At 44.8% G+C, this 71,607-nt stretch overlaps 4 protein-coding genes and 1 pseudogene across 6 annotated transcripts; 2 read left to right on the forward strand and 3 right to left on the reverse strand.

The window, feature by feature from the left end:
- Positions 1-7,542: 7,542 nt before the first annotated feature.
- LOC136544054 (uncharacterized) lies at positions 7,543-9,370 on the reverse strand. The gene is made up of 3 exons (XM_066536333.1): positions 9,020-9,370; positions 8,156-8,938; positions 7,543-7,731 (listed from the first exon to the last, which is right to left on the reverse strand). Exons 1-3 carry the CDS (start codon positions 9,368-9,370, stop codon positions 7,543-7,545), a joined length of 1,323 nt encoding a protein of 440 aa, XP_066392430.1.
- Positions 9,371-14,663: 5,293 nt separating this feature from the next.
- On the reverse strand, positions 14,664-18,038 carry LOC136546133 (probable serine/threonine-protein kinase PBL28; annotated as a pseudogene).
- A 3,615-nt stretch (positions 18,039-21,653) lies between these two features.
- On the forward strand, positions 21,654-24,127 carry LOC136546134 (RING-H2 finger protein ATL48-like). 2 transcript variants are annotated; one of them, XM_066538111.1, is made up of 2 exons: positions 21,654-21,863; positions 23,621-24,127. In XM_066538111.1, exons 1-2 carry the CDS (start codon positions 21,757-21,759, stop codon positions 23,847-23,849), a joined length of 336 nt encoding a protein of 111 aa, XP_066394208.1. In that variant the 5' UTR covers positions 21,654-21,756; the 3' UTR covers positions 23,850-24,127. The 2 variants fall into 2 exon arrangements, with proteins under 2 accessions (XP_066394208.1, XP_066394209.1); XM_066538112.1 differs by having other exon boundaries at positions 21,687-21,859; positions 23,621-24,048.
- An 862-nt stretch (positions 24,128-24,989) lies between these two features.
- LOC136541911 (CST complex subunit CTC1-like) lies at positions 24,990-37,948 on the reverse strand. The gene is given in 16 exon segments (XM_066534085.1): positions 24,990-25,696; positions 26,084-26,412; positions 26,566-26,652; positions 26,818-27,017; positions 27,527-27,615; positions 27,694-28,296; positions 28,410-28,745; positions 28,836-29,096; positions 32,507-32,611; positions 33,167-33,358; positions 33,440-33,523; positions 34,268-34,327; positions 34,452-34,530; positions 34,648-34,722; positions 36,621-36,739; positions 36,831-37,948. Coding segments are annotated over 16 exon segments (3,876 nt in total). The 5' UTR covers positions 37,926-37,948; the 3' UTR covers positions 24,990-25,534.
- Positions 37,949-68,072: 30,124 nt separating this feature from the next.
- Positions 68,073-70,975, forward strand: LOC136546135 (uncharacterized). 2 transcript variants are annotated; one of them, XM_066538114.1, is made up of 3 exons: positions 68,073-68,665; positions 68,765-69,392; positions 70,389-70,975. In XM_066538114.1, exons 2-3 carry the CDS (start codon positions 68,900-68,902, stop codon positions 70,433-70,435), a joined length of 540 nt encoding a protein of 179 aa, XP_066394211.1. In that variant the 5' UTR covers positions 68,073-68,665; positions 68,765-68,899; the 3' UTR covers positions 70,436-70,975. The 2 variants fall into 2 exon arrangements, with proteins under 2 accessions (XP_066394211.1, XP_066394210.1); XM_066538113.1 differs by having other exon boundaries at positions 68,073-69,392.
- Positions 70,976-71,607: the final 632 nt, after the last annotated feature.

Below are 71,607 nucleotides of genomic sequence, written 5' to 3' on the forward strand. Positions count from 1 at the left end.
TTATGACAAAATTGTTAGTGGTTGTTAAGTCCAAATTGAAATCCTTAGCCTTTCTAAGTTTGGAAAGGTAGTAGACAACATCATTTTGACATTTAGATTATAACTAAAATATTTAAACACTAACCTCATGTGTTTTACATAGGGGTTGCATCAAGGTGAGTGCTTGAGCATGGAGCAGGGCGTAGTTGTGTTAAGGGTTATGATGCTCACTCAAAAATTGGCCAAACTTTGCTGGAACGTGTTGGAAGCATGTCTTTGGCTCTCTGTTCGTGAACCAGCATTTCAGTGACGAGCTTACTTTGGCACTCGTTTATCTTTTTCTCTAGCTGCTCTTTGACCATAACGATTGTCTTGTTAGGGACCGGGTAGTGTTGGCTTTGAACTAGCATAAGTGGTTGAACCTTAGATGAGATGATTACTATTTTTGTTTAGCTTTAAAAAGCGTGCACGACACTAGTTTCGGCCATTTAGCCCTGTGGCCGTGGTCACCACATCCACAACATTACACCGTTGTGTTCGAGCACACCACACGCGTGTGTCACACCTGCCTTTCTTGTTGCCCTATAGTCACCACACGGGCACGCCATTGCCGTTGGCTGCCTTGGCTGTGGTCACTGTCGTTGGCCGACCCCGTTGCGGTTGGCAGCATGCTAGGCCGGGCCGACGCCGCGGCGGCCGCCATCAGGGCGATGTGGCACTTTTCTCACCACATGAGCCACTTACCCCAAAGTAGCTTCCACCCTCCGCTATCTTGTCGAGCTACTGCCTTTGTCGTGGTGTCAATACTCTTCCCACACGCTCGCTGTTCCGCTACCACCGCCCGCTCTCGGCCAAGGCCAAGTGGTCCCATCTCGGCAGCTCATGGCATGCTCCCTTAGGGACTCATTATGTGGGTGTTTCTGCTCTTTTAATGCAACCTTGGTCAAGGTTGATTGAGCCATGAGCCCGCTGCCTCGTTCGCCTTACCGTCGATGGAGCGCACCATGGCGTAAGCCTACGTGTGCGGTTCATGATATCCCACTTCGATTCAGTGTTCCCGTAGCTAGGCTTGGAGGTAGGCTAGCCAGTTGACCCACTCGAGCCCCTCAATCCTCTCTGGTCGGCTGGGTTTGGGAATTTTTGAGCCGCCGGTCATCTCGCCCCGAACAGAGCACGATTTGGTGGTAAGCCCCAAATCCAACGGTAAAGGATCAATTGATGGTGTTTTGGAGCTTATCTTGACCCCCTAGGGCTAGTGCTTGTCTTCTTTTGGATAGGACGCTCATTGATGGGGTGGTGACGCGCTGTGTCTGCCTCGGAGCGCTGCCACCGTGCTCACGCGCACATGGCTAGGTCACCTCGGCCCTCCTCTGCCTCCACCACCACCGCAGCATGGACCGCGGCAAGCCACTGCTACTTCCCCTCTGTCTCTACCTCTCCATTAGTATCCTAGGTTGCTGGAATGCTCATGCCACCATGGCAGGTGGTCTGGCAGCACAGACAGAGCACTAGGGTCATTGTTTATCTCCGAACCGCTGTCCAGGAGTCTGGCTTGGCCCCATGATGCTCGTCGGCTTGCTCAGTTAGCCGATGCCTCGCTCTACTAACTGGTGTAGGTGTGCAGTGCCAGTTGGGGTCGTGCTGTCATTCGCAGTGGCGCCAGGGACCCCCTAATTGAGAAGGCGATTTAATCTAGGGTGTTTGATGCAAAGTTCGAGTCTATTGCAATAGTGTTTCATGGTGACGCTGATTATCCCATAACATAGGGACTCATTTGCAAAACATGCTGGTGCGCTTGTGCAGCGGGCCGGTTGGGCCAGCCTACTGGCGAGTGGCTGTGCCCGCGCGGGCTGCGTTGTGCTGCTGGGCCAAATTGGTTGCTGCCAGCCCTTTTTGTTTTCTAAAGCATTTTTTTATTTATCTGAGGCAAACTTGTAAAAGTCAATATAAATTTGTGTAAGTGTCCAAAAATTATGAAACTAATTTTGTTAGATTCCTAAAATCATGATCTACCTATTAGTGTATTTTGTTCATATATTTTGTATTATTTTTTAGGGTTGCCATAATTAATTTAAATTGCTTAGTTTTAATAAGACCTAAACTTGTAGGAATTTTTGTGGGAAAATGGTGATAGTGTTGACTCTGAAAATTTTACAGTAAATTCCTAATATTATTATCTGCTCCCTATAATTTTTTGTAGCTCCAGAGTAATTAGTTTGTTAGATAGATAATGATGCCCTATTTTGAATAGATATTAAATCGATAGAATGGAATAAAGAAACAACTTAGGTTTGTATAGTTATAACAATCATTGGGAAATAACGTTTGGTTTAGCAACATGGATACATAGCCTAAGTACGGTCATCGTTAGAACTAGCTTGTTAGCTCGAGAGGCGTAAATCATATTTTACTTGTCACGGTTGTAGTTGGTTAATTACGTCTCTGCATTTCATCCACGTATACCCTAACAGGAACAATGAAGGATCATGGAGTCATCTAGAGTATCAAAAGGATGGTCTAGAGGATCATGCCACCATGATGGAATGCTAACTTTTGGTTATATCTTACCCAGGCAAGTCCTGGTGCATAACCCTTATTATTCTGCACTTTATTTTATGCTTATGCATTAAGTTTAAGGAGTTGAATGAAACCTACCTGCATATATATATGTCCTTATCCTATGAGTTTTACTAGTATGATAGGATTGTGTATATTGCTATGCTATAGGACTCCGGTAGAAGTCGAGTGATTGCCTGTCACTCGCGAGAGATAGGAAAGATATTATTGTTGTTGTTATATTACTATCACATAGAAAATATATGAATGCTAATTGGAGACCGAGCAGAATGGTACTTGGATCTAGACTTGGTTTGACATTCAAGCAAGGCTCGGATTACGCTTGTTCCGCCTATGTCGGTTAAGGACCGTCTATTGTATTGGATTCTAGTCAGGTCACAGACTTATTATTCTAAGCACATACTTGTTTATGGGAGCAGGAAAGACTCGTTGCTCTCTTGTTGTGGGTTCTGGCTCTTTCTAGAGCGACTCATTGGAGACGGGGATGGTGGAGGTCTAAGCACCACACTGAGTCTGGGACTCAGGTGTGGGGGCTTGGAGTCCAAGTTTGGATGGGGACGTGGACCCCTTGATAAGAGACTGGTGGGTTGGTCCTGCTTGTGCCTGGGATACAAGCGGGGCGTGTGTTTTGGGGTACCCAACTGGGCACATTGATTCGTGAATCACCGAGTAATCTGGTATGACTTGTCTATGATCTAGCACTGTAGTAAGAACATGAATATAAAAGATGATAAAATGGTCTGATTGCTTACCACCTGCTTGAAAGTAGCACATGTGCTTATATAGAATGGTTAGTTAATGAACTAATGGTGACTGCTAATGAAATTGAATATAAGGACGCACTTTTAGCAATGCTTCCTGCAGATGCAATAACCCACAAGCCAGATAGCCTTGCATATCCTTGGAGTCTTTTCTTTCCTCCTGACGGGTAAGTCTTGTGGAGTACAATTAAGTACTCAGGGTTTGTTCTACCCTGCTGCAGGTGATAGGAACATATGGAGCTGACACTTATGTGTGGAAACCTCCTGGTGGGCTCAGCGAGAATTTCCTTAACGTTGCAGACATATAGTTTATTTGAAACTTTCACCCAAAATGTTTTTACAATGGAAAAACTTATCACCTGTTGTGTTGTATATAACGCATCATCATGTTAATGTTTATCTTATCATTAAATGATTTTATTTCCACTGAAACTCGAATAACATGATTATATTCCATTGTTTTAAATAATAAATATTATACTCTGATGTTGCATGAAAAGTGATGTAAGAAATGGCTAAAATGTTGGAAGCTTTATTCTCCCATTTATGATCCTGTTGAAAAATGTAGATTTTCGGGTTCTCCTATGGGGTGCGCTCGATGGAACTGCCTGATGTGGCTCACTTTTGGAGTGCTTAGTGTTTAGTGGAAGATTATCACCTCCATAAATGTGTTATTTCGGGCGGTTTTGCCATAGTTCTTGGTCTTGATAACTTGCTGATGAACAGCCGATAACTTACTGCAAGCAGCGATAACTAGTGCAACCTAACGACACACACAAGGAGCTAACCACCATCTCTATATGGTAGCCTGAACCAAGGATTTGCCCAACCACACTCTCAAAGAATCCAACCTATGCAACCTAGAATCGATGGACCAGGAGCACGGATTGGATGCCGGTGACGCGGCCACTTCTGTAATCTCCACGAAGGAAAATACAAGAGCAAGGGGTAGAGATCTCTCTCTGGTTTTGTTAGCACACAGCTGAACAAAGGGGTTTGTATTCTGATCATCTAAAGTCTTCATTTGCTTGGAAGCATAGGGATATTTATACTAGGAACAACCATCCTTGATAGGTATGAACATGAAAAGGAAATGAAAAGATAGAGTATGTGAAAAGGCTTCCACGAAATGGGTTTCCAAGAGTCTTCACGCAGCTGTTTCCCTCCAAAGCAGTCTCCACTAAAAGAGTTGTAACTCCCTAGTGGGAAGTCAAAATGATGAGTCGTTTATTTGGTGTGAAAGTAGACTCAATAATCTTTCCATCCATGTGCAACATGCACCACAAAATATTGTAGAGTGGTACAGTTTTACATGGGAAGTTGTACCAACATTCTGTTTCAAGAAACTATTGACCTTCTGAGCAGTCTTGACTAATCTATACATAACTCCTTATTGTGATGTCCAAATTAGGTGGGGCTTGTTGCATTGGAAAATAGACTTGATAAGCTTTCCAAAATGTCCTCATGGACCTTCATGGCTATTTCTTTTTGAGGTCCGATCATCCATCCGTGCTACTTCTTCCTAGGTCCAGTCATCCATCCATGCTACTTTTCCGATGGGGCAATTTTGTAGCACCATGTCTTCCATGTCTTCATGTGCATACCTAAGAAACATCAAGATAGAACTTTTAGGTAGTATAACATTCTTAGAAGTGTTGAAATTATAATCAGTTAGGAATGAATTCACCTGCTCTTGTAGTTTCTTGGCACGACCTCGTGTAAGCGGTCCTTGATTTGTATTCTTGATGTTGGATGGTTAGATGTTGATACTAGAGCTAGCATGTACCATTGGGATGTCCTCATCATCCTCCCCCTCTTGAAAAGGAGTCATCCTCGACTCTGATTCTTCTAACCCAAAGAATGGTGTTAAATCAGCAACATTGAAGGATCTGCTAACACCATAATGCTCAGGGAGATAAATCTTATAGGCATTGTCATTGATCTTGGACAACACTCTAAATGGACCATCTCCTCGTGGCATCAACTTGGATTTGTGCTTCTCTAGAAAGCGGTCTTTGCGAAGATGTACCCAAACTAAATCTCTAGGTTCAAATGTCGCCTTCTTGAGATGCTTGTTTGCCCATTCAGCATAGTACTTGGACCTTTTCTCAATTGCTTCTTTGGTCTTCTCATGAATCTTCTTGACATAAGACGCACGCTTGGAGGCTTCCATGTTACTTCTTCCTTGCAATGGTAGAGGCAACAAATCAATCGAAGCAAGTGGTTTGAAACCATATACAACTCCAAAAGGACACATATTAGTTGTAGAGTGTACTGCCCTGTTATAAGTGAATTTCACATGTGGTAAGCACTCTTCCCATTCCTTTAAGTTCTTCTTTATCAAGGCTCACAGTAGCATAGAAAGTGTTCTATTCACTACTTCAGTTTGCCCATCCGTTTGAGGGTGGCAAGTGGTGGAAAACAGCAGCCTTGTCCCTAGTTTTGCCCACAACGTCTTCCAAAAGTACCTCAAAAACTTGGTGTCATGGTCTAAAACAATCATCTTGGGCATGCCATGCAATCTCACAATTTCCCTGAAAAATAGAGAAGCTATGTGGGTTGCATAATCTCTTTTATGACATGGTATAAAATGTGCCATTTCAGAGAATCTATCAACAACAACAAAAATTGAATCCCTTCCCCTCTTTGTCCTTGGTAAACCCAAAAAGAAATCCATGCTAATGTCTTCCCATGGAGCACTAGGAACAGGCAAGGGAGTATATAAACCATGGGGGTTTAGTTTTGACTTAGCTTTGTTACAAGCGATGCATCTTTGCACAAGTCTTTGAACGTCTCTTCTCATCTTTGGCCAATAGAAATGGTTATCCAACATCTCATATGTCTTTCTCCATCCAAAGTGACCCATCAATCCTCATGCATGTGTTTCCTGTAACAACAAGAGAGCAACTTGGAATATACAATTTGTTAGCTCTAAACAAAAATCCATCATGTACATGATATTTTTCCCATCCTTTTCTAGTTGTACATTTTGTATATGGTTATGAAAAGTCATGATCAGCGGGGTATAATTCTTTTATGTTTTCAAGTCTTGGCACCTTAACATCAAGTTGATTTTACAAAACATTTTTATGAGATAAAGCATCAGCAACAATGTTTTCCATACCTTTCTTGTATTTCACAACATATGGAAAAGTTTCAATGAATTCAACCCATTTGGCATGTCTACAGTTCAGTTTTGCTTGGCCCTTTAAATATTTCAAAGCCTCATGATCTAAATAAATAACAAATTCTTTTGGCCATAAGTAATGTTGCCAAGTCTCAAGTGTTCTTACCAAAGCATACAACTCCTTATCATACACCGAATAGTTCAGTTGTGCTCCTCCCAACTTCTCATGAACTACACCATGGGCTATCCAATTTGCATGAAAACACCTCTGATCCCAATCCCACTTGCATCACATTCAACCTCAAAGGTTTTTGTGAAACCGGCAACACAAGCAAGGGGGTTTCGGATAACCTTTTCTTCAATTCTTGGAAAGCTTTCTCTTGTGGCTCACCCCATTGGAAGGCAACACCTTTTTTTGTTAACTCATTCAATGAAGCAGCTATGGTGCTAAAATCTCCCACAAATCTCCTGTAAAAACCAGCAAGTCCATGAAAACTTTTCACCTGGCTTACATTTTTAGGAGTTGGCCAATCCTTCAATGCTTCCACCTTTGATTCGTCAACCTAGATTCCTGAACCTGAAATAACAAAACCTAGAAACACAACCTGATCTGTACAAAATGTGCACTTCTCAAGGTTAGCAAATATTTTTTCCTTTTTGAGCACGTCTAAAACTTGTTGAATATGATCAACATGATCCTCCATTGACTTGTTGTAAATTAGGATATCATCAAAGTAAACAACAACAAATTTTCCAATGAATGCTCGCAAGACATGATTCATCAATCTCATGAATGTACTAGGTGCATTAGTCAAACCAAAAGGCATAACTAACCATTCGTACATCCCAAACTTTGTTTTAAAAGTAGTTTTCCATTCATCTCTAATGTTCATTCTAATTTGATGGTAACCACTTCTCAAATCAATTTTAGAGAATATCATAGATCCACTCAATTCATCTAGCATGTCATCTAGCCTAGGAATAGGATGACGAAAGCGAACAATGATGTTATTTATGGCTCTATAATCTACACACATCCTCCATGAATCATCTTTCTTTAGCACCAAAATCACGGAGACAGCACAAGGACTTAAACTTTCACGCACATATCCTTTTATCTAAAAGTGCTTGTACTTGCCTTTGAATTTCCGTGGTTTCTTCAGGGTTAGTGCGGTATGCAGGACGGTTTGGAAGTGTAGCTTCAGGGATGAAATCAATTTGATGTTCAATGCCACGTAAGGGGGGAAGTCCAGCAGGTGTTTCCTCTAGAAAAACATCTTTGTATTCCTGCAAAACATGTGCAACAACACTAGGGATAGATGTTAAGTCGTTAGCTGAAAGCAATGTGTCCTTGCACACAAGTATGATTAATACTTGATCTGGTTTTTTCCTCACATCTCTCATTTCAGATTTTGTGGCTATCATCACTAAGTTCTCTCCCTCTCTTTTTTTTGTTATCTCTCATGTTTGGCTTGTGGCTCTCACTCTCCTATTTGTGGAAGGCACTCAAATTATTTTTCTTTCCTTCTTTTTCACTCTCATTCCTCACATCAGAGCTCTTTTGCAAGTGCTCAGCTAGGATTTGTTGTGGTGTCATGGGTTTAAGTATCAACTCCTTGCCCTTCCACTTGATGGTGTATTGATTGGCTCGACCACAATGTAGAGATGACCGATCATATTGCCAGGGTCTTCCCAACAGCATATGGCATACTGTCATCAGTGCCACATCACACTCCACGGTGTCAACATATTCACCAATCTTGAAAGGAACTTTCACTCTTTGTCCAATCTTAATGGAACCTGAATTATTTAACCATTGCACATGATATGGATGAGGATGTTTCAGCAACTTTAAACCAAGCTTTTCAACCATTTCTTTGCTAGCAAGATTGTGGCAACTTCCACCATCAATGATTACTTGGCACACCTTGTCTTCAACCTTGGCTCTAGTTTGAAAAAGATTGTGCCGCTGTCCACTTTTAGCTTCACTCATTTGTACACTCAAAATCTGAGTTACAACAAGAGCAGCACCAATTTCAAATGCATAGATTTTCTTCTCATGATTATCTTCCTCTTTAACATCTTCTTGTTCTTTCTCACTAGCAGATTCATACTCTCCTTGGTCATTTACAATGATGGTTCGATTGTTTGGACACTCCTTTATAACATGACCATGACCTCCACACTTGAAGCATTGAATTCCACTACTCTTGGTTGAAGAACCCACTGAAATAGATGATGAGTTTGCTGATTTGTTCCTCTTACTTGGAGCAGCCAGCTCTTTGCCACTAGAAGCACCAAAATTGCTTGATCGTGCACCACCACTTGAGTTGGAAATTGTACCTCTGCTTGTACTACCTCTTGGTGTAAATTTGCTTCCACTTGGTATACTTCTTGTGCTGAAAGATACTCCTCTGTTGGACTTCATGTCCTGCTGCAACTGACGCTCAGCTTTACTAGCTTGACGTACCAATTCAATAAAGTTGCGGTACTGCTGAAATTCAACAATGTGCTGAATATTGCGATGCAGCCCTGACATAAAACGTGCAATTGATTACTCTTCATCTTCATCTACATTGGCTCTAATCATCGCCTTCTCCATCTCTTTATAATACTCATCAACATTAAGGCTTCCTTGCTTCAAATTCTGCAGCTTGTCAAATAGATCACGACGATAATGTTTGGGGACAAACCTTGCTCTCATTTCTCTCTTCATTTCAGCCCATAAACAAACATCACCTTGCCCAGCTTCTTCTCTATCATTGAGCATTTGTTCCCACCAGATTAGAGCATAACCATCAAACTCAAGAGCAGCCATGGCCATCTTCTTCTGCTCAGAATAATTGTGCACATGAAAATTTTTATCAACATTCAATTCCCAAGTAAGATATGCTTCAGGATCAAACCCTCCATCAAACCTGGGCATGTTAAATTTTAGCTTGCCAAACCTCTCCTCATTTAGCTAATTACGCCCACGATTTCCTCGGTGACGACGACCATCATTATGGGGTTGTTCAACCTCTTCTTCTTCTCCATCCTCTTCTTCAGTCCCACTTCCCTCTAGTCCAAGACCTCTTCCACAATCACAATCAGCACCTCTACCACCATCTCCACACCCTAGAGGTGGAGGCCTTCTCGCATGTGCAGCAGCTCGCTCTCTACGTCTCTGTTGTTCTCTTACAAGTCGAGCAGCACCTTCTTCTTCACTTTCAACGGCATCTTCACCTTGGTTGCTTGCACCATCATGAGGTTGGCGACGTCCTCTAATTTCAATCATAAGGGCCTGAAGATCTTATGACAACTGATCTTGCTTGTCTTCCATGCTTTGCTTTAGTTCATTAAATTGTGCCATAGTAACACAATCTTCTATCTCAACTCCACCCATCTTCCTATAAGGTTAGCTAAATACGAACAATAGATATTTGTGGAATAGGAAAATATATGTGGAATCTCACAACCTCACCTCTCTTACCAACCGAGCTCTTATGAATTCCTGCGGATTACAGAAGGGCAATGCGAGGTGGTAACAAGAAAGTGATGGTTAAGCGAATATAAGATCAGCGTTCCTATTATGATGGTTTCTAAGTGAAGCTTGGTGGGGGAATGATACACAAGGAATGCAATCTGAATTCTAGATATTGTAAAGCTAAATTGTAGTCCAAACTAGAAGTCCAATGCCTAGTGCTGACTACAAAACATAAGTGATGTAAATGGATCAAACACACGCGCAAAGAAAATTCAGATTTGATGCAAACAAGGAGTATGCTTAGGATGCAAGTGTTTCAATCAAACCCAAGTAAAATTTTGCACTAAGGGATGGATAGCAATCTGGTTGTGTAACTTGATGAAAAATTTCAGAACATGTGCATATAACAAACTGATCTTTCAACTCTTCATTCACAACTTTTCTCAACTCTTTTTTTTTGCAACTTTTCTTTCTTCTTTATTGTTGACACACTTTTTTTATAGAACTAAAAACAAGATTAGATATAACACTTGCACACTTTTTATTTGATAGAAACAAGACACAACCGTCGGCTGTAACTTGATAGGATCAAAGTTAACGCGAAGGATGATACGAGTTTTAGATTTTTTTGTGGGGATTTTCAGATATATATAAAAGAGGCACAAAGGACACGCGAAGGATAATATGATCAGCAACTAAAACAAACACTCTAATGGACCGAAACTTAACAAAGCTCACTAGAAAAACAGATTGAAACAAAGGGCTATGGCAAATATTTTTCTGGTTTTTTGGTGGATAGGATGAACAAAAATTTATATGTAGCTAAGGGTAAAGAATCCTACCATGGCAACTGAAGCTTTGATACCAGATGATGAGATCCTTGGTTTCGATCTTCACGACGTAGGATCTTGATCTTGACAACTAGCTGATGAACAGCCGATAACTTGTTGCAACCAGCGATAACTAGTGCAACCTGACGACACACACAAGGAGCTAACCACCGTCTCTATACGGCAGCCTGAACCAAGGATTTGCCCAACCACACTCTCAAAGAATCCAACCTACGCAACCTGGAATCGATGGACCAGGAGCATGGATTGGATGCCGATGACGCGGCCACTTCTGTAATCTCCGTGAAGGAAAACACAAGAGCAAGGGGTAGAGATCTCTCTCTGGTTTTGTTAGCACACAACTGAACAAAGGGGTTTGTATTCTGATCATCTAAAGTCTTCGTTTGCTTGAAAGCATAGGGATATTTATACTAGGAACAACCCTCCTTGATAGGTATGAACATGAAAAGGAAATGAAAAGATAGAGTATGTGAAAAGGCTTCCACGAAATGGATTTCCAAGAGTCTTCACGCGGTTGTTTCCCTCCAGAGCAGTCTCCACTAAAAGAGTTGTAACTCCCTAGTGGGAAGTCAAAATGACGAGCCGTTTATTGGGTGTGAAAGTAGACTCAATAATCTTTCCAGCCATGTGCAACATGCACCACGAAACATTGTAGAGTGGTACAGTTTTACATGGGAAGTTGTACCAACATTCTATTTTAAGAAACTGTTGACCTTCTGAGCAGTCTTGACTAATCTGTACATAACTCCTTATTGTGACGTCCAAATGAGGTGGGGCTTGTTGCATTGGAAAATAGACTTGAGAAGCTTTCCAAAATGTCTGCATGGACCTTCATGACTGTTTCTTTTTGAGGTCTGGTCATCCATCCGTGCTACTTCTTCCTAGGTCCGGTCGTCCATCCGTGATACTTTTCCGACAGGGTGATTTTGTAGCACCATGTCTTCCATGTCTTCATGTGCATACCTAAGCAACATCAAGATAGAACTTTTAGGTAGTATAACATTCTTAGAAGTGTTGAAATTATAATCAGTTTGGAATGAATTCACCTGCTCTTGTAGTTTCTTGGCACGACTTCATGTAAGCGGTCCTTCATTTGTATTCTTGATGTTGGATGGTGAGTTGTTGATACTTGAGCTAGCATGTACTGTTGGGATATCCTCATCAATGTGTCCCCACGATCCGGACTCCGCCGCGTGATCCCAACGGTCAGTAACCCTCGCGCACGTGCGTTAAGTAATGACTGGATGCACCGTGGTAGGACTAGACGTGCCAGAGCAGCATCCGCTCACGCGCGTGCTGGCGCCACAACGCCACCGATTGGACCAGCCATGGAGCGACCAGACACGCAGCCGTCTGGAGTTCGGTCGACTCCAGAGAGGGTCTAGAGCCGGCAAAACACAATCAGACGCGTCAGGTCGAGGCTAATTGGACCTAGGCAGAGTTCGGTCCTCTCCAGCTCATTCGCGCCATGCCACTTCAGCGAGACCGGACGCACCCCTGCGTGTCTAGTCCCTCACTTGGACCAGAGTCCGGTCACATGCCTAAGCACGCCCTTCTTTGTGCGCCACTGATCGGACGCAGGCACCGAGTCCAGTCACTGCTAGGGCAGCGTCCGGTCACTACGAGACGCCTCCTCCACCTCTCAAAGTTCACCACCCTTGCTCAATATATGCCAACCACCAAGTGTATCACTATTGTGCATGTGTGTTAGCATTTTCCACAAGCATTTTCAAGGGTGTTAGCACTCACTAGAATCTAAATGTTTATGCAATGAATTAGAACATCTAGTGGCACTTTGATAATCGCATTTCACGACGAGTTTCACCCCTCTTAATATTACGACTATCTATTATAAATGTGATCACACTCACTATGTGTCTCGATCACCAAAACAAAATGGCCCTATCAAATATACCTTTGCCTTGAGCCCATTTTGTGTTTCTCTTTCTTCTTTTCCAAGTCCGGAGCTTGATCATCTCCATGGCCTCCACGATTATTATGATCTTCATTCATTTGCTCTATCACTTGGTGTGTACTAACCTATCTTATAATCACTTAGAGCCAAAGGTTAGTACCTAGGGTTTCATCAATTCACCAAAACCAAACTAGAGCTTTTAGGCGGCCGGCGGCATGTCGGGCTCGGGAGAGTAGTTCTGGACGGGACTGGGAGATAAACAACAGCATTTGGAAAGTATGGGCTCCCTCTAGAGTCCCAGGAACTAGGGCCGGATGGAGGATTTGGGTGCCCACTCAAATTTGAGGGCTATAGTAGGGCATGCTGCATTTGTGTTTTTGGACTAGATACCTATATTTCACTATATGGAGGATCAAGTAGGGGACCTACTAGAGTTGCTCTAAGAGGAGTGTAATTATATATGTTTCGACTAAATTATTTTTTGAGTTTGATTAAATAAAAATCAATTTCAACATTTATATGTCTAAATAGATTCGCTATAAAAATATATTATTTGATTAATAATGTAATGATATTTAGTTCATATAATACATAACGTTAGTACCTTTTTATATGAATGTCGTTAAATTTTGACAAAAAAGCTAAAATAGGTTAAGCTAATCTAAAAGCCGCTTTTCACAAACAACTTTTGAAAAGGGGACGTGCTAGCGCCCGAACGTCCGACAAGATAGGATTCTGTCGGATGGCCGTTTCCCCCGCGCGCCTACAGAGCCTGCCCCCTATCCGCTAATTCGCCCTGTCCGTATGCGCATTGTGCCGTCGTCGCGTCTGTAAGACTTGCTCGCAATCTGCCTCGTTCACCTCGATTCGACCCGCCCTCATTCGCGCACCCCGTCCCCATACGTTCGTCGTGCCCTGTCATGCCCCCGACCGCCGACCCCCAACGCGTCGCATGCCATGTCCACCGTCCCACTGGCTCGTCGTGCCCCATTCCCCGGCGCCCATGCCGTGCCACCATCATTCCCCCGCTCCCCTGACTCTCCGAACAATATGAAACACGTGCAACAACATGTGTCTGAAACAGATGAAACATCTGGAACATACACTTGCAACATATATGTGAAAACATATGCAGCAACTAGATAGAACACTTGTAACTTGCAACATGAAAACACTTGCCGCAACGAAAGACTGTGACAGATGAAATATTTAAAACATACTGTTGCAACATATGTGTCAAACATATGCAACATGTAGATCAAAACGCTTGCAACATACGTTTGGAGATGAAACATTTTGAACAAACTCTAGCAACATGTTTTTGAAACACTTGCAACGTATGCAACATGTGCAACATACCTCTGAAACGTTTAAAACACTTGAAACATATATTTGCAACATAGGGGAGAGGAAGCGCATGTGCCGGTCAGTTTCGGCCGTCGAGGTGGGAGCCGGCGGCGAGTGGCGGCGCGAGAGCACCACTAGCATCCAGCACCAGCGTGCGCGAGAGCACCACCGCCACCAGCACCGGGCTTGGGTCGGCCTGGGCGGGCGGTGCGCGCTACGGGCGGAGCGAGCACCACCAACACCAAAGCACGCGACGGGAGGGGGCGAGCGACGGGGCGTGCGGCAGCAGCGAGGGGAGTGCGCGTCTGCGTCCAGGACGGGGCAGCCGCAAGGCGCTGCAACAGGGGAGGAGGAAGCGGAAGGGATAAGGATGAGTGATTTTTTTTAATAAACTCACGGACAAAGTGAGCGGCGGGATAAAAGCGTAAGCAACGAGGCGGTGGACCTGCGGGAGGGTCCGACGATTTGCTCGTGTCCATTGTAAGATGCGTAGCATTACCATTTGAAAAGTAACTTTTGGAAGTCTTCGCCCAAACAAACAAGCCTATGCATGTGAGCAGTGAACTCCGCTCAGCTGGGTGACAAATCACAAATACAAATGCATTACTAGGAAATTCTTGATTTTAAAATCTCTCCTTAATTAATCTCAAATGGAATTTTCGGTCCCAAACAGAGCCCTTATTGTTTGGTATCCACATTTTGTTTATTACGAAATGCATTTCGCATTTGCAGACCAAAGTACATACATTCCTATCGCAAAGAGTAGTTACTACTAGTAGTAACTATATAAGCCTGTACAAGTATCATGATCATGAGAGCATCCCTTTTTAACAATTCGTTTCATCAATCAACCAAACAAAAGCTGCAGACCAGCTACAATTGCAATCCAGCAGCTGCACTGCATGCGCCCCGTCTCAAAACCCATGCGCGGTTTGCACCCTCCAGATCGGACATTCCGATTCTGAGCGAGAGAGTGATCGATATCATCATATCTTCATGTTGGCGTACATGATGAACTGGAGCTCCTTGACGCAGTCCTGCATGGCGGGGCGGCCGGCGCTGTCGAAGCAGACGCAGCGCGCGGCGAGCGCGGCCAACATGGACACGGACTCCACCGTGTAGGAGCCCTTGGGCATGTCCCGGTCCACCACCTTGCGCAGCTTCTTGCGGTCGCCCACCACCTGGTGGATGCCCACGATGAGGTTCTGCTCCTGCGGGCCCTGGCTCAGGTCGATGGCTCGTCGCCCCGTCAGCAGCTCCAGCAGCACCACGCCGAACGCGTAGACGTCGCTCTGCAGCGTCAGCTTCCCTGTCTGGAAACAAACTAAACTCTGATTTTGCAGTGGCATGGCAATGGCATGCAGGAACCTGATGAGCTGAGCTCAATGCGAAGGATCATTCTTGATTCATGATCGAGACCATACCAGCGCGTATTCGGGGTCGAAGTAGCCGAACGTGCCCAGCACCCTGGTGGTGGTGTGCAGGTCCTGGTCCTGCTGCAGTAGCTTGGCAAGCCCGAAGTCCGAGATCTGGATCCGGCCGGCCGGCGTGCAGTGAAATGCAGAGCAGAGGTGGTGAGCTTTTCATGCTTCCGTTTGAGCAGCGGAGAAGAGCAGAGCAGAGATTGCCGTGGCCGGAACTGCTACGTGTCTACGTACCTTTGCCTCGTAGTGCTCGGTGAGGAGCATGTTGCTGGACTTGAAGTCCCTGTGGACGACGGGGACGCCGACGGCCGTGCTGGAGTGCAGGTAGGCCAGCGCCCGCGCCTGCGCCCAGTGCGATCCGCAGGCGCAGTGGCCAGTCCATCCTCACCTCCCCAATGCCTGATGAAGAAAAAGAATGTCAGACTCAGAGTGTCACCTCTGAACATCATCATCCTGCCACCTCTGAATAGTGAATACTGTGGTGTCACCAGTACCATTGAGGATGTCCTGGAGGTTGCCTCTGGGCATGAACTCGTAGACGACGAACCGGTGCTTGCCGTCGGCGCAGTAGCCGATGAGCGTGACCAGGTTGGGGTGGATCTAGCCTGCTCAGGATGTCGATCTCCACCCGGAACTCGCGCTCGCCGTCGGCCTGCTTCGAAGTGGGCAGGTCCATCTTCTTGATGGCAACGATCTTCACGTTCAGCACAGCAGAGTTCAATCATATACGGTCGTCAGATGCAACTTCTGAACCATGCATGTAATTGATGAATTACTGAAACTAGTGAGCTAAGACGATCTCAAAACTGGTGTATTGTTTGTTGGTCATATGCTCAGAACTTCAGTTTCAAGTTTTGTCTCGAGAAGAATCAAATGATGAGTGACACAATTTGGCCGGTGGTTGCCACATTGTTTTCTTCATAAGTGGATGTTAAGACGAAATGTCACACCACTCTGATAGTCTGATCTTCGCTATCTGCTGACGTATCACATCCAGGTCAGCTGACTATCTATCGCCTACAAAATTTAATGATATGCCAACAAATACATGCAATGCAACAACAAGAAAGAGCTTCTCTTCCGAACATGAATCATTGGACAAAAACTCAATTATTTGAAATGCTTCTCATCAAAGCTGACACATTGACATCAACACCGGAGCTTAACCAAACAAGTACGTTAGCGTGCGTCTGAGAATAAGCCCGCGCCGACAAAAAAAAGAAAGAGACAGACAGAGAGAAGGATTGGTGAAAAGCAAGCAAGCAAGCACCTGGCCATCCTTGAGGACGCCTCTGTAAACCCGGCCGAAGCCGCCCTTGCCGACGAGGTTGCGGTCGCTGAACATGTTGGTGGCCTCCTCCATCTCCTTGAGCGTGAACACCATCGTGCAGCTGCGTTTCTTGGGCGGCGGCTGATGCTCCTTCGCCTGCCATAGCTCGGCCGGCTTGTACACCCCTGCAGAATGCAGAGGAGGTCCGTTCAGATCATCAGAATTCCATGTAGGGCACAGGGCAGGGCATCAACTAGTAGTCAAGTGAAATTATTATATTCCGATCTTTCGAAAAAAAATGATTATATTCCTGCATGCTTTGCTTGCTAATGCTAACTCATATCATCATAAGAGAAACGATAGGAAATTCAGAAGGACTAATTAATTCGATTAAACGAGAGAAAAAGAAGAGTTGTATTACTCACAGGGATTTAACTGATCAAGTGATCTGCTTCTCCGCCTCTTGTTCCACGATAAAACTATGTTGAACATCTTAAAGCCTCCTAGCTCCATTTGAGCCGAAGGCTAATGATGGAACTACGGACGCCAAGCAACCTTTCGTGTTTCGTCACACTTTCTGACGATGCATCTATCCAGTTCTTCTTCTTCTTCCAGGATACCTTCCCGTGATGAACAACCGAGATATATTCCTTGCTCTGGCCGTTTGCACGCACAGAGGACTAGTACACTTTATGAGAAAAGCACGTGTCCTGGAGGAACTGGAAATATGGCTACCACTGCAAGTATCACGGCACAGGATCCAGTTGGCGATTCAGTTGGAGATAAAAACAAACACAGGATGAACATGCAAAGATCAGAAGGCTGACCTGATCTGATTGAGAGAAGCCACGGAGAATCTGATGTGAACAGTGGATGGACAGGGTCACAAGCAAGGATGGATCATGGATGAATGGTGAGAGAGGACGTACAGGAGCGCACGGAGGTGCAGTACAGCACAGGCGTGTGCAGGCAGCGAGCGAGGAAGGATCAAGGGTAAAGAAGGGGACGGTCTCTTGGGAGGCAAGGACGACGACGAGACGCGCCACCTAAGTGGTGTTGGCCAAGAAGTAAAAAGAGGACAACGCGAAGCGAGCAGGCGTGGGCGACCAAGGCATTGGCAAAATGGCAACTAGCAACTAGCAAGGCATGGATAGATGGATGGCCATGGAGCCTGCTTTGGGGCCAAGAAATGCCCAAACAGACGACAGGTTATTGCAGTTGCAGCAAATTAACAAGCTTGTAGCTTTGCGAGAAGCGGAAATGCATCGAGTTTGAATGACAAGTGGGAGGGAGATGAAGCCTGTTTGGTTGGTGCTGTGGGATAGGTTTTTGGGCACAAATTCTGGCGAAATGGTGCGTGGCGACGGGGACGTCTGGAGGGACAAATGGGCGCGGTGACAGCGACAAGGAATGAGGAAGAGGAGGAGGAAGGAGCGGTGGCGGTGGTTGCAATGTAGCCGTTATCAGGAAGCTGTCAAGCTCCAGTAGTGATGAATTTCTTTTGTGCCGAACCAACCCCGCAATTAATCCAGGTGGTCGATCTCTTCTTTGGTTTTCAATCTGTCCACGACATTCCAAATGAAAACCGCGAACCGGCCAACGGAAGGAGATGAAGATGATACACATTAGTTAATAAAGAATATATATACATATACCTACAGCTTCAAGGGTAATTAACCAGAAGAATATACTGTGATAGGGTCAACATCGTCGCAAGATCTGTAGATAATGATCTGATCAGTGTTGCAACGGGAGAGAGGCGAGCGAGCGGTTGATGGGATCATCCAAATCCAGGCTGATTTCGACGCGGTGAAGTGAAACGGACGATCAGTCGTCTTTAGTGGGGTAAGTTTGTTTCGCAAGCGTTTCTTTGGTTGGAGATCAGTCCTCTGAACTCTGAAGTTTTGTGATGGCGACGGGTTAGTTCGAGGTTGCAGTTGCAGGCCGGGGCGGTGAAGTTGTAGGTGAGGTGGTTGCTTCTGCCTTCTGGGTGTAGGTCGAACAAATGACCAAACTCGCCACTTAACAGGAGTCGCTACATTACGCATGCACAGTGTGCACGTTCGTGTGCCCAGAATTCAAAAGCATTAGATCTGGCCTTCGTCATCAGATTGGACTTATGAATTATTTATTGGTTATTATATTAAAATATCTAGTTGGTGAACATTTAGGTCCGCAGAACGTTGCACTTGCTTGAGAGTTTATCACTGTGGACTCCGGTATTTCATGAGCAGGGTACCTACTGACTATTGACCAAGGTTTTTTTTTTTTTTGAGCTTGACTACTGACCAAGTGGAAGCACATGAGCAGCATCCGGTCTTACACACTCAATACTACAACTAGGCATTTCACATACCTCCGACTTTCCATCTAAATTACCCACATTTACTATTACAAAAAATTATTATCTAAATTCTCACCTCTATCATTATTAAAAAACCTAAAATACCCATACATACATGATTCCAAATTACCAACTTTTGTGTTTTTAGTGGCACTTCTACTATTATAAATATATTTCTCCTATATTTTCATGTGCTTGATTTTTTGTTGTGGTATACACAACAATGTAATTTTTTCATTGTTTGATTATAAAATAAAATATCTTTTAGTTGTACAAGTTGATTGTTTAAGATTGACGCCTGAAAATTCAAGCGACCCAAACATAGCAACTTCCTTATAAATACATGGAAAAAAAAACTACGTCAAAGTATACATCCATGATGTGTGTTATGCATTGCACATATACATGCAAGCAAGGAGTGCTAAGCCTATTAATGTAACAATTATGAAAAAAGACATATAGTAATATGTAATCAAAATCTATCACAGTTGCATAAATATTAGGGGGTATTGTACATGTTAGAAAATAAATAAATAATTGACAATGATTAAATATAAAAAATCATTAACTATGGAACCATATTTATTCACAGATTTCTTATACTCATGCGCCTCAAAATTGTTAGCCGTTATAGGAGCTCGGGTTGATGATTAGAATGATATTATTTGGTTGGTGCAATATGTACCTCAATAAAAATTGATCAACGGTTTTTAAACTTGTTCTGTGTTGTTTTTTATTTAGAATTACACAGTATAACGTAGACGTCCATAATACACACGCATACTCACTCTATGAACACACGTACGTAAACCCTATCCCTATGAGCACCTCCGAAGGATCGAACCGGCAAATCACGAGATTCACGAAGCAACTTTTCTGCACTGTTATGAACCTTTGACTCGGAAAATATACAACGTCAGTTGTAATGTTGTACCATGACATCTGAATTCGCGTGCAGTTGTCCCCTCTACAAAGTTATGCTTTAATATTAGCCGTTCTCCAGAAAAAAATGAATAATTAATCAGATTAAACACCATCTATTGATATATCCAACAAACAGACATAGTATAAAGGCTTGTTTGATACCGGGCTAATCGCTAGCTAGCTAAGAATCAACCACATTAGCTAGAGCACATCTAATGTGACTGATTTTTTAGCTAACTCTTGAACTAGACCACAACTAAGAGCATCTCTAAGAGTACCCAATATTTTTATCCTAAAAACATAAAATTTTACAACTCCTAAAAAAAAGTATTATGAGGAATAAAGAAGGTCATCTCCAATAATTTCTAATATTTTTATCTCAAAAGTTTTGCATCAGAACCTGATCTTTCTCTCTTGCGCTTTTCTCACCTGGAACCCTACCTTTCCTTCTTTTCCTTTTCCACCCCTTCTTCTTCTCAGGCTCGCACGCCTCCGTTCGATCTCCCATGACCTCGTGCGCACATCCGTCCTCCGATCGAGCCAGGGCGGGGAGCGGACAGGAGAGCTCCCACGCCTCATGCCTCCCTCGAGGGGCGTCTCCAATGGAGCGAACGGATACGACGGAGCAGATGAGGAGCACCTCTGATCGGATGAGCCCTGTGCGACGGGTGCAGTCGCGTGAGGGAGGATACGCGGACGCGCAATCGTGCGTAACTTTGTGCGTTGGAGGGTTCGGTTTTGGAAGTGCTAAAAGATCAGGAGGTGGGTTTAGGAACCGTTGGAGAGCTATTTTTTTTAATTTTGCTAAGAGTAATGTATTAGGAGAGTGTTTTGGAACTCTTGGAGATGCTCTAAGGACCTGTTTGGATGTGCTAGAGCTAGTTACTAGTTAGGCTAAAAATTAGCTAAGGTTGATTGGCTAGTTGACTAACAACTAGTTGAAGACCTAGCTAAAAATTTAGCTCACATATTAGCCCTATGTTTGAATGCAGTAGAGCTAATTTTAGCTAGCTAATTGTAATTAATTTTTAGCTCCAACTAGTACTACATGTGTATCTAGAGACATGCCCTAAGGCTAGTCTCAATAGAAGTTTTATGTAAGTTTTATTTGCATTAAATATGTTGCTACATAGATATTTTTAATAACATGACATCGTATTTAAGAAGAGAGAGAAGAAATGAGTTCCATATAGATGAAACTCTATTGGCACGACTACCAACTATAAGTCATGGAATTAAATGCAGGCCCTGTTCGGCTGGTAGAATTTTGGCTGAAACTGGCTGAAAAACACGGTTCTGGTTGAATTGTTGTGAGAGAAAAACGCTGTTCCGACTGAAAAAAGAAGTCGAAAAAACCGAATATGGAGTAAACCGAATGGGGCCTTTATGAGAGAGTGTGTTTCATCTGAGTTTCATTGTCCGGGAAACATCGTCATTAAATTTTCCAATGGCCTAAGAGTGTCAATTTGGTTAATTTGGGTACAAATTAAAAAGAATTTAAACACTGACCACCAATAATACGCATTCCAGAAGGTGCTAGACTAGAGTGACGATCGACGATGGAGAAGATCGCTGAGGCCCGGTTGGCAAGTTCGACACCACAAGCAGACCATTGGCTTGCCCCACTAACCCCAACATCCCTCCGCCCTCCGATCTCAATCCAACGGAGTGCACGCCCTCTCCTCACTAGCTGAAGAGCGGCGGCAGCAAGGCTCCTGTTGCAAAAGGCGCCTCTTTTTTTTCTTGTTTCTCCTCCACCCCGGCGACGCGAATGGAGAAGGGCAGTGGAGGCAGCGCTCCGCCGCCGCCGCTCCACATGGAGGACTTCCAGCTGGAGGGGAAGAAGCCCGTCAAGAACCCCTTTGTGCCCATCGGTATGTACGTACGCGCCTCCGGCCTCTCTCTCTTTCGTTGAAGCCAGCGGCCCTAGCTAGTCCCTTTTCGCACTGAGGACGGGGAGAGTACCTGCCCCGGATCCAGGGCCGTGGGATGTAATTCGTGCGGGGTTCAGGTTTTGGATTGGTAGGGTGGGGTGGGGTGGGGGATCTGGCTCTGTTGTTTCCTATGAAGAGGACCGTGTTTTTTCTGTTTTTGATTGTTTATGGCGGCACTAGATTGATGGAGCCGCTACTGAAGGGGTTAAGTTGTGACAACTGGCATGAAATTGGATATTTGTTGTTTGATTTGCTACTGCTACATACATAATCCATATAGGCTGTGCTGTAATTTGTCTATTCGTTTTACTTCTTTTGCGTAGCGTGCATTCTTATTTGCATTGATCAGTAACTGCACTATGTGGGCTGAGCAGGAGAAAACGAAATTTGAGGTGGTACCATGTAGCAATTTGCCTTGCATGAATTTTATGCCCCTGTTTTGTATGCCTTATCAATAATCAAATAGTGCATAGGGATTGACCTTGTAAAACATGGCCATAAAGGATTGCTTTGTTGATGATAGGGGTAGACAAACTGTGGAATAGACCTAGGTTTCTATGGATGGTTATTCGTAAGCACATTTACATCCATTTTCATGTTCCTCTATGAATGATAATAGCTGAGTTGCTTATGTGTGCATGCTAGGACAATCAATATTTCTTACTCTTGATGCACGTTATGGTTATCTAATATATGCTTTGGTGGAATCAAGTTAGTTGACTAGTTCCAAATTAGTGACTAATTTGAAGATGTCTGGTGCTGGTATTGGTTAATTGAACTTTCTTCTTTTATATAAAACAAGCGAACATGTCCGAGCAACGGAACGTACAGTTTGACCAATTAGACTCTTATCCCTAATTCATCACGTACTACTCTACTACTATTAGTAAAACCGGCCAGGACTCTTATGCTCGGGGGAGTGGAGGGACAGACAAACTGGGAGAGAGTGTGATGGACCTTGGAGGAAGAATTTTTCTCCTTTTAATATTAGGTATAGATTTATTGCCAGCCAGATTTTCTTCATCTTATAATGAATGCCTACTTTGGAGGTTGCTCAATGAGTTTCCAGAGCAGTCGAAACTAAAGGTAGCTTGAGGAAAGAAGAGAGAACCGTGCGCGCGTGCTTTGGGTGTGTGTGTGTGTGGGTGTGGGTGGGTGGGGGGGGGGGGGGGGGGGGGGGGGGGGGGGTATGACAGCAAGAGAGGCGAACGTGCGGCTCTGGTGGCTAGTGGAATTGGTTGGGTGTATGAGAATCCTAGCTTTTGTTTGACCAATAGACTGTTGATGGAAACAAAAATGAGGTAGCTGGGTCAGCTCAGGGTAACCTGTAGCCGTCTGAGATGGGAACGAGGAACTTTCATCTGGTTTAGCCGTTTAGGGGACATACTGCGGTGATGCCTGAGTTTGTAGCATAAAGAATGGATATTCGAGTCAGGACATGTGGCACCCCCATGTGCAACACTTCAAGAGTTGATTTGATGATGCCCTTACAGGATCTGCCAACCTTTTTTTTTGTGCGTGTGTGTGACAGTTTTACTTTATAGTTACCAATGAAACTTTCGTCATTCTGTGATGAAGCAGATGGAAACTTGACTTGGCACTTGCTGATAAAATTTTAATTTATTAGTAATGTTTGGATTGGATGCCTTAAGCTTAATCACTTGACCATTAAATTCTTATAATGTTTCACATCTTTTTCAGGTGCACTGGTTACTGCTGGAGTTCTGACTGCTGGTCTGATCAGTTTCCGATATGGGAACTCTCAGCTGGGTCAGAAACTATCAGTTTCCGATATGGGAACTCTCAGCTGGGTCAGAAACTAATGAGGGCATATGTATTTGTTCAAGGCGCTACAGTTGCTCTGATGATTGGCAGTGCTTACTACTACGGTGATGAAATCAAGCTGTTCAAGAAAGGGTCAAGCCCATGATCTTCCATGAATATTGCCGTTTTTTTGGTGTATGGAGGAATGTCTTGTATACGCTGAAATTTCCCCTGGACCCTGCTGTTCGCCCCTTTTGACATCATTTTGGCCTGACATGTGATAGCTAACAAGAAATCGCTGTTGGTCCGGTCGGCAGGCTTGAAAATAAATAATTTGTTTGTTGATTAGGTTATGCATCAATTGCTACATGTTTGTACAAGCGCATTCTGTTGTCTGGCAACCAGCAGCTGAGGTGACCATCTTGCAATTCTTGCTGACCTAAATCTGAAATGTGATAATATCGATTACATGATATATAGCTGAGGCAAATTGGTCATGATAGTCTACTAACTGTACCATAGATACAAAAGTGTGCTGTGTGCTGTGTGCTTTTGTGGTCCTCGCAATTCTAAGATTGTCATATGTGATAGTTCAGTCACTATGGTGTGTGTCCAAACTCTACAACTGACCTTGACACCCTCAGAAGATGGTGGTAGGGTAGGAGACAGGAAGCATGATCTATTAGCCAAATTTAACGTTGGGACATAAGAATATTTACATTGTGTTGCTTTTGGGAGCTTGGAACGCTGGATACAAAAGGGCGAAAGGCCCGCTCGTTCAGCAAATCAGCATCAACATCAAAAGGGTACATCGATAGCAGAGAGACCGAACAACCAAATTTATGTCTGTATACACGTTGCAAATAAGCATCAACATCAAAAGGATATATCGCTCGTTCCCGGTCAGTATATTTCGCTCGTTCACTGTCAGTATATTTCTTACACGTTGCAAACTCGTTCACCGTCAATATTTCTTACACGTTGCAAAATGTGGAGGAACAATCTGGGATCAACTTCAACAGAGATGAGCAATTGAGCACCCAGAGATCAGTCTCCACTTTTGGCAAGTTCTCAAGCTTTTTGCTGTTTCTAGACGTCATGTTATAGCTTGCTTGTATGATACTCCCTCCATCACAGAAAGAACATAAATCTCATTTTTCGATGAGTCAATCCATCTAAATTTGACCAAATATACATAAAATTTACTATATTTATAATGCATAATAAATATCGTTAGATCATAAATTTGTAGTCTACCACACAAGCTGTCATTTCAAAATTCTTAAACTTTGTACAAAGTATAAATCAGGCAGGAACTTGCTATTTTTTATCTCATTGAGACTTGAGAGCAAAGTGCACACATGAATCTCAGATTGTAAATTGTAAGGTGCTGAAGCTGCCATTACAAATCACAGCCTCAAAGGGCATAAGTACATAAATACAACAAAAAATTATGCCCCTACACTTTAGAAATTTCTATATTGACTTCACATTGGCCACCATTAACAACTAAAAACAATCTCAGTGAAGGCTCATCGTGAATTTTTGACATGACTCCAATATAACCCTGAAAGCATATTCACATTTGAATTATTGCCCGCAGACTAGAAGAAAAGAATTGCCCGTTCCAAGAGCACTTAATGCTGAAGTGCTTAAAATGATGATGCAGCACCCTCCAATTAGAAACTCCGTTTGTCCCCTTGTAAGCACGACAGTATCATGGTGAAAGTGTGAAACACGTTTTCTGTCTGCAAAATTCTCAGAAAAGTGGCCGTACGATCTGGACAATCCATCCTTTTTTGGATACTGCATACTAAATCATCCAGAATGTGCAGTGCTTGCTGAACAACACTAGCTGTGTTCCAAAATATCACAAAGTCTGCGAGCTTCTTCCAAAGGATCTACTGGGAAAACTTCTTCTATCCAAAGTATCCGCATGTTCTGTACTGGAACAGGGAGCTCCACATTGAACCCATTTATATCATCTGGGTTTAGAGCTGATGTGATAACATTCTGCAAAAATATGGAGTTCATCAAATAGCATACATTTAAGAAAATTCAAGTATATTACTGATAAGCATAAGGCCTGACCAACCAATGCAGCAATTTTCTAGTCATTATGAAACTAGAAAGCACATAAAGAAAAAGAAAATTAGGTGTATATCTCATGAGACAAATCAAATCATAGAAATGAACTACAAATCACCTGACTAATGACACAAATAGCAAATATTTTGTTACAGAACAATTCAAAGGCTGGTAGAATAATGTATAGTTTTCTATCTAATATAACCGTACGGTATTAATATAAAAATATTTTATTAGCTCCAATGATATATGTGCTAGATAATTGATCCAAACTCAAACATGCTTTGACAACCAATGTATAGATGAACTCACCAGAGATCCCTTCCAACAAGCATTAAGGACAATAAATTTCAGAAGTTTGTCTTCCATGCGACTTAAGACTTTGTCTGAAACAGAAGATGCATCCAAATCTCGGCAAGAGAAATCAGGAGGAATTCCACAGTTCTTTATGGTAACGCTTGTGTGCTTCTTCAACATTTTTTCAAGGCAGCATCCAATAGTATATTGTAAGTTTGTGCTATTTCCTCCTTATGAAAGCTTTAAATTAACAGAAGCATCCAGATGTGAAATTTCCTGCAGTCTAAGCAATAATTCTGCCCTAGCATCATCAGCCCAGCCACAGCACAGGGATGATCCATCATCTGCAAAAAGCATAGGTAATATAACATGATTAATAAAAACATGTGCACTATGCAAACTGTAAAACATCCCTGTGAATCATTGGAGCTATTTCGAATTTGGGTATGATGTATACTATTCTGTAGCTTAAACAGAAAAAATACTGCATATCTTACCAAGAATAAAACCAGCTAGCCGAACTTTTACATTTGGAGTTTCACCATGATTAGTCGATTTGTTCAACACCAGCACAAGGACAGTTGCTACCTGGAAGAAAGATGATGACATCAGATGATAACTTCAAAATGAGTAAAGCAAAAGATAAAATTGAGCTAGCAACCAAAGAATACATCTGACCAACACAACCCTGAAAGATTCAAATGTAGTACATCTGTAACATGTAGAGTGAACTTTGAGCAGAAAGCAACCTACCCTGCAGTGAAATTGCATGGGTCTACTGTCTGTAAAATACTTCTGATGAAAGAACAAGCACGGTGAAGCTGTGCTAAGTGAACCATCTTTTAACCAATTAGACTTTGGTGACGAAATAACACTTTGTTCAGTAAAGTTAGCATGGCTGATGGAGCTAACCTCAATATATGTCTCGGAGGTTAACAATAATCTATGCCTGGAGCCAGAAAACAGAGAATATAAGAAACAAGCAAATAGAGAATGCAATTGCCTATTTAGAAGTAAAATGTACCCTGAAGTTCAGCTTTAAACATTAAACCTGATATTATGTAAAAAGAATGTGTGATCCCAAGCAATTAGTACGGTGAGTTACTGTGTAAGGATTGACAAAAGTAGACTCATAAAAATTAGGATGCAACTAAGTTGATTGACATGTTTATCCATGTGGAGTATAACATGTAAGCGGGGCTCACTAGTACTCACACTCACTCAAGCTGCATAATTTACTTCTACAAATAAAGATATAACTACGCTCAACTCGTTCTATTCCGTGTACCACCAAACTACCATTTTTTACAAAGCAAGGGTCGACATCAGGTTCCTAGTCAGATCAGGTAAAAGCTACAATGCTGCATATGGGTAAATAGGGGTCTTTTGCTGCAAGGATCCTAACAAAACAATGGAAGAAACAATTAAAGAAAATCAGAAGAAAGGGAAGGAGCAAACTGTTTCAAACGGACGCGATGGAATGTCACTGTTGCCCCTGGTCCTATGCCAACAGTAGAATGTTTGTTTGAGTATCCACGGATATATACCTGCAAAGGATTGCCATGAAATGGAATATCAAACTAACAACTACGCACTTAATAAAAAAATGTAACCTGGTTATTTACCGCATGATTATTATCAGCAATATGGATACATAGACTGTACTTCTCATTACCAGGAACGCATCTTTCCCACTTACAGACAAGTGAATGTATATTTTCTACTTTTCCCTGTACCGATATTAATAAATCTCCATGAGCCTCTTCTTTAGTTTTGAAGTTAGCAGACACAGAAGCATCTTTAGGCATCATAATATCAACACATGATGACACACTTAAAACTTCACTGGAGGAAGCACACAGCCCATTTAATACATGACATACGATGTTATATTCTTCCATCTTTTTGCTTATTGCCTCACAAGAAAAATCCAAATGGAAATAAGAATTATGGTAAAAGTCATTCCAAGGCTGAATTAATCTTAGCTCATCATGGATGATATTTCTGGAAAATAGCTCATCCATCTTCACTGAAGTACCTCCAATAGATTGATCCCCAATTGGCCCCTTGATGTTTATATTACCATCAATGGTAACGGCAAAGCTCCAAAGACTATCTTGAGAATCTATCGAGACTTTACCACCTCGCACACATCCACAACTTCCCATGGTGCAAGTAAAACTTCCACTGGGACATTGGAGAATATAGGAACCATTTATTCGCGGTAACTGCATATTGATGTGGTTATGTAGAATTTAGAGATACTAGCTATAGAAACACAGCTTAATGTGGAGGTGGCAATGAAATAATGAGAAAATAGGCTTCTTCATCAAAACTATACCTGATATTTCATAAAACTTCCCGCCTTGAACTCCAACAAAATCCTTGATGAGTATTCTCTTCTTTGTACAATAGGTTCATTTAGAACAGTACCTTCTGATCCAGAGGAATAGGTAGACACCAGAGTACCACAAAGATCGGTGCTGCCAAAGCTTAGCGAACATGGAATACTACATGATTTTGCCACAGAGGCTCCAGAATTACCTAGTAAAGTAGAGTGTGACATTATAAAGCCCTCAGCATCCTCAAGAAATTCACCTTGCCCAATAAACTTCAAAACGTATGGAAGTATTACAGCTTCAGCATACAGGGACCCTGACATGTTTTGACATTGAATCTGAAATGGCAAATCGAAAACACAGACACTATTTAGGGGCATGATTATGCTAAAAATCTCAAGATTATTGACATATGAAAAATGACTCACGTTGCTGTTCACAGGAAATATGTGGGACAACTTCAGCAGGTGAAACAACCTGGCCCTATAATTAATATAAGAAACAATACTCAAGGAAGGGCCAATATGAATTAATTCCCTCCATTGAACTATAACATAAATATTGAGGTGCTGCAATCTTTTTTTGTAAGGAAGCTTCTGAAACACAGCTTTGCAGGACAGGGGATCAGCAACATCATAATGGTCTACGTAAGCCACTGGGCCTTCAAGGGCTAGTTTGTAATCGACGATCTGAATGGCAAAATGAAAACAAGAAAACAATGTTTAATATATACAGCCAAAAGATAAAATGGCAACTTTACTGTTCTGTGAATTTTGTGCAGCATACAGCAGGAGATAATAGTATACCAAAATCACGACTTATTGTGAAAGAAAACGGAAAGTGACATTGTATTAGATGTGAAAATCAGAAAAACAACTCAATATCTTCTTGTGAAATCAGACGCATACGAACATTTCCTCTACATATTTTCTTTTTGAGTGCAAAGAAATATGAAATAATAAATAGCACCCTAACATAGCAGCATGAACTTTAAAAAGGGCAAGGCAACTAAGAATGGATGCCACTTGTAGGTGAGAAGGTCATTACGGCAAACAGAATCATGAAGGTTCTACATTATACAGACAATTTTGCCTCCCAGCAAAAAACTTCCGGCAGCTCTAATTAGACCATCTTTGTTTTTTGAGAAAACAGTAGGGGTAAAAAAACCACTACGTATTATAAATACTACTAAAAGAGTTAAAGATGCAAACAAATAGAAGATCAAACAAGAAACAAACAAGGAAATGAAAAAGATCAAAACAACTACACAAAAGCTTCTAGCCATTGCTTTAATAACTGGGAAATGCTTATTTCTTGGCTCGATGGTTCACCAGAGCAAATTCCTTAAAAATAGATTTGCACTGCTGGGTTCTCGGATTAACTCCCCTGAAGAAATCATTTCTTGAAGCCCGAAATACCCCATCACATGAGAATGATGATTTCCATGTAGAATGGAACTCCCAATGACTTTTGAAACTCTCTGATTCATAGGAGGGGAGGTCCATATTTTTTTCTTCTGAGAATATTCTAATACTGAGCCTGTCGTTTAGGAGTAGGAGCAGCCAAAAGAAGACTTTGTATTTGTGTTGATAGGACTTCCAAACTCCAAAGCCACTTAAAACTGGATGCATCTCAGAATGTCCAATTAAAGACTTCTATGCCCGGGCTGATGTAAAGATAAGAACCACAAGTGTGTGTCCACCAACCAGTTTCGTATGCCCACCTTATCCCCTCTAACTCTAGTTTCAAAGCTTGTAGCTGGGCATACGTTTATCTTTAGCAAAAGAGTGAAGTTTCAGATAAGTCTGACAGGTAAGTCTTCCTTCCATAGATCTCAAAGTAAACAGATTTTACCATCTTCAATGATTACTGTTGCAATGTCCAGAAGCTTCAAAATGTCCCTACACCAAATTGCCAAAATGAACCCTTATTTATGACTCAGCAACTTACCGTTTGGTAATTTTCCCCCAAACTCATTCAAACCATGGGATATCTTATTGAAGAATTTGTGCAAACTTTTTCATCAACAAAGCATCATTTTGTGTCCTCAAGTTTATAACCACTTAATCACCTTCACCCCTGGGCTTGCAAACCATGAATCAAGTAGCTTTTGGTGGATTTTTAGCATTTACATTCCCCCCCCCCCCCCCCACCCCACTCCCACCCGGCCGCCCCTCCATAAGTAATGCTTCCTAAACTTATCCGCATGTTCCATCGCTGTAGAGTACGTTCTGAATGTGCACACGAAGAAGGTTGGGAATGAGGCAAAGACTTGAGTTAGTTAACTGCAGCCAACCTGCCTGTTAAAGATAGATGGATGAATTGTAAGTCTTCTCTCACATCTGGTGACCAATTGCAAGAAATCTTCAATTTTTGGCTTTGTAATTCCCAAAGGAAGCCCCAAATATGTGAAAGGTATAGTGCCTTTGGAGCAAGCAGAAGTTTTTTGCAAGGATATCAATTTTGGCAGCCTCCACATTTATTGGAAGCATTACTGACTTTGAGTAATTTACTTTGGATCCTGAAGAATCAGCAAAAGGTGTTGAGCAAGGCTTCCAAGATAAAAAGGTGTCAACTATACTACACCCTTCAAGGATTATAAGTGTATCATCAGCATACCGAATCATGGGAAAATCTGCATTTGAGTAGACTGGAATTGAGAGATTTAAGAACCCTTGATTCTTTGCTTTATTCAGGATGGTTTGGAGCAAGTCAGTAGCTTACACAAATAAGAGGGGAGAGAGTGGGTATCCTTGCCTCACACCTAGCAATGGAAAGTTTTTCCGGCTACACTATTTGATAGCATTGTAGAAGTTCCTGAGTTGAAAATTGCTGACATCCAGGAGCGGCAAAAATCCCCTAATCCCTGATACCTCATTATTCCCATCATAGCTTCATGTTCAATATTGTCAAAAGCTTTTTCAAAGTCTACCTTCAGGATAACCAATTCTTTTTCGGATTGGTGGCGAACAGGTCTGTAGCCTAGTGGTCACAGGAGCCTTAGTAACACCTCGCCTGTGGGAGAGAATTTAAATAGGACCGGGTTAAAAAAAAACACCCTTCTTCAGTTGTGCCCCGGCCATGTGTCCTGGGCGTTTTGTGGCACATTCAGGGCAGCCGGCCGTAGGGGTGTTGATCAGCCTGCATGCAAGAAGCTGCTTCTTAATGCAATGCTGCGGGGGTGGTCTTCCCCCAGCAGGTCAGGTTTTTCAGATTGGTGGCATAAGTGTAAATACTCGAAGGACCAATTGAGGCGATCTTGAATTGTCCTTGTAGTGAACCCATATTGGTTTTTATGTATAAGGATCATGGTCAGCTTCTGCAATCTGTTTGCCAAAAAAATTTTGATGAGAATAATTGAACAACTGAGAGGGGAGATGGGCCTGAGATCATCTACTCTTGATGGACCATCCTTATTGGGAACTTGAAACTTCCCTAGTAAATTGAGAGCTGGCAATCTCTACTAGTACTACATGAAGCTAACAAAAGCATACAAGTCAGGCACTGTCAGAACTGTAACAGTGACGCACCATTGTTCTGTACATTGCGTCATTACGTTGCTTTAAAAACCCTTGTATTAGGATAAGTATGTTGCAATCCAACATATGTAGTTAGTAGCTGGTAATGCCCGTAGAACCATTATATATCTCAACGCATTTCTACAGAACAGAATTCTGTCCGCACTCCGCACAAGATTGTGCAGCAAGGGAGTAAACCCTGGAGGAGCTACCTCTTCTGTGTCTGCCGAGGAGACAAAACAGCTGCTACTGGATTATCTGTTTGCACTGCCACCACTATGGCACCAGCTGGATTATACCCAACCTCATAGTGCTAGTTGATCATAGATTTAGGGTGATACAACATCCACCTCTGCCGGATTTCTTAAACAACCATTCAAAGGTCTTTATTCTGATGTCAAAGTGATTAAGTGAAAATCATAAACTTTACAACAAGGCAGGCCACGCAATCGAGTAACAAAATTAGAATAATAAGATGCATTACATATTCACAACATAGCCTTCAAGTCCCAAGCAAATTGGGGTAGGCTATTGCATACGTATTCAAGTAGAAATATTTCATAGTAAACTATGGTTATTACCTCATAGATGCCATACAAGCTCTCATTCGGTGGAAGATCAGGTATAAAAATATCTATACATCCAGTGGAATCAACCAACTGCAGTCTCCCTGACAGTGGAGAAGTCTGTATGCAGAAAGGACACAGTCATTTCAAAATGTATCCTAATACTGAGTCTTAAGAATTAGGTCATGAAGTAAAATCACCTATGTGGCTACGCAGCAAATTCATTCACTAGTCTGCACAATCACATGCAAATGAACTATTTCCAAAAACCTCCATATACTACTAAAATGTTTAACAGTTGCCAAACTCTATGCCTTCAAAATTGTCACATTAATTGGCCTAATCTATTTACTTGAACTGTCTACATGCAAACTATATTCAATACTAAACCTGCAAAAATACAGCTCTGGATACAATAATAGATGAACTAGGGCTATACATGTTGAGTTCCCAGGTAAATGTCCCATCAGAGAATTCAGAAATAAACAACAAAAACAAATTTTAGTACCAAAGATCAATATTCCAGCTATTAAAAAATTAGTGAAAGGAAAACTCGGTTCAAAAATCTTACAAAATATTCGAGGTAGCACAATTCTAGTATCTTATGACTTGATAAAAAAAAATTAAAATAAATATCATTACTTTGAGGTAGATAACGCAAGAATTACAAATAACCTTGATGCTTCCCACTAAAACAAAATCCAGATCTTCACTCGAAATTAATCTTTTGGTACTGCTGGTATAGGAAAAACCATCGCATAAGAAACCCTGGCTCTTGCCCACTTCTTCAGAACCATTCCATAATTTAAGCATCGATGATATCCACAATGATTCACCCTTGAAGACTAGATTAGAGAATGGTATGGCCTAGGGAAGTCAATACTTAATTAGTAATGAGGATAAACCAAACTAGTTTCAAGTAAACAATTAAAGAAGATAGTAAGATACCAGTACCAATTTGCAACCCTCCAATTTAGATCCAAGGCGTAAGCTACCACAATTATGTCTACAGAATTTCATTATTAAACTTTCCTGAACAACCAAGTTCAAGCTAATTAATTCACAAGCAAAAGAGGTGGGACAAGAACATTAGAAAGGGCTAATACAACAAGCACAACTAACATTAAACACTGTTGGTAAAGTTGGGAAAACTATAAACAGAAATTGTAAGTGTCTACATGCAGTACTTTAACTTCCAGCAAAAAAAATTTTGTCCATGGACATGCCTCGCTCAAAAACATACCTTGCTCCCCTGCCAGTTCAAGTAAAAAAAAAATTATACCAACTAAAGATTTTTTTTTTGATATAAGTAACTTTCATAAAGAACCCTGTCCCTGAGGTGTGCCACAAGATATTCAGAATTCTAGTGCCTCATATCAGTCTTTTGTGGGGGGAGTAAAAATATCAAAAGTAACAAGTAAACAAGCATATATTGGCAATTAAGGGCAATCCAAAAGCAAGGATAATTTCCTTTTGGCAGTGAACAAAACCCATTGTTAATCACGTCCAATATTTTTAGCAGAAATCATATGCATTGCATACATTCGATGATACACTACGTCACTACCTCCATTTTCTTTTATAAGGCACAACTTGGTATGACACGTTCTCCTAAATTACACTTTAACCATTTATTTATTTTATATTATATTGTATTATAATAGTTAAAAATTGTTGGCCAAATTATTGGTCAAAGATTTAAAGTTTGAATCTTGATATGTGCGTGCACCTTATAAAAGAATATGGAGGGAGTAGATATACTACTAATAAACTTGCCTTGGGTTGGCACTTTGACGGGAGAATTTTAGTAGCATAGGCATGAACCACTCCTTGCTTCTGTTGGTACCTTACAATACAAGAGTTTTAATTCAGTAAATTAGCTGCAGTTACAGTGGAGTGACAGTAAATAATTAAACAGTCTATAACTGTTCCAATGATGAAATATAAACTAAAAACATACATTTTGTGAGCCCAAAATTTCTTTATCAGAAAATGATTTAGTGAACTTCTGTTTAAAGCATGATATCAGGAGTAACATCCTGAAATAGAAATGGAGAAAACAATGAGCATACCTTGTGACAGAAAATTGTTTATTTTGTCAATCATTTATCATGGTAAGTATATTTCATAGAAGCTAAACCATAAAAAGTTCAAACCAAAATCGAGCAGGCATCTCCAATGAGTCAACAAATGTTCCCAAGAGGCCCTTGTTCTCTGTCTTCAAATGAATTCTGCACCAAGAGTAGAAGCTGTTGGATGATATCTGTAATACTCCCTCTGTCCAGTTTGTAAAAGGTGTGTTTTGAATCAGATAAATCAAACTTTGTAAGGTTTGACAAACATGTTAGACAGGGCTATGTTATGGGCCTTAGGCCTTATTAGCTTCGGCCATATGCGCTCATGTACAGCCAGCCTGATCTCTGTATAGAGGTTGGCCAGGGCTGTGGAGTTGTATTTGGACTCCAAGTCTGGGTCTCTAGTAGATTGGGTTGTATTAGGCAAGGATACTGGAGGTCGGTTGTGTTTCCATAAGCCGCCCCTATCCTTACCTATATATGTACATGTTCTTGTCCTTCAATAATCAATCTATAGTGTCCCCAACTTACAAAACAATTAGTTAAATTATATGCATGTTTCGTCTGAAGCTATGGGAGAGAGTTATCGAGCATCGCTTGAGAGCAATAACGCGGGTCTCTATGAACCAATTTGGTTTCATGCCCGGAAGGTCAACCATGGAAGCCATTTTCTTAATAAGACAAGTTATGGAGCGGTATAGGGAGAAGAAGAAGGACCTACACATGGTTTTTATTGACTTGGAGAAGGCTTATGATAAAATACCAAGGAATGTTATGTGGTGGGCGTTGGACAAACATAAAGTCCCAACGAAGTACGTCGGGCTCATTAAGGACATGTACAGCAATGTTGTGACTAGAGTTCGAACAAGTGATGGAGACACGGATGACTTCCCGATTAGGATAGGACTACATCAAGGGTCAGCTTTGAGCCCTTATTTGTTTGCTTTAGTGATGGATGAGGTCACAAGGGACATACAAGGGGACATCCCTTGGTGTATGCTTTTCGCGGACGATGTAGTGCTAGTTGATGAAAGCCGGACAGGAGTGAATCAGAAACTGGAGTTATGGCGGGAGACTTTGGAGTCCAAAGGTTTTAGACTTAGTAGAACTAAAACTGAGTATATGAGATGTGACTTCGGCACTACTACTCGGGAGGAGGAAGATGTTAGTTTGGAAGGTCAAGTAGTGCCTAGGAAGGATACCTTTCGATATTTAGGATCAATGCTACAGAGGGACGGGGATATTGATGAAGATGTTAGCCATAGAATCAAAGCAAGGTGGATGAAGTGGCGGCAAGCGTCTGGGGTCCTATGTGACAAAAGGGTACCACAGAAGCTAAAAGGCAAGTTTTATAGGACGGCGATTAGACCTGCTATGTTGTATGGTGCAGAATGTTGGCCTACGAAAAGACGACATATTCAACAGCTAAGTGTCGCGGAAATGCGTATGTTGCGTTGGATTTGCGGTCATACAAGAAGGGATCGAGTTCGGAACGATGATATACGTGAGAGATTAGGGGTAGCGCCAATTGAAGAAAAGCTTGTCCAACACCGGTTGAGATGGTTTGGACATGTGCAACGGAGACCTCCAGATGCACCGGTGCGTAGTGGAATCCTAAGTCAGGATAGTAACGTGAAGAGAGGCAGAGGAAGACCGAAGTTGACTTGGGTAGAGGCAATAAAAGGAGACTTGAAAGGATGGAATATATCCAAAGACTTAGCCTTAGATAGGAGTGCTTGGAAGACAGCTATTTATGTGCCTGAACCTTGATTGCTTCTGTTGGGTTTCAACTCTAGCCTACCCCAACTTGTTTGGGACTTAAAGGCTTTGTTGTTGTTGTTGTTGTATATGCATGTTTCGTCTATAAAAGTTGTATCAATATATTTGTATTTCAAAATGCTTTTTATTATTATGTTTATTTTGTAGCAACTGATAATCTATTGAAAAAAGTTAAAGGTGGTAACCTCCTTTTGAAGACTTCATCAAAATATATCCTACATTGATGGACAGAGGGAGTAGTGTGTAGTGACATGGAAATATAGTTCCTGTCTTACTTGGAGTCCACCGAGGAGAAATAATTTACAGTAATGCAGGTTTTACAGCATGTTGCAAGCAGAACAATCCGTGTCCAAGCAAAATTCAGACACGTTGCTCGAAAGTTCTTTACAGAGACCTACAAAGAAGTAGAATAGGTAAGTGGCACCTTAAGATGGAAAAATGTAAGACTGAAAATTTGAAAGTGAAGGTGACAATTTGCAACATACAATGGCACCAACTCGAAGGGAATGTGGTGGTGGAAGCTGCTGATCATCAATCAGCAGCCATGCAGTGTTATCCAGCTCGACCACCAGACCCTGCGAATAAATTCCAGTGATAACCCCAGCATACTCCCCACCGCACTTCTCAGGGAAGCTATCCAATGGCAGACTGCCCCTATAGGATGGGCACCATGCTATGGCTGTCTTTGCAGATGACACCAACATTGTGTGTGAGGCTTTGTCCCCAACAGAAACAATTTTTTTCTTTAACCCGGAAATGTACACCAGCCTCCCCACAAGCCACACTAGAACCGGCCGCCACATGCTCGACGCATCCACAAAGTAGACAAATTTCATCGTCTCAAACTTGTGACTCGGGGCATCTTCCGGCGGTGTCGCCCTGCAGCAGCGGCGACACCCGCAACACAAAAACTCCGCCAGAAACCCGACTGGATTTCTGCTTCCTGCTCCTGCATCAGTCTTGGCGAGAGGCATACTGAACACCACGCTGACGGACCTGACCAGACCAAATGCGCAGCCGCGGGTGGCCAAGTCGGGCTCTTGATCGGGGAAATGGAACGGGACCGTCGCCAGGAAGCCACGTTTCGCGGGAGGAGCGGACTCCTCCTCCTCCGCGAGGCGCCAGCGGACCACTTCGAGCACGCCCGGGGCGGCGTGGAGGCGCACTGAGGGTAGGTAGTTCCACGCGAGGACGAGGATCTCGCTTCCCAGCGCAGCGGGATCGAAGTCGAGGATGCAGCAGCAGACGGAGGCGGCCGCGGTGGCCGGGGTGGAGGCAGCGGTGGGGGATGGGTCGGAGAAGGAGAAGCAGTTGCTGCGGCAGGAGGCCGGGGAGGACGCGGAGGGGAGGGAGAGCGTGCCGGAGAGGAGCACAGGGTGGGACATCGGTGCGAACGGGACCGTGCCGGTGCTCCAGGTTGGGGCTGGGGCGGAGAGCTTGTGCTTTTTACGGGGCCGGGAGGTGGAGCTGGAGGTGGGGACGGAGGGGCAAAGGAGGGAGGAGGCGCCGGCGGTGGGGCGGCGGAGCTGGAGGAGGTCGGCGACGGTGAAACGCGGCGGGGCGGGCGCCGAGGCCTCCATGGCTAGGGCCTAGGGATTGCGGGGTTTGGGGTATGGGAATTTTGGGAGGGGGGGAGAGGGAAGAAGAAGAAGAGGCGGCGAGCGGGCGGGAAACGAGGAGGTGGGGACTGGGGTGTGGGGCCCTATTGGCAGTGGCATGACGTATGGGGCCGGTGGTGGGCTTAGATGGGCCTCGTATTATTGGGTTGGGTCGGGGAAGACGGGCAGGCATGTTGGGCTCATGTCTTGTTGATTTGTTGGACAATGACGAGTTTTCTTTTTTTGTTTTTCTGCTATCCGTAGTAAAGGACCGAGGACTCGGAAAACAGGCTGATTTTTTTTTTGTTTTTCAACCCTTTTTTTTTTAAGATTTTCACAAATACGTCCCTGGCAGTATCCTTTAAAAAAATAGACCCTGACCTCAGCGCTGTGACAATTGGCGCCAAGCTTACACTTCTCGGCGCCAATTGCTTTGGCGCCGAGGTCCAGGATCATTTTCTTCGTGTCGTTGACGTGGCTGTTTGCGTGGCGCGGACGTGGCATGAGCTCGACGCCGTGGATCTTAATGCCGAACTCGGCGCCAATTACTATGGTACCGATCTATGGAAATTGATAAATTTTAATTTTTACCATGACTTGGATATTAAGAAATGTGGCTAACTCTAGATTTTTTATAGTGACTTGTTGTTTGATCACTTAAAACAGTCTAGAAATACTTCAAATAAAAAATGATCTAGGGTTTATGTTCATGAACTAGCCTAAAAATACTTCTAAGTGTTGGATCAATAGTTAACTTCTTTTTTCATGATGTTGTTTTGACCAGAGTAAACTATAGTTTCTTTTCTAGATATAAAGTTTGACCTTTAATAGAAGTTGTAGTTTGAGTTGAGTATAACAAACTTTGCTTTTGGACCTAAACCTAAATCAGTTTTAACATGGCCGAACTGTGACGCTATTTTGGCCCCTCTAAATCTTTCTAATTCCCTTATCGCCGGTAGTGAATTGACATGTTTGCGATATTTTATCTTCCAAATTTGTATATTTCCAATAGTTGCGTGTAAGTTTGTGGTGCAAACAATTTCAAGGACCTCAAGTCGTAACCCAGCGAACTTCCGCTCATCATTAATGTCTATACGGAGCGCATCATCTTGAACTGGCTTGATACAGAGACGTTTCATGGGCTCATTGATACGATGTACTAAATGATCCAGGATGACATACATGTCATGTTGTTCCTGTAAAATTACCTCAAGGTCCAAGTTTTGGACGTTGACAAACTCCTTGATCCAGCTGCATGATGCTAGTATGCGTATATGCCCTTACAGCTTAAAGAATAACTTAGGGTCTTTGGCGGCCGAGCAATTGTGTCATCCAGAGAAGGAAACAGACCATCCATGTTCTTATCGAGTCGCACTGACAAGAACTCCAGATAGTTGAGACACGAGATGGTAGAAAAGAACTCATGGATGTTGTCCAAGTTGGATATTGAGAAATATGGTTAACAATAGAGTGGTTTTTGTGGTGACTTGCTGTTTAATCACTTAAAACAATCTAGAAATATTTAAGATAAAAAAAATTATCTGACCAAATGGAACTACAGCACGTCCGGACGACACAGTACAGAGTTCGGCTCCTGTAGTACGGCGGGGCGATGCAAGGCTTAGCTCTATGCGTCTATTGCATTGCTAACCGGAGATGTATCGGTGCATGCAACCGTACGTGCATATGTAGGCATGCAAGCACGGACGCAACACACCTCACCTGTAAGCACGTCATGACCTGTAAGCACGTGGAAATATGGTTAAATCTAGAATTTATGACCATGGCTAAGTCTGATTTTTTACCGTGGCTAAGTCCAAACTTGACGAGACTTGTTTTATTGTCATCTTCTCAGAGAGTATTCAAACTCGTAGTACGGTATAAATTGAGTTGTTATACAAATTTGAAAGATAAAATGTCGCAAACATACCAATTCACTACCGACGATAAGGTAATTAGAAAGATTTAGAGAGGCCAAAACACCGTCATAATTCGGCCATGTTAAAAGATAGATTTAGGTTTAGGTCCAATAGCAAAGTTTGTTGTACTCAACTCAAACTACTTCTATTAAAGGTCAAACTTCATATCTAGAAAAGAAACTATAGTTTTATCCTGGTCAAAACAACATCATGAAAAAAAAAGTTAACTATTAATTCAACACTTAGAAGCATTTTTAGGCTAGTTCATGAACATAAATCCTAGATCATTTTTTATCTTAAGTATTTCTAGATTGTTTTAAGTGATCAAACAACAAGCTACTGTAAAAAATCTAGAGTTAATCATATTTCTCAATATCCAAGTCACGGTAAAAATTAAAATCTATCAATTTCTATAGTTCGGCGCCGTAGTAATTGGCACCGAGATCGGCCACGGTGCCGAGCTCGTGCCACGTCCGCGCCACGCAAGCAGCCACGTCAACGACACGAAGAAAATGACCCTGGACCTTGGCGCCAAAGCAATTGGCGCCGAGACGTGCAGCTCGGCCTCAATTGTCATGCGTCGAGATCAAAGTCTATTTTTTGAAAATATACTGCCAGGAACGTATTTGTGAAAATCTTTGAAAAAAAAAAGAGTGAAAAACAAAAGATGCGGGAAAACGGGCTACTTTCCGTCAGAAGTCGCAGCTTTCACGGAAGCAGCAGAAGGCCAAGACCATTTTTTTCTTACTGTACGTAGTTACTTGCAGGCTTAATTAAGCTGAAAAGAAATGGAGTCAACATGAGACTTGGCTCTATCTCGCATAAACGCCGCGTAGTATTTCTATTCACGTCAACAGCAAAATAAAGAGGCATTGATACAACAAGCAGGCGCGTGTGCGTGGATGGATACGCAAGCAGAGAAATTGCGGTGGTGAGTCGTAAGCTCGCCCTATCCACATGTACTTAAGGAGTAATCCTCACAATTTCCCGATTTAGAACGGAGGCCGTAGCCACTGATCATCATTTGTAAATTCAACGGGCATATTACGATTTGCAACAAAAAGTAACCGGGTTATGATGACAACAATAATGCAAATCCTTTACCCTCCAGGGCACGGAAGGAACACAAATAATGAACCACGCATGCAATTAGCGGATGGGAATCGCTGAGTGGTCATGGCACAAGCGCCATCATTTCATTTTCTAATGCTGATGACGCGATGGAGGGTTAATCATTCATGGCTCATGGTCATGGGCCATGGCCGTTCACCAATCCAACACAAGGACAAAAAGCAGCGCAACTTGGAGCAAATTTTTTATTTTTTTGTTTTTTAAAGTTTTTCATAAATATGTCCCTTGAGGTATGTTTTTAAAATCTGGACCCTAAACTCGGCGCCAAAGGGTTTGGCGCCTAGGTTGGGAGCCACGTCGGCATCAAAGTAGAGCCGGGGTGACATGGCAGCCAGCTCGGCGCCGTGGATCTTGACGCCGAGCTGGGCACCAAAGATCCTGACGCCGAGCCGGCCTTACAGGTGGGTCCGTTTCCTTTCTCTCTTCCTTCCTTCCTTTTCCTCTCTTCCTTTCTCTCCCACTCTCTCTCGCGTCCGACACCTCCCGCCGCGGCGCCGCTCGTCCTCGTCGTCTCCCGCCCCGACCACCGTCGCCGCTCCCGGCCGACCGTGCGCCCCGCCCCGCCGACCGGTTCGGCACCCCGTCCCGCGCAGGCCAGCGCGGCCGTGCCTCGCTCCCCCATCCCCAGGCGCCGTGCGCCGGGCGGCCGCCCTGGCTGTCTCGCCCCGCCCGTCTCGCCGCGGCCACTGCGCCCCGCCCACCCCGGCGCTCCCGCCGTGGCCGCCCGCGCCGATATGCCTCCCCGCTTCGGCGGCCCGGCTGCCTTGCCCTGGTAGGCCGGTAGCGGGGTGCCGCTTGCTGGCCTCCTGTGGCCGCCTGCCCCCGCCCGCTTGGCCACTCCGGTTGCCGCCCTGGTGCACGTGTGGGCGCACGTTAGCTTCCCCGCCAGCCATCTCTGCCTCTTGTCGACCGGCTGCGCCTCCCCTGTACTCGAGGTACATTAGTTTTTAAATTTAGTTATTTAACAGTGGTTATTAGTTGGTTAGTGTGGTAGTGATTTAGATAGATAGAAAGATATTTAGATTGATAGGTTGATTGATGGATACTTTACATAGTTAGATATATAGTTAGTTACATAGTTAAATAGTTTTATACTTAGTTACATAGTTAGTTAGATAGTTACTTGACATAGTTAGTTAGTAGTACTTAGTAGTTAGTAGTGAATTGATAGTATCTATTTAGTTAGTTATTACATACTAGAGACCTTATACTTAGTATGCTTCATTTATATTGGACTAAAGGAATTGTACGTCCTTATGTGTATAAAATAGATGGACAACCTAGTGAGCACATATTATGGAGGCACCGTGGAAAGAGATCGCTATGGATATGTTGAGTTTGTTGACTTGCAAAGCGTGCATGTGTTATTTAATGAGAAGCCTTCATTTAGTGATTTGGTTGCAAGGGCTCAGGAGGAGCTACATTGCCATGATGATGATGGCATCGCAGTTGAGGGTGTACTTCACCTAGGTTTTCCTCCCAATATCCTTAGGAAGATGATCCCAATTGGGTATGCGGACCAGTGGGAGAACTATGTGAGATCGGCTATGAAGTGCCAGTTCCAAAGTTTAGACATGGTTGTGTGTCGGGTGTTAGTTGATCCCATCCCTCATGGGTTTTCCCCACCAATGGGTCAGCAGGCACACTTCGACCCTCCTATCCCGAAACCTGATATGGATATGGAGGTTGCACCTACGGCTTTCGATGCTCAATCTGCCCCCAATGAGCTAGCTAGAGATGCTTGTTAGACTCATGATGTTGTGGCAGATCCTCCACATGAGATCCCTTTGGCATAGAATCATCCGAGTAAGTGTCTTATCCGTATGGTTATTGGAAGCTTATCCCCTTCCTTACATCCATTTTTTCATTCTTTCCTCATTTTTCTACTTATGTTGCAGGAGACATTCCTGACAATGTGGATGTGCCCCCTGTTGCTGTGCAAGTGCACTGTGGAGATGGATTCCGTGGCTCTAATAGTGTTGAAATTATGAATGATTCGGAGCCATATGAGATGGCAAGGGCTCTTGATTCTGATGATGATCGTCTTGTTGGAGAGCTGACAGAGAGTGGTGTTGAGATATTGAGGCGTATCTTTCCCGGATGCCGTGATCCAAGAGTTTATGAGTTCAGCGATCTTGCTCATTCTGATCAGGCGTGTGTAGAAGGACATTATGATGAGCTCCTAGAAGCTCCTGAGGCCAGCTCTAACATGGTAATTGAGAAGGGTAGGGTATTCAAGGACCTCCCTGCATTGAAGAGGTTGTTGCAGACGTTTACAGTGATACGAAAGAGACCATACAAGGTCTTATATTCATATGCGGAGCACCATTACATAGCTGTGTGTGACAAGGAACGCTGCCCATGGAGGGTTTGTGCAAGAAAGCGAAAGGTCATCAGAAAGTGGAAGATCGCAAAAGTTGTCGGGCCACACAATTGTGCTGACCATGTGCTGACACTGAAGCATCAACAGTTGACATCTACCCTCATTGCTAAACGGTTGATGGGAATATTGCAGGAAGAATCCAACATGAAGGTTAGGACAATTATCAGGACCGTTGAGGCGTTGTATGGAGGTTATGTGATAACTTATGGTAAAGCTTGGAGGGCTAAGCAGCGAGCGTGGAAGAAGATATATGGGGACTAGGAGGATGGGTATGAGCAGTTGCCAGTACTTTTCAATGCAATCAAAGCGGTGAATCTAGGCATGCATTATGAGTACATCCAAAAACCAAATGCATGGAAGGATGGGAGACAGATATTCTTTCATGCTTTCTGGTGCTTCCCTCAGTGTGTCGAGGCGTTTAGGCACTGTCGTCCCATCTTCTCTATTGATGGTGCGTTCTTGATTGGCAAATATCAGGGCACACTTCTTATAGCCATATCCTGTGACGCAAACAATAAGTTGGTTTCTTTGGCATTTGCTTTGGTTGAGAAGAAGAACAATGACAGTTGGGGATGCTAGTCCGGATACATGTGGTTGGGCCTGGTAGGGAGGTTGGCGTCATATCTGATAGGCAGGTGGAGGCAGGACCAATCTTGGATAGAGTGATAAGTCAATTGCCTTATTTTTCTATGTTAAGTTGCATACCAATACATTCTGCGTTTGAGGTCTCTATTTTAGTTAGTGGCACCTTCGTGTCATAGCATCCTTATAATTAATTTAATTATGCAAAATAACCATGCCTTTAGAAGAGGACTGGATGGAGTTTGATGCATGACCAAATGGATATCGTGATGACCTATAGGTGACGGTACAAATTCTGATGGGTTTAGTCCTAGTAGTTGTTTAGTGAATTTTTTTCTACATAAGAAAATAAAACTTGTTGCTATGTGTTGAGAAGTAAATGTAGGAGTTTTAATTAGAAGTTAGCTTTATTAAAACAAGCTTTGTTTGGAATTTTATAAGAAAAAACAAGTTTTGTTTGTAAGTTTAGAAGAAAAAAAGTTTCTGATTGTGGTTAGTTCATTACTTAATGTTTATGTTTGGTTGTGGAGGAGGCAACACACCACCACAAACTTATTGAAAACTTTGTTGCAGGGTAATACCCTCAAATGCTCGGTTGAAGACATTGAGCGCTTTCGTCTGAGAGTCATGGGCGACGACACGCGTAGCTTCCTAGACGTAAGATTTAAAATATTCTTTTAAATATATTATTAATACGTTAAATTCTTTCAGTTAACATAATTTTATACAACAGAGACTGTCACGTCGGCTACGCCGTGCGGCTGCTCGTTGTGGTTGTAGGACAGCCACAACGCAAGACGTGCACGTTCCTTCCACAGGCAGAGGAGGCTTAGGTTCGTCTAGCCAAGCACCTACAGGGTCCATAGGCATTGCGTACGAGGACGACGACGAGGTGGACCAGAGGCACGAGGAGCTTGGTCTGTCTCAGCTCTAGGACACTCCCTCAACTCAGCCTACATAGCCTTCAGGCACTAGGCGATGTCGTCCACCTGACCCTTACACTCCAGACACCGACGCTCTTGGTCACAAGGGTAAGAGTAAGACTAGCAGACAGTGAGGGTTTGTTGTAGATGTTATTATGTACTATTATGGACTTTGTGGACTTTCATTATGAATTATTATGGACTGTATGGACTATTATTATCGTATATAAACTACTATGGACTATAATTATGGACTGTGCGGACTATTAATATGCTCATGTATATAGTTTCAGATGAATGTAGCATATATTTGTATGTTTGAATATATTGTATTGAGGTTAAATATTCATCTCATATTTGTGTATGGATTGCATCAAAAAATAGGAGAATTTTTGCCGAAATTTTCTACCTAAAGTACGTATTAATCAGCGCCATCAGTTTTTTCCGGTTCATTAAGTAATCAATTTGTTTTTTGTTATGAGTATGCTTGTATGCCTCTCGGCCTACCGTATTGGTTGAGATTATCTTTTCTTTCATGCAAAAGAACCGAACATGATTATATACCACATTGGTTGAGATTTTCTTTTCTTTCCTTCCATTTTATGCAAAAGAACTGAATGTGATTAAAGTATGAAATCAAATACGCTTTTCAGTCATGTCACCGTCGAATAGACTTTTTAGTGTCCTTTGAAATAGTGATTGGAGTCTAAAATCGAATAGGCTTTTTAGTCATGGAATCTAGGCTCTCCAGTGTCCTACGATGTAGGCTTTTCAGTGATTCTGAGTAGACTTTCCAGGAGCATTTACAACACAATACAATGGCTAGCAAACCTGCCTCCGCCTATATATATACGTTCTAGGATGCATTGTTAACCAAAAGAAAAACCAAACTAGTATTTGGTTTTATTGGAGTAGGGATGTCTGGAGGGTCATCTAGAGGAAAGGGTTTTGGGAGTGGGAAAGAAAGGGGGACGAAGGGAACTACCATTGTGTGGGATGGGTCTCTTGGGCCTGATTTCTTTGAGGAACCAGTATATTAGTTTCCCCCCGAGAGTAAGAGTGATTTCACTAAAGAGTGCCCTCTCAGAGGATACAATAACAGGAAGAAAGATTGGCCAAAATGCATGCATGATGAGGACTGCTTAGTGCAGATGTTCACCGAGGGGATCGACGGAGGTCGTCGCTTCTTCAAATGTCCGCGAGCATGGGTAATTGTTATTACATTTCGTTTGTTAAATATGTTTCTCAAATACCCTTACAACTCACAGGACATACTTATTGTAGTCTTCTAAGTCCAAAGAAAACTGTGGATTTACTAGGTGGGTCGATCCTCGACCAATTTATCCGCATCAGCAGTACATCTACTACCTGTAGGACCAAATCTTTGATCTACAAAGAGAAGTTAGCAGTGGATACAAGAAAGACGAAGACGACAACAACAACAATGGTGCAAGTTCACAGGAGGCACTCTGCAATGATCCATATTGTGTCTGCTCTAATCACAAGAACAAGGGGCCTCCGCCGTCTCCCCCGCCACCACCACCAACAACAATGGGAGGCTACTGTGGAGAAGGTGCAACACAATTTGCTATGTGGCCATACTACTAGGACGACCCTATCTTATTCACATGGCACATCCATGTATTTGTTGTTTGGTTTAATTATCTAAGACATGTTAGGTTTAGTCGAAGGAACTATGTACCCTTGTTTGGTATATGTTCTCACATGCTATTTCGTATGCTTGTTGTTCGCTTCAATTACCTAAGACATGTTAGGTTTAGTTCAAGACCTCTGTACCCTAGTTCGGTACATTTTCTCACATGTCATTTCATGTATTGTGTGTGTTGAATTGTATGATGCCCTACTTCGTTAGATTTTGTTTGCAGTACGTGATTATATTTCACTATGTCCGCAATATTAAATCAAATATTATGACCACAAATAATGAAAATAATTATATACTGAAAGGTCCAATACTATGACACATTAAACAACACAATAATACTAGAAGTACGTACCGACAAACTAAATAACGCAGTACAGGACCTAAGCATGTCCATACTTAAAGTGCATTACATGACAACACAATGAAAAGTCCAACAATAGACAACATTGTTCATGAATAAACCATAGAACTAACAAGTAATGAAGACTACTGAGTACAACGAGGCCACTTTCCTTTCCTCGGGACATTAAGATTTTTCTCCATCGCTGCTTTCGCTCGGCGTGCACGCTCAAGCTTTTTCCCCCTCTCCTCCTTGTACGCAGCAACACGCCTCCTCTTCCTTGTGCTTCTTTTCTACAGCCTCCTCTCTGCGTCTCTTCTCCATCATCTCCTTATCCTCTATCTTCCACCGCAACAGTTCTGCATCCATTCCTGGTCTTCAGGCTCGATCTCAGGGTCGATCCACTGCTCAAAATCACAGAGTGGTGGAGGGGTCTGCAACAAATACAATTGTTATGTCATATGACACAAAATAGTTATTACACAACACCAACTCCTCACCATCTTGTTAATGCGGCGTTGACGAAGTGTAGGCTCAAATGCAAAATTGGAACACACCAATACCTTTGCCTATATGTGTCCTCTTCATCGAACTTGACTACCTTGCAAGGATCGCCGCAAAAGCACATGGGCACTGGAACATTACTAGGCAGAGGCAATGGGTCGAAGGCATTTCCGGTCATCCGGCTATAACTACAATTTAGCCATTTTCGTTCTAAAAACCGAAAGTAATTAACATTAAACCCTACACCTAGGATTTCCCATTTGATCCATAACAATGAACCCATAACATAACAACGTGCGTTGAGGTTACCTTGGTTTGCTAGCTTTTTCCACGTCTTGGCATTCTACGGTTGTATAATATAAATATTAAAATTGCATGAAACCCTAAGTAATGACGATTCTTAAGTTGAAAAATCCGACTAATATATACCGAATCGATGTTAAAAAAAACTAGGAGGGAGCGAGGATACCTTGCTCTCGAAGATCTACGGATCAAATTAAAGTTTTCAAGGTCCAATATGTAGATTCGTAAGGTAGGGTAAAGTGGGGAGAGAAAAAATCCAAGAGGAGAAGTAAGAGGAAAAAGGTTCAGGCAGGAAGGTTGGGCGCCGGGTTAAAACATCACCCCGGCGCCATAGATTTTGGCGCCGAGAACGGCACCAATAACTATGGCGCCAAGCTCGGCGCCAATATCCCCGGCGCCGTGCTGTGTGCCAGGCCAGCGTCCACGCCGCCAACGTGGCCCCAACCTAGCGCCAAATCCTTTGGCGCCGAGACTTGTAAGCTCGGCGCCACCAACGATGACGTCGAGCAAAGGGTCCAGATTTTAAAAGCATACCTTCAGAGATGTATTTATAAAAAACTTTTAAAAAAAAGGGCAAAAAAAAAAACAAAAAAAAAGTGAGCAACTTGGACAGGGCGGGCGACAGACACACACACAAAACAAATTGCAACTAGCTAATGCTAGTATTTTTTATGCTAATAATAAATTTTTTGTGGCAACGTTACGTGCTGCTGGAGTTTTCGGCAAGCACGAAAGGGCAAAGCTCCACGAAAACAACCTGTTGGCTGATGGATGCGTTGCCTGGAATCAAACCCTTTTTTCCCATGAAAGCAGCAGACCAGACAGTCAGCAGGGTGCAGCAAGTTGGAGCGGACGAGGGCCGTGTGTTTTGCCCCGGGGCTAATATGCGGCGCCCTGTGCGCTACCCTTATGATGATAGGTTAGGGCATTTAGGCTAACGGGGCATCTCTTTGATTGCTGTGACGTTGATTGTCTTTGGTCTAAAACACCGTCTCGGTTGGTAAATTTGGTTGCAACTTGCAAAGGGCTGTCATCTGTCATCTCCAAAGGTTGGACAAAGACACTTGCCGTATACAAGTATCACAAGGATAGTCTTTAGTGACCACATCAAGGAGAAAGTTTGCAAGCTACCCTTGAGCAGAGTCTGTCCCATTCGTTTATTACTTCTCGAGGACGAGGTATGCATGAAGTCACACGGACTCATGATACAAAGTTTGTTGAAAAAAAGTTGTAAAGAAAAAAAAATCAGCGCTTTTTAAGGTGGTCTAAGAGCATCTTCAACACTTCGGTAAACCCACTTCCGGTTTTGTTTTTCTACGATGAAAACACACACTCCAACAGTTGCTTATCCAAACTCCCGAGATATCCACGCTTAGAAAAAAACAGTCGGCGCTGGCACCCTTGGCGTCGTTGTTTTTTTTTTTTTTATCTCGGTGCTCCATATATGTCCCCAACTGTCGTCCCCTAGAGTCGCCGGGATTGCATCTCGGACCACTATTTTCAAATATGAGAATATCGGGAGGTAGACCAAGCAATGAAGATCCTATTTTGAAGATTTTGGATGTGAGCTAGGATGTCAGGGATGGGCCGTCCATGACAGGGTGTTGCGCGGCTCCGTAAGCACGTTGGCCACAATGTGTATGTTTCTTTAGGAACCAATATAAGAGGACTGTTGGTGGATTGCATTTTTTCGTACCTAATAATTTTTTTTGGAAAGGTTCCTAAACTAGCTTTAAGACTCAATTTTTAGATATTGTCGGAGATGACCTAACATCCCTAGCTACCCCTACCCAATCTGCTAATTTTTCAATATGCCATACCGTATTTTCACTAGTCATAATAAAAAATATACAAAAAAAAACTCGGCCTACGGTGGGCAGACAGCCCCGCAACTTTGTGCTTAAGGAAGAAGACCTTCTCACGCAGGCCGAGAAAACCCCCGAACACCGTGTCCCGCCCTTACACAGGGGCCCGTTACCCTGTGAGTGGGCCGGTCCGTTGCCTGTGCTTTGGGAAAGTCGAGACAGACGAGGGGATTTTTTTTTGTGGGTACCGAAAATTCTGCCCACAGCGGGGCTCGAACTCCGGTCGGCAGGCAGAGGCCTTAAGCCTCACCTCCTGGCCAGTCGAGCCGAAGCTCGTCTCCCAAAAAAAAAATATACAGAGTGCAAAAGAACTTAAGTATATATTCCCTCCATCCTGTAATATAAGATATTTTAGAAATTCTAGGGCAAATTATGGGATAAAACAAATTCCTATGTAACTCTCCCTTAATCGTGGGAAGTCTTATGCTTATTCATATTTTTGGTCTATTAGTTAGGTTGAGAATAGACATTAATGACAGATATGCATATGATTGTGCCCAATTAGTTAATTCACCTAGAATGCTTTATAATTTAGGAAAAACTTCGATGCCTTATATTTTGTAATCAATTATACTTTATAATCAATGAAGTGAGATTTAAGTCAGGACTATATGAAGGACAATTCATATCCATATTGACACCATCATTGGTCTAGATAGGTGAGATCGGAGACGTCACTAGATCCTCTTCATCCAATTCTAGCATAACCCTCGAAGCTGGGAATATGTGATCTTGATGGTAGTTTCCCTTATGTCAGCATAATTCTGAATGTGGCTTGCAACATACATTCCTCTGAATCCTTCCAAAATCTTTTATTTGAATTCATTGTTGTATAACCAAGAATAAACATGTTCTTTGGTACCCAGCAGGTTACGTGTATTGGCATATTTACAAAAAAACATGATTTATTCTGGATTGTTGTTAGACCAAACACATGAATGACCCATGGGTAGTAGCACGGAGGACAAACCGACCCTTCCTGTCAGGGATCGAATACTGGGGTACCCAAAGAGGAGGAGCTAATAACCATCAAACGTTGATGCTTCCGAACAGGCAAGAACACGACTACACCTCTTGTCCGACGACCGAGGGTTAACTCCGCCTCGCCCGACCACCAAAGGCTGGCTCTGCCTCGCTCGACGTCCGGGGGCTGGCTCCGCCTCGTCCGACGTCCGGGGGCAGATTCCGTCTCGCTCGACGTCCGGGGGCTGGCTCCGTCTCGCCCGACGTCTGGGGGCTGGCTCCGCCTGGCCCAACGTCCGGGGGCTGGCTCTGCCTCGCCCGACGTCCGAGGGCAGACTCCGCCTCGCCCGACGTCTGGGGGCTGGCTCCACCTCGTCCGACGTCTGGGGGCAGCCTCCGCCTTGCCCGACGTCTGGGGGCTGGCTCCGCCTCGCCCGACGTCTGGGGGCTAGCTCCGCCTCGCCCAACGTCCATCTGGAGGTGGGCTCTGCCTCACCCGACGTCTGAGGGCAGACTCTACCTCGCCCAACGTCCGTCTGGGGCTGGCTCCACCTCGCCCAACGTCTGCACGCTGCTCCTTCATAACTATGCGCGCAGACAAGACAGGACACTCAAGTCAACCACAATACCAAGGACCATACCCTGCATGCCTGCAGGAAAGTACCGACAGGATATGACGAGACGGGTGCTTTAAGGCCCTTCTAGGCATGTCAGAGCCCGAACAGTGTTGTGGGCGTCGGCATTTGTTTTATAGTGTTGTAGGCGCCGTCGTTGGCCCTCGGGCGCGGATACTGACGGAACCATACGACAACCACTACGGTCCAAGAGGAGACTCGCGTCCTCTATAGTGACGGACATGCAGTCACTGCGCCGCCCGCTCCCCGTGGGGTTGTGAATCAACACCCCAGTCTGTCGTGCCGCCCGTTGAGGCAGGACAGGACGTGACCACTTGCTGATCAAGCCAGAGCATGGCATCATCAACGGACATACGCTCAGCATGGAGCTATCCCTGGTACCGTCTGCTGTGTCAGCAAGGCTAGCTCGGAGGGAAAGAAAGTCCTGATACCTTCGAAGGACTTTCTTGGCCTCTGGTTTTTCTCCTTTCTCCCATCTGTAATCTTTGCTTCCTCTTGGTCTATAAAAGGGAAGGCAGGACACCCCACTAGGGAGACGAATCGATTCAACACATCACACTACATAGCTAAGCAACATCCAAGCTCTCAGCACCCATTCGACCTTTCCATTAGAGACTTGGGACCTATCCCTCTCTCGCCCATTTATACCCCCTACTACAAACCTTTCAGTGCAAATAACACGAGCAGCAACCATGAACTGGACGTAGGGACATTCTGTCTAAACCAGTATAAACCTTGTGTCTTTTTAGCACACCATCCGGGCCTAACGCGTAATAATACAAATTTACTCATTGTTGTTTACTCGAAACATCGACAGTTGGCGCGCTAGGTAGGGGACCTTTGCACGTTCTGATGTTAACATCAGGCCATAGATTGCTAGCCATGGAATTAGCTGGGTCCCGGGTGCACACGTGTGCTTCGGTGACCTAGACTTCATCGTCACGGTGGGAGGAGAGTTGGCGTTGGCTCACGCCGCCATCCAACCTCTCCCCTCCATCGTCCTCAACTACGAAAGGCTTGAGCTCCAGCTCAGCATCTCCCTAGGACCCTAGCCATCCAGGGAGGACCTGTGCCACCTCACTCTCTCTCTAGAACACCCCGCATGGAGCGCCCCGATAGTGCTTCCATTCAGTCTCCGCAACATCGCGACGACCGCTAGCCACCTTGTGGCACAACGCATGATCCCATTCCCTATAAACAATAAGTTCGTGGGGGTGATCGAACACATCACAAAATCTCTCCATGACCTCCTCACAGAGGAGCCAGGGTCGCCCTCTAGCTCTGACTCTAGCAGAGGGAGCCATCACCCCTCCTGGGAATGCTTCATGATGGGTACCCCTAAGGGACACATCGAAAGTGTCTCCGAGGAGGAGGCTACCTCGGCGAACAACCTTAGTAACGAGGCCAAGGGGGAGACATCGGCCCCACCTCGCATGACGATGGAGCAGCTGAAAGCCCAACACCGGGAGATCGAGGAAGCGTGACTCTAGCTAGAGCAGGAATGCGCGGAGCTTGATCGGGAGATCGAACACCACGGAGACGGTGGGCGCGCATGCACAATGACCCACGACATGAACCAAAGGATCATAGTAGATGATGAAGCCCTCCCTCGCTTCGCCCGGGCAAGCCAGAACATCGCCACTACAGCGGCCCTACTCTATGGCCTTCCAGAGGCCATGACGCCCGAGGACCGTTGGGCCCACCATGAGATTCGCATGCTACTCAAGCGTGCGGTGGCGCAGCAGGCAGAAAGTTCATTGTCTCGGCGATGCGAGCTCGACGTCAGCCAACGCACGCTCTCCGAGTGGCCCAACAGGGACATGTCGGTCCACCAGGCACCATAGGGCGGCAGGCAGCGTGCCACGGTCCTAGTACATCAGCGTCTCGGTCGCAACCGTGACGCACGCAGCACCCTCGATGCCCACAGACGTACCTATGGTGACCCGAGAGAAGGAGCCCGCCGTAGCTATCATCCTTATCACGGCGGATGCTACGATAGCGGCGAAGACCAAAGCCCGAGCCTCGGCCTACCAGGCCCTCAGGCCTTCGGCCGTCACATCCTCAACACTGCTTTCCCGTCGAGGTACCGACCACCGACCAATATCTCGAAGTACTCTAGGGACACAAACCTTAGACTATAGCTAGAAGACTATCGGCTTGCCTACCAAGCCGGTGGTGCGGATAATGATGACTTCATTATCCACAACCTTCCACTGTTCTTAGCCGATTTGGCACGAGCGTGGTTGGAACACCTATCGTCCAACACAATCCAGAGTTGGGCGGATCTGAAGGAGATCTTTGTGGGGAACTTCTTGGGCACATACAAGCGCCCTAGGAACCCATGAGACCTCAAGAACTATCGATAGAAGACTGGTGAGACCCTCCATGGGTACATCCAGTGCTTCTCCTGGCAGTGCAACGAGCTTCCTAACGTCGCCGACGCCAACGTTATAGGAGCCTTCCTATCTAGGACCACCTACAAATCTCTGGTTCATAAGTTGGGACGCAAGGGCCTGCAAACCACTAAGGAACTCCTAGACATTGCCACCAGCCATGCCTTGGGAGAAGAAGCGGTCGGAGCAATCTTCGATCACCTCGATGGCAAGATGAGGCAGGATGAAGACGCCGACAAAGGTGCATCCAATTGTTCTGCCAAAAAGAAGAACAAGAAGCAATGGCACGAGGGCTCGCTCATGGCCACCACTGACTGCAAGGGTGGTTGGAAGCCCATGGAGGGCACTCCGAACCATTTTGAAAAATTACTCGAGGGGCCATGCCCGAACTATGCCTTCTTGGTCAAACATCTATACAAGGACTATAGCCTCATGCGGCAGTTCTTGTCCGGGGCTCCAACAAAGGGGAGCACAAGAAGGACCTTGACCCCACCACGGACGACGCTGAGGAGAAGGACGGCGGCTTTCTGACACCACATAGTTGCCTCATGATCTTTAGAGGATCAACGGCCTATGACTCCAAATGCCGTTAGAAGGTTGCAAGCCACGAGGTCTATATGACCGAACCGGCTACACGTACCTTCCTCCGATGGTCAGAGTCCGCCTTAACCTTCGATCAGGCCGACCACCTAGAGAGCGTGAAAGGTCCTTGTTTGGTTTTGGTAATTGAGTGACAACCTAGGTGGACTAATTGTGTTTATGTGAGATACATAGATGATTAGTCTACAGGTACATGTATGTGAGCAACATATGCCATGAAGGTGAAAATGGCTTGAAGATGTTGCAAAGCTCACACATGTGGTGATGAAGGAGCTTATTGCACATGAGACATGACATTAAGTCATATGATCAAGGTGGAGAAGATTAAGACAAGACTTGGCTTGATGGACCGGTTGCAAGCGTGAAGGGCAAGTCGAAGGCTTTGGAGTGATGGACCGCATGGCGGTGAAGCTTGAGCAAGACTTGGCGCCGATGGACGATGGCAACGGTGAAGAGCAAGTGAAGTCAAGATCGATGAACCAATATGATCACGTGATGATATGAAGTGGATCATATCATTGTTGATCATGTTGGTGCATGTGTTGCATCAACATTGGAGGAGATGGAATGAAATGCGCAAGGCAAAGGTATAACCTAGGGTATTTCATTTCACCGGTCATAGGTGTGTAGAGAAGTTTATGACCGGGTTTAGGATAGATGGCCATACTATCAAGAGGGGCAAACTTGTTTGCATATCGGTCATCTAGTGCCACTCGAGTGATCTAACTTTGCATCGTCGCTAGGATCGAGTGACATGGCAAGTTGAGTGGCTAATCCTTTAGAAAATGATTGTGAAAATGCTAACACACATACACATGATGGTGTACACTTGGTGGTGTTGGCACATTTACAAAGGAGATGAAGTTGGAGTTGATGTGGATCAACTTGGCGATGAAACGGAGGCGAGAAGGGTTAGAAACTCCACCGGCAGAGTGTCCGCCCATAGAGTACAGACAGTCCAACAGTGCCACCGGTGCCCTATAGAAAAGACAGGGTCCCATAGTGTGGATCAGACTCTGGTCACGCAGTGACCGGACGCTGAGGCTCAACATCCGGTCAATGGTAGCAGTCAGCGTGTAGCGTCGGTCAGTCGACCGGACGCTAGAGGTAGCGTCCAGTCCTATTGTCGGACGAAGTAGTGTTGCTGGAGAGTGACTAGACGCTAGGGCTATGTTCGATCATGACTGACCGGACGTGTCCGGTCGGGGTTGGTACCTTACTATAAATGACCGGACGCTAAGGGTCCAGCATCTAGTCAGTTGAAGCTACTGTGTCTGGTCAGAAGATGACCGTTGAGATCGGAAGAATGACGTTGAACGCAGGTGACACATGGCTATCATCGGGCGACCAGACACTGAGGTCCAGCGTCCGGTCAACATGACCGGAGCGTCTGGTCGACCCGACAGTTGCCCAATGAAGGGGTAACGGCTAGTTTAGCCCTTGGGGCTATAAATAGAAGTGGCCTTCAGCCATGGCTAGAGAGGAGCACCTTGGGGGACTTAGTGTCCATGCTTGAGAGTGCTTAGGAGCCCTCCATCTCATATATACTTGATAGTGATCATTCGATTGTGTGAGAGAGTGATTCTAGTGCGATTGCATTGTGAGGTTGCATCGAGTGACACTAGGTGATCGAGTTGCAAGCCGGTGATGCTTGTTACTCTTGGAGGTTGCCACCTCCTAGACGGCTTGGTGGTGGTCTCCATGGAAGCCCGCAAGAAGCTTGTGCAGCGCTCCGAAGAAGTGCTTTGTGAGGGGCATTGTGCTCGCCCCGTGGGAGCCACGAAGAACAACTTTAGTAAAGCGTGTCATTGAGCTACCCTCACCTTTGGGGTAGGTTCTTGCGGCGCCCAACATGCGGGCTTAGCGGGTGATGCTAATTAGCCGCCGAACCACCAAGTGAGCGGTCGACACAACGGGGACTAGCGTGTTGGCAAACACGTGAACCTCAGGAGAAAAATCATCATGCCAACCTTGTTCTTCCCGTTGGTTTGCATCCCCATTACACAAGCTTGCAATTACTTTTGTACATATTAAGCTTGTGTAGTTGTACTTGTAATTAGTTAGCTTGTGTAGCTTACTAGTTACCTTCTTGCTTGTGTAGCATAGAAGTAGCTCCCTTGCGTGGCTAATTTGGTTTGCGTAACCTTATTAGTCACATTGCTTAGTTTGTGTAGCTAAGTAATTGCGCTTTCTAATTTGGCATTGGTTGCCTTGTTATTGAGCATTGCTAGTGAGCTTAGTTGGCTTTGTGCTTTTGCTTACTAGCATGTGTAGGAGCTCCCTTGTCGCTTAAAGTACTAGTGGCATAGGTTTGTGTGACCTTGCTTCTAGAATTGGTTAGGAGAGCTCTAGCTAGCTCAGCACCTTTGTTGCTTAATTAGTATCTTTGAAAGGTGCTAGTGAATATAGATAGAGGGGTATAGTCTTGGCTAGACCGATAGTTATAATTCCGCACTTGTTTTGGTTAGCCGACGCGATTAAGTTTTAGAAAAGACTATTCACCCCCTCTAGTCGTCATCTTGACCCTTTCAGAGCATCCCACATCTAGGGAGATATCCGCTTGTGGTCGACCCGATCATCGGCACAAAGCGGCTCACCAAAATACTGATGGACGGAAGCAGCGGCCTCAACATCATGTATGCCAAGACGCACGACGAGATGGGCATCGACCGGACACGCGTCTGCCCAACCGGAGCACCTTTCCATGGCATCGTGCCCGGAAAACAGGCCATGCCACTTGGGTAGATCGATTTGCCCATTACCTTTAGGGATCCATCCAATTATAGAACGGAAACCCTCACCTTCGAGGTGGTCGAGTTCCCCATAAGCTACCACACCATCCTAGGACATCCATGCTACGTGAAGTTCATGGCCGTCCCCAATTATACCTACCTCAAGCTAAAGATACTAGGTCCTAGAGAGGTCATCACCGTTGGCACCTCCTTCCAGCGCGCCTATGAGTGCGAGGTCGAGTGCTGCCATCAAGAAGGAGGTCACTGAAGAGGTACCCAATCCCAAGAAGTCAATTGGGTCTTTCAAGCCTACGGAGGGCTCTAAAGAAGTCCTCATAGACCCCGGGAACACTGAGGGAAAAACGGTGCGCATTGGTACCACACTCTCCTCCGAATAGGAAAACACGCTCGTCGGCTTCCTCCACGCCAACAAAGACATCTTCGCGTGGAAACCCTTGGATATGCTAGGCATTCTGAGGGAAGTCATTGAGCAAACCTTGAAGATCCACCCAGACTCCAAGCTAGTAAAACAATGCCTGCGTCGCTTCAACGAGGGGAAACGTAGGACCATCGATGAGGAGATCGCAAATCTTTTGGCGGCCGGATTCATCAAGCAAGTGTACCACCCAGAGTGGTTAGCCAATCCTATTCTTGTACAAAAGAAGAGTGGGAAATGGAGAATGTGTGTTGACTATATGGGTCTCAACAAAGTATGCCCAAAGGATCCGTTTCCTTTGCCACGCATAGACCAAATAGTTGACTCTACCTTGGGGGTGCAAAACCCTCTACTTCCTTGATGCGTACTCCGGGTACCATCAAATCATGATGAAAGAGTCCAACCAGCTCGCAACATCTTTCACCACCCCTTCGGATCGTTCTGCTACATCTCAATATCATTCGGTTTGAAGAACGTTGGGGCTACATACCAGCGTTGTATGCTCAAATGTTTTGGGGACCTCATCGAGCGGACCATTGAGGCCTATGTTGCTCGACAACCGCCAAAGGCACGGGCACCACCACGGGCGGCGCCTAATCGGCCGACGAGGCTATGACATCATCTCTGCTCCCACCCAAAATGGGAGCGACATCGGGCGAGGACCATCATCTTGCCTAAAGGGCGACACTCTTCTTAGGCACCAGCGCCAAAGAGCAGCCTCGTCTGAGGATGCTGCAAGAGACGAAAGGCATAAGTCACAATGAAAACAGAGAAAAATAGGGGAGTTGGTGACTTACGTTGGCGCTGTTGGGTGGTGGAGACGTTTGGGGAGACAAACCCCTAGTTTCCTGCTCCACCTCATCGAGGTGAGACCGTTTTGAGCCCGTCCCCTGCTCCCAGGCCGAGGGGCTCGCCTCCCTCACATCTAGGGGCATGGCGGTGGAGCCACTCCCCTCTCTCAGCACTTTGTGCACGACGGCGGATCCACCCACCCCCGCCGGCTCTTGGGGCACGACGATGGGTCCGCCTGCTCCCGCTAGCACCTCGGGAGCGATGGTAGATCTGCCTGCCCTCGCTGATTCCTAACGCACAGCGGTGGGGTCGCTCCCTTCTGCTGGCACCTTGGGCACGGCGGTAGATCTGCCCGCCCCTGATGGTTCTAAGGATGGGCCAATGGCCTAGCCTGCCTCCTCCAGCCTCACGGCTGCACCTTCCCTTGTGTGGAACAGGAAGGGTCCCTACATGGACAAGAGGGTATCTGTCAGCGTATCCTCGCTCCCTAGGTCATCCCACTCGGCGTTAGCTACTACCTCATCTTCTTCTTCCTCATCATCATCATCGTCACTGTTGGTTTCCTCCCTGCGCTCCCACGCACATAGCTTCTGCTGTTTCTTCCTCCTCTCATCCTCCTTCACCTTCCTGTGCCGCTCGGCCACAGCACAGTTGGCCACCGTCATGCCCGGATCCTTCAGCAGCGGAGCCGGGTGGTCTTGGAGGACGAGTCTCTTTGCCTAGTCCCCCTATTTCAAAATCAGCATCAAGGGGTCGGGAGTTCGAGTAAAAAGGAGTCACGAGGAAAGAAAACTTACGAAGGCGATGTACCCTAGTTCTAGCTGCACTGGGGGGTGCCCGATACCGGATACACAAAATCAAGGACAGCACCGGCGTCGTCCTACGGAGGCTCCATCGCCTCCTTGATGCGCTACGCCACTTCGGAGGGGGAGAGCACTTCCTCGGTGAGCGCCGTCCCATCGAGTGCCACCCCAGGTGCCATCATGTGCAGGGGAAGCGTGTGCCTCATCAGCGGCGCCACTCGCTGCATGTGGTAGGCGCCAATGATCCCCGACCCCTTCACGCCCCTCTCCTTTAGGATCCGGATGGTGGTGAGATGGTCCTGGATTCTGTTCTTGTCCTTCTCTGGGACTCTCCACTTCCTCCAAGATTCTGGGACCTCCTCGATGAGGTGCCCAGTGAACTCTGGTAAGGGGGCGGCTGCGTCATTCCTAACGTAGAACCAATACAAATGCCACCCCTTGTTGGAGGTTGATAGACGCATCGGTGGGTACTTGTTGACCCGGTTGTTGCGGAGCTGGATGCCGGTGCATCCCATCGGCACGTTCAACTCTTGCCTCTTCTTCCGCTTCTTCAGGAGGGTGACGGCGAAGAAATACCACCACAAATCAAAGTAGGGACTAATCCCTAGGAACCCCTCACACAAGGCGACGAACGCCACAATGTGCTGAATCCCATTGGGATTAAGGTGCTGCAGCTCCACCTTGTAGTAATGCAGTAACCTCCGAAGGAACTTGTGGGTGAGGGTGGCGAATCCCTGCTCATGGAAGTGAGCAAAGGACACAACATAGCCTTCGGGCGGAGACAACGCGTCCTCATTGCTGGGCAGCCGCCACTCCTCGGCGGTAGTCTGCGTGCAAAGAAGGCCATGGCAAACAAGGCCCTCTAGGCGCTGGAGGGTGATATTGGATCTGCACCACGGCTCCATTGAAGGATTGGGGTGGGTGGATGCAAACTTTATGGCGGCTGAGATATAGATGCGGGTGGCTTAGGCGATTGGCGGCGGAGGTTGTAGATACAAAGGCAAGGAGGCAATATACGAAACCCTGGGGGCGAACCCTTTGGTTTTATAGGGGCAACATATGTGAGTAAGGTGACCGTCCACTTGAATCTCCGCGCCTACCATGATTCGCCACCACATCACCATGCGGGATATGCGCCCCCAATCCCTATCCTTTCCCTTCAAAGTCGCGCCGGACGTTTCGCCTCCCCGGGCAGACCAGGACTCTTTATCGACAAAAGGATACAAGTCAAAAAGCGTTCCTCCATCACGCCTAGGCCTAGGAGTTTTTAGGGCTGGCCCATCAACGGTTTCGACGGCCGTCCCAAGGCACCCTTATGACAAAAGGATGGGCCCACGATCGGCCAAAACTCAGGCACACAAGCTTCACGGGAGTCTCAGCCCACAATCGGGTCTCAGCCGGGCTGACCCTGGACGGGTCCCCGTGAATAGGATACCAGGGTCCCATTTAAGCTATCCGGTCAACAAACCATCAAATCTCACAGCCATAGCCGCGAAGGGTCCAAATCACCCCCAGATGATTCTATTTGAATCACCCAGGGGCTCGGGGGCTACACTCGATGGGTGCGCTCGCGCACACCCTCTGGCAAGGCGAATCATCCCCCTAGCGATTCTGTTCAAATCACCTAGGGCTCGGGGGCTACACCCATCGAGTGCGCTCACGCGCCCCCTATGGCAAGTCAAATCACCCCCGGGCGATTCTATTCGAATCACCCAGGGGCTCAGGGGCTACTGTTAGGGACTGAATACTAGGGTACCCAAAGAGGAGGAGCTAATGACCATTAAATGTTGATGCTTCTGAACAGGCAAGAACGCGACTACACCACTTGTCCGACGACTGAGGGTTAAATCTGCCTCACCCGGCCCCCAAAGGCTGGCTCTGCCTTGCCCGACGTCTAGGGGCAGACTCCGCCTCGCCCGACGTCCGAGGGCTGGCTCTACCTCACCCGACGTCTAGGGATAGATTCCGTCTCGCCCGATGTCCGAGGGCTAGCTCCGTCTCACTCAACGTCCGGGGGCTAGCTCCACCTCACCCGACGTCCGAGGGCAGATTTCGCCTCGCCCGACATCTGAGGGCAGACTCCGCCTCACCCGATGTTTGGGGGTTGGCTCCACCTCGCCCGACGTTTGGGGGTTGGCTCTGCCTCGCCCGATGTCCAGGGGCTAGCTCTGCCTCACCCGACGTTTGAGGGTAGACTCTGTCTCGCTCGACGTCTAGGGGCAGACTCCGCCTCGCCCGATGTCTGGGGGTTGGCTCCGTCTCGCCTGATGTCCAGGGGCTGGCTCTGCCTCGCCCGATGTCTGGGGGCTGGCTGTGCCTCACCCAACGTCTGGGGGCTGGCTGTGCCTCGCCCGATGTCTGAGGATAGACTCCGCCTCGCCCAACGTCTGCACGCTGCTTCTTCATAACTACGTGTGTGGACAAGACAGGACACTCAGGCCAACCATAATACCAAGGACCATACCCTGCACGCCTACAGAAAAGTACCAACAAGATATGATGAGACGGGCGCTTTAAGGCCCTTCCAGGCATGTCAGAGCCCGAACAGTGTTGTGGGCGCTGATATTTGTTTTACAGTGTTGTGGGCGCCGCCATTGGCCCTCGGACGCGGATACTGACGGAACCATACGACAACCACTATGGTCCAAGAGGAGACTTGCGTCCTCTATAGTGACGGACGTGCAGTCACTATGCCGCCCGCTCCCCATGGAGTTGCGGATCGACACCTCGGTCCGTCATGCCGCCCGTCGAGGCGGGACAGGACGTGACAACTTGCTGATCAAGCCAGGGCATGGCATCATCAATGGACAGACGCTCAGCATGGAGCTATCCCTGTCACCGTCTGCTGTGTCAGCAGGGCTGGCTCGGAGGGAAAGGAAGACCCGGCACCTTCGAAGGACTTTCTTGGCCTCTGGTTTTTCTCCTTTCTCCCATCTGTAATCTATGCTTCCCCTTGGTCTATAAAAGGGAATGCAGGACACTCCACTAGGGGGACGGATCGATTCAACACATCACACCACATAGTTAAGCAACATCCAAGCTCTCAGCACCCGTTCGACCTTTCCATCAGAGACTTGGGATCTGTCCCTCTCTCGCCCGTTTGTACCCCCTACTACGAACCTTTTAGTGCAAATAACACGAGCAGCAACCACGAACTGAACGTAGGGACATTTTGCCCAAACTAGTATAAATCTTGTGTCTTTTTAGCGCATCATCCAGACCTAATGCGTAATAATATAAATTTACTCGTTGGTGTTTACTCGAAACACCGACACTTCCCATGGTGGGGTTGGGGGGAGGGGGAGGGGGCTAGGTTGATTCCCTGGAGTTCGAAATCTACATGAGGTCATCATTTACTTGATGTATAAATTAGCTAGAAACTTTATCTCGAATAATCAGAGACAATTATATCTGACTAGCAAACCAATCTAAACACATGAATCAAGGAGACACCTCGTAAACTTATCCCCTCACTATATAAGATAGGTAGGGAGGTCTTGATCGCCACCTCATCTCATACGAGCAACCCTCGACATATGAGGCATGGAGCAATAAACAAACACATGATGTATGGTGTAAGACCTCACAAGGCTCGAAAATCTATACACATTCCATGTCCCATGTGGTACTCTATTGTACTCTGCCCAATGCCCTATATATTATCAACAATTACCGGTTAGAGGAAGCACGAGCTAATCCCATTTACAAGAGCTAGATGGTCTCAAACATCAACTCATCAAGATCATCCACTTCGCTCCAAGCTAGGCCATCATTAGTTTCGACAGCTTGGATTTCATCACCGACTCGATGGGGCATTTGCATCAATGACTAGACGTTCTGCTTCGGAAGCCTTTTTTTTAACTTAAAAAAACAACTTTGATTTCGGAAGCCTGGACTTAAATCAGGATGTTTATCTTCATCAAATGATGGGACACCTAGCCCCCTACCACCGAAAGGATCAAGGCGTTCGGCTGGTGCATTGAATAGTAGATTTTGAATGGTTCTGGATGATTCAATAGTATTATGTGAGGAAGAATAAGTTGAAACAAACTGAAACAAGTCGGAAGTATACCAGCCGAACGCGCTCGATATTTCGCAAAAAAAAAAAAAAACCGTGCTCACGTAGATAGCCTAGCCATGTTCTACCATAAAAAAAAAATCTAGTTACCAACAATTTGTTTGACTTGACATGCTGCTGTGTCGTGCTACTGACCATGTACTAGTGGCAAGAAGATAAGTATCGATTTTTAGGCATGTACTAGTAAGAAGATAAGTACTCGATCAAGGATAGAAGGAAGGAGCAGAAGAAAGATCAGTCGGAACTTCTCGTTCCAAACACACACACGTCCACCACACGCCACCAAATGCAGTGCCGGGTCTGGCCCGACGCGTGCGCACAGCGCACGGGCACCTCAGTGTGATTAGTACTCCATGCATTCTTAATTTAATTTGGCACACAGTCTGATTTCCAGCCGTGTTGGTTACTGCCAATTTGCGACAAGCTCATCCGATCGATGAGACATTTCTGTCACGTACGCTGCGGTCTGCCGAACGGTCGGCCCGACGCGGCACAACCCGGCGATTGGCCTCGCCCCTCACCCTGGCCATTTGGTTTAAACCGACAATTCGGTTCGGTTTATTCGGTTTCACAAAAGTTTGGTTTTTAAGAATGAGAAGCCAATCAGTTAATTAGAGAATGCAACACCGCCCATTTCGGTTTCGGTTTCGGTTTCTTACTTCGGTTTTGCGGTTTAAACCGAGAAAGCCGAGCCTACCTCCAGCCCTCGCAGTCGCTCGCATCCGCAACGCGCGAAGCTTCACCTGGAGTAGCAAATGCGCCGCCGGCTCCACCTTCCACTCGTACAGACCGCTGCCGCCTGCTCGCATCCACGATGTGCCACCGCCGTCTCCTGCTCGCATCCGCGCGACGCGCCACCGCCGTCGCCTCCCATCGCGCCGTGGAGCAGCCGTGCCGCGCAGCCACCGAGCACGCCTTCGCCTCGTGTCGCGCCCGTGCCGTCGTAGCTCGTAGTAGTCGCTTGTCCACACCTCGCCTCGCCCGTCGCCGCTTCTGCGCTCGCTAGAACACCTCGCAGTCGCGCGCGCCGCTGGCTGGATTTAGGGTTTGGGATGGGGAGTCGGATGGGAGAGGGAGAGAGAGGCCAGAGGGAGTCAGATGGGTCACGGGGGGACGGGGGAGAGGGGAGACAGCGAGAGGGAGAGGGCTAAGGCCTCATGGGCCTGCCTAGATAGGTACGTCGTGGGCCTTGGTGGGCTGCATCGGCCATCAAACATTGGGGAAGACGAGACGGTCAGAAGGACACGGAGATTGGTACGAGCCTGACTTTGGTTTTGCGGTAGTTCAGTTCTGCCCAGGTCAGAAACCGACTCCTCGACCAAATACCGAAGTTCCCAGGATCTAAAACCGAAACCAAAACCGAACCAAACAACCGATTTGCCAACTATTCTATTCGATTTCGGTTCAGTGTTCAGTTTTCCATGAAAAAGCGCTCAGGCTGACTCGCCCCCACGACCACATGAGGTTGTCTGGCATCTGACGCACGACTGCAGATTTTTTTTTTAATTAAAGAGCACGAATGCAGATTTGACTCCACATGGACGCGACAAGTGGCGGCCAGGTAGCTACGGGCCCACAACATAATGACCCATACCCATTTGCTGCTGCTTACTCCGTATCAAAGAGAGCCTCTTCGCCACACGCCCGAAGATTCTAGAGGACGTCTCGTCAATTCTGAGAATCTTGGTTCCAAGTCAAGAAGCTACTTGTCACTGGAAATACAAAATGGAGTAGGGCTCTCTAGGAATACAAAATTTTAACAAAATCCATTCATTTTTCACAGGGAAAAATTATAAAAAAACTCGTATGTTCTAAAAGGAGCCATAACGAGAGGTGCTACCACAAGAAGATAATACTTGCTTCGTTGAACAACATGAGACGTGTTTTGAAGCAAAGAATAGGCGGAAGAGCCAAATTGATCCCTCGTCTTTCTGTCTCAAGTTTAATTTAGTCATTCAATTCTCAAAATGGCCAAACTATTCCCCGGGCTGTCAATTTTGGTTCAATTTCGTCCTTATGCTGATGTGGTGCTCCATGTTGGAAGTTCTAGTCAGCAAAGCAGCCACGCAATGTATTAAAGCTAATTTCACATGAAATTCCATTGGTTCTACCATGAAAGGGATACTAAAGTAGTTATTCAAATTTTCATTGGATCAATAGTATACTCCCTCCGTCCTAAAATAAATATCGCTATGATATTCGTGCTAGTCAAACTTTCTTAAGTTTGATTAGATTTGTAGTAGCAACATCTGTATCTCCAAACAAGTTTATTATAAAAATGGATTCAATGATATATCTAATGATACTAATTATGTACTTTCTTATATATATTAGCAACATTTGTATCTCCAAACAAGTTTAGTAAATATTAACAACATTTATATCTTCAAACAAGCGAGAATGACACTTATTTTATGACGGAGAGATCGGAGTATGTTTTTCTTTTGTCGCTACATCCTCCGTGCTCAATCCTATCCCATCATAATGTTTTTCAAATCAAAATGCAATGAACTTGAGTATGAAAGTATAGAGTAATTCTTAGCAATGCCAACTGCCAGCACTCGCCCATTTACCAAAGCCGGTACCAGCACATTTGCTCACTAGCGCTGCCACTGTGGAGTGCCACGACAGCACAAGGACGAATTTGGACAAAAATATAAAGATGAGGGATTGCTTTGGCCATTTTGAAAGTTGAGAGACTAAATTGAGCCTGAGATGAAAGACGAGGGACTAATTTGGCTATTCCACCCAAAGAATACATAAGTTTGTTTTTCGAGAAACATAATATATGGTTTGTACTCTATGAACCAACTTGATGCTATATGTACTACCAACCAAATACTCAGCTCTAACTAAAGTGTACATCGTTTTAAGGCCCGATTGGTACTATTCCGGCTGTAAGATCCAAGTTACTCCCTCCGTTCCTTAATATAAGTCATATAGTTTTTAGCACTAATATTAACGCACGGCTTAGGGAATGACGTGAGACCAAAGAAAAAAAGAAAAATCATGCCATCTTCTCTCTCCCAATCAGGTTGCTTCCTAAATCTAAGGGATTTGTTGGGGTATGTGCTATATACGGTGGGAAGGTTTTCAAACTAATCGGCGTGAGAGCTGATACGTACCTATATTTTGGAATTTTCTTTAAAAATCTACATGCCTTATATTAAGGAACGGAGGGAGTATTTAATTAAGTTAAGGTAATTTAAATATTTATTTATATATAGTACAAATATAAACAATGAATAGTTTTAAATGCCACAACATATCTCGAGCTCCAGATCCAAGGTCGGTTTGGAACGCGTGGAATTTTTTTTTGTTCATACATTTTTCCTATAAAAATAAACTGATTCTCGTGAAATTTCTGCATTGCAAACAAACCCTCAAGATTTCTTAGAGCTAGACATGCCCTTAATGTATCTCTAGACCTAAATTTCGGATTACTTGCCAGCTGAATGCCCTCAATGTATCTACCAAACGGGGGCTTTAGTTTCACCAAAGTCAAATTTCCATGACCATGTTTATAGAACAATGAACTAACATTTACCCAACATACTAGGTTGATGGAATCCACAAAAAAAAAAAAAAAAAAAAAATACAAGTGTGAATCCACGGTTTCAGTAATGTTGCCATTTGAAACATGTTCAATAGTATAATTATCGGGTATTACAATTTGTGAAGCAATGACATACGTTGTTGATCCACCGCTATTGAAACATGTGTTCATAGTACATTTATTTGCAGTTATAAGTTATTAATGTATTTTCTTATAAATTTTGGCATATAAATGACATACATCTTTGGCATATAAATGGACATAGTATATTCAAATAAATATCTGCTTCCACACATTTTTCCGCCCGTTTGGATTCTTGGAATTGAATTCATTCTAATAATTAGAATTTAAGCATAGATTAATTAAGCTAATATAATTATATATGAAATATATTTGTAAATTTATTGTTAAGCATACAAAGGACATACTTATATGTTGCATTTCTATTATAGGGAAGTGAGTTAAAGAGTGCACTATAAGTTGGAGATTAGAATTATAGTATTGTGATCTATAGAATCCATTTCCATCTCCTACCCTATAAATTTGAGATAGCCTTATTTGTGAGTTTGGAAAGGTAATGGAATGCCAAATTTCAAGCTAAATAGCCTAATCCACTATGTAGATTCTAATTCCTCCAAAATAAAGAGATCCAAATAGCCCCTTAGCAAATTGCACGATCTCAGGTCACAGGTATACAGGTGTTGTTTGGTTTAGGTCCAGCAACGGCAACAACAAGGTACTCCTACATTGCAACATAAACACATAGATGGAGGCATGCGGTGAATCAAAATTTCAGTACTACTACTAGTAATTTGCTTATTTTGATCACTAATCTCACAAAAAATGTACACTACAATGCAGCATCGTTGTTTTGCTGCTAACTCCGGCCGAACCACTACTAGCTGCATCTTCGTTTGTACTTTCGTTCTTTTTACTTAGTTTATAAGTCGTACTTTTTTCAGTCAATAAATAATATTTTCTCTCATAGCAAATCAGTCATGGCTTATAACCAAGCGATCATGACATTTGAAGCCTTCTTAGCAAGTTCCATCGGCAGAGCAGCCAGGAAGGTGTGACCAAATGACCTCCGTGTTTTTACAAACGTGATGGTAAACGTAAATAAACACCACCACCAGTAGTATAGCTACATACATTGCTCCGAGTATATTACTGTAATAATTATTAGAAATAGATTCACCGAACTTGCCCCCCGACGGAGACATGAAACCCATCCAGATGCAGTCGCGTGACGGCACCCGCATGGACGCGAAACCAGCAACGAACGAAGCAACAAGCCCAGAACTGAAACGAAATGGGCAAGCCTGCCTGCCTGGTGACAAGTGTGAAGAAGTGCCCCGGCACGGCAGCGCAGAGCGCAGCGCAAGCTGGCCGCGGCCCGCGGGAGCGACACGTCAGCACGCTGGCGGCAGGATGATTGGCCTGTGTGAGTGTGGGCCCGCGCCACATGGACGGCTGGGATCTCTCGCCCAGGGTTATATTTATCCGGCCGTGTGGCCGCGGGGCTCGCTCCCTCCACAATCCTTAACCCCATCGATCGATTGGTGGTTGCGTTGCGTTCCTTCCTTCCGAGTCCGTGGAGGTTTGGAGTCGGAGTGGGCCGCGTGCGAGGGAGAGGATCTGAGCGGAGAGGAGAGGGCATGGAGGAGAGCGAATAGCAGTTGCCGAGTCGGGACGGGAGGAGGGGTTGTTGTGGTTTTGATCGTACTCGCGTTTGCCGGGCCTCGATATCGAGCAGGCAACAACTTTTTACCGGAGATTCTTGGGTGTGTGTTTTTGGGCCGCAACTTGTTATCCGCGGCGGGTTTTGTGTGTTGGTGTTCAATTTTGTTGCCGGATTTTGAAGGAGGAGCCAATTTAGGGGGGGATTTTTTTTTTTGCTTGTGTTTTGGGGCAATGGTTTTGGTTTTGGATTCCCAGTTTTGCCACATGAAGACTTGATTCATATAGGTTGGTCTCGCGCTTCGGGTTAGTGAATTTTTGCCCCCCAAAACGAGCCATTTTTTCGTTGTGCTACTCGTCAATCCAGTGAAGTTTTGAACTCTGAAAGAAGAAACTTTCCTAATTGGACCCGGTATTTCGTGGTTGGCGTCTAAACAAGTAATTTTCCTGCTTACTACTTCTACCCAAAAAGCTTTCCGTTGGATCTAGTTGTGAATCGTTTTTTTTAAAATCTGAGAGATATCCTTGTTGCTTTAGGTTTTCGACGACTCGGCAGATCCAGGGGAACGCCGAATTTTGCCTGATTTCTCCGCGATTTTTGGTCCGATCGAGAGGCTCCCACCCAGGCTTTTTCTCTCGCGAGAAGCTTTTCCCTTTTTTTTTTCCTCCGCCATGTCCATGGCGTTGAGCCGCCTCACGCAATGGCTGTGGCCGGGTGGCGCGGCGGCGCGGGTGGCGGCCACCCACGAGCACCCCAGCGGGGTGCTGACGAGCTCCTCCTTCCCGGACTTCCCCTCCGGGTTCCGGGAGCCCGAAACCGTCACGTTCTACACCGGCGGGGGCGCCGGCGGCCGCCGCGCGCGCCCGAGGAGGGTCAGGAACCGCCGCCGCAGCCGCGGGGAGGCCCGTGTCGACCGGGAGTACGACATGGTCATCGTCCCGTCCGACGGCGGTGGGTGCCTGTCCGGCTCCGACTCGGACGACTCCGACTGGTCCATCGGCTGGCTTGAGCCACAGGCGCCGGAGCTGCAGACGGACGGCGACCCCGAGAACTGCTTCGCCGTCCTCGTGCCATGCTACCGCCACGGCCGCCAAGAGCAGGAGCCCCGGAGGCACGAGGGCAGGTTTCTTGGCGCAGGCACCCTCACCGATGGTGGCCTCTCTGGTGAGCATGCTTACCTCATACTAGTATGTGAATTCAATGTGCTTTCTTGTTAACCTTTTAATAATTAAATAAAATCGAGAAGCGATCGTGCTACGTATATATCACTTCGTATTTATAATAGCTTATTTATGGAAAGATTCAATTCTGTACATGTTCAGGATTGGAAGGAAATCACGTATGGTACTAGCAATACTCGGATCTGTCTATAGTAGAATTAATTAGGAAGGAATCATGTGAGCTGGTTGATTCTTGTCTTCTGTGAATAGTTAAATCTTCTGTTTTCACAAGCTGACATAATAAACTGCCTAAATTCGGCACTTCTCAGTTACAAATTCTTGTTTTGGCAATAATTTCAATTTGTTAAGCTGACATAACACAGAGTATAATAGGATAAGGAGCTATTGTCTTTATCAGGCAGACTGGCTTTCTTTCCTTTTTTTCTGATAGAAATTGGTGGTCATATAAAGAAGGCATCAAGAGTTATTCCCCAATGATTGCTTTATATATGCCGTTGTTTGTTCAGCAATGAGCTGATTGGAGTAGTTATATTGCATTTGCGGGAGTGAATTGGCTTAATAGTCATATCCCATTTTCATGATTGGTGCTGTTGATTCATGGATTTGGTGGCTTACTTTGTAGTACTATTGAAGATTTGAAATACTATAATTTGGTTAGTTATAAAGTTTGTTGTGTAGTCAATTTGTGGGTACACTAAGACTTAGTGTTGTCTACTTTTGGTGTTTCAGTGAACAAAAAGCTAACTCAACAATCTGTGACCAAGTTAATGCTCTTCAATTGCCTGCTTAAACTGCTTTCTGTGATTGAACTTGTACCAACTAATAACATTCAGTTGCCTCCTTTCAATCTTTTGAAATGTTTCACATTTTTGTTCTTTTGTAGTCTTGTTCGGTATATTTATCATATACAGCATCAAGTCCATCTAAGCCTAACACGAGTATGTTCTCCTCTAATATTCTTCTTTCTTTTGATTTGCAGATGGAAAGAATTTTGTAGAGCAGTGGCTTTCTTCTCTCCAGAACTAATATCGTCAGACCTGTCCTAGCTACGCTGTAAATAGTATCACTCTGTTTTGTTCTACTACGTTTGTCCTAGTCGCAGAATGTATCGATGAAGGAAGACATGAAAAAGCCCTAAAAAAAAGAAGGAAATCTAAAAGGAAAAATGAGGAGCAGTGGGATTCTGAAGCAGCACCAAATGGGTTATGTCCTTCCTGAGGTTCCCAAGCTATTCTACTCTTGCAAAGCAAGGCGAAAGCTGAACTACACAAACTGCGCGTCATCGAAAATGATTTTGCCATCCTGATATGTGCTGAGTGCTAACTTATGCTGATTGATAACACGAAGAGATGAACTGCTATTCCATTGTTAATTTGTCCCACTTGCTTGCGGATGAATTCTACTGCCTGTACATAGTGTTCTTGCAATGTATATAGTCTTGCGCTGAGCTGCAGTTGCGCGATTTTTCAGTGGTGCGTGTGTGTCATATTCTTGTACATGGGAATTGAATTCTGATGAATGAATCTATCTGCTGTATATAAATTTTGTGTGACAATGTGAGTTCAATTGTGCTGTGTTCCTGCCCTGTAGTATGATGTGTGTTATTGAATTTCTGTATGTAGTTCTTAGGAGTGTCGCTGTGCGTGTCTGTGTGATGCGCGTGATTGATTGAATCTGCCAAGGGGCACGAATCTGGGATGAGTTCAAGCAGAAACAAGTTGGTCCGCGCTCCGCAGCAGATTTCAACCATTTCTTTTTTCTTTTGATAAGGTTGCTGTTTTTCCATGGGTCGTGCGGCTGTGCCAAGCTTGATAGTGGCTAATGAAGCCATTTGGATGCACGAGAATTACCCGAAACATGCTGAAACAGTTAATGGAAGTTCTACAAGACCAGAGCAAATGCCTAATACAATGCAGAATTTCACAGGATTTAGTTCATTTTTCGTAGGAAAAACGCTGGAACGGAAACAAAAAATCCCATGTTCCAAAGGGGCCGAAAATTAGATGGACCAACATTATCAGTGGACCTTTTAATGGGCCACAAAGTGCACCGACTTCAGTGGGCCTTTTATCATCAGTGGATTTCTATTTCGTGCTTATACTCCTTTTTTTAACAGGCACAGAAGCAACGGTCTCAATTCACAAAAAAAGAAAGAAAGAAAGGGGAAAAAAAAGATAAACAATGGTCTCAATCACTCG

This window comes from Miscanthus floridulus, chromosome 3 (assembly GCF_019320115.1).
Source record: "Miscanthus floridulus cultivar M001 chromosome 3, ASM1932011v1, whole genome shotgun sequence".
In the NCBI taxonomy this organism is placed as follows: domain Eukaryota; kingdom Viridiplantae; phylum Streptophyta; class Magnoliopsida; order Poales; family Poaceae; genus Miscanthus; species Miscanthus floridulus.

Excerpts from the sequence above, each read along its gene's own strand:
- LOC136546134 (XM_066538111.1), top strand. The coding sequence starts at position 21,757 with ATGGAGAAGGGCAGTGGAGGCAGCGCTCCGCCGCCGCCGCTCCACATG. Across the intron at positions 21,864-23,620 it reads CCCTTTGTGCCCATCGGTAT|GTGCACTGGTTACTGCTGGA; the intron begins GTACGTACGCGC and ends CATCTTTTTCAG.
- LOC136546135 (XM_066538113.1), top strand. The coding sequence starts at position 68,900 with ATGTCCATGGCGTTGAGCCGCCTCACGCAATGGCTGTGGCCGGGTGGC. Across the intron at positions 69,393-70,388 it reads CACCGATGGTGGCCTCTCTG|ATGGAAAGAATTTTGTAGAG; the intron begins GTGAGCATGCTT and ends TTTGATTTGCAG.
- LOC136544054 (XM_066536333.1), bottom strand. The coding sequence starts at position 9,370 with ATGCCCAGGTTTGATGGAGGGTTTGATCCTGAAGCATATCTTACTTGG. Across the intron at positions 8,939-9,019 it reads AGGCGATGATTAGAGCCAAT|CAGTACCGCAACTTTATTGA; the intron begins GTAGATGAAGAT and ends GTTGAATTTCAG. Across the intron at positions 7,732-8,155 it reads GTGATGTGGCACTGATGACA|GAATACAAAGATGTTTTTCT; the intron begins GTATGCCATATG and ends CATGTTTTGCAG.